The following is a 61,202-nucleotide window of genomic DNA, read 5'->3' as shown; positions in this document are numbered from 1 at the left end:
TCAGTGATGAGGAGCGGGGTGTAAAGGCGAGATATTGCCTGCTTGGAACCGTGCCACAGGGAAAGCAGGAAAAGGAAAAGTGTAATGGCTGAAAGTGGTGGGAAGAGGGAATGAGGTGAAACAGGACAGGTAGGAAATATCCTGGCTTGTTGCTTTGCCACACCATGTTGCATGGGACAAAGCGGGCGGGAACAAATAGAGCTTCTGACTGAACAGGATCCCATCAAAGACTTCCAAGCAGTTCAGGTGTGGCTGACTATTTACTAATGTTCTCCACAGCCTGGTGCCTGGAGGAGAGCCAGCTGGCTCAGCATCAATCAAGATAGGCCAAAGAAATGATTTCTGGGAGGCAACCAAGAGACAGGCGGTAGGCTGTTTCACTACTATTGCAAAGCTTCATGCCTTCTAAATATGACTTCCTTGAAGGGGACACCATAGGTTGTGCCCTTCTGAACAGACGACCTTAGTGGGGTAAGATTGTGGCTGCCACCTCAGAAGCCATTGTGTCAGCTGTCTTTGGGAGTGCCTGTGAATTCTCCAGACAGTTTCTTGCACTTCAACAAGCTCATTCATCTTAGGTTAAAAAAACAGAAGTAGGAAGTACTTTTAATAAACAGACATGTTCATGTCTATTATGGGGGGCTTAAACTAGGAGATACTCTCCCATGCATGTTACAACTTCCACTGTTGTACAATTCCAAAACAATGGAGGTTTTGGTCCTGAAGATCAGGCTACTTTATACTTCCTAGCACCAACTCTGACATTCAGATGTTGAGAAAGGTGGGAAAGCAATTAACAAATGTAATCAGCTCTTAGTTATCAGCACAGGGGATTACTCAAGATGTGAGATCATCCACTTCATGGCTATTTCTGAAGCAGCTTGATTCTAGCAGTATAGCCACATTCGCCCAATTCCTGTATCTCTACACTTCACTCTATGAGCCAGGGGTTCTGGCTGTAATCAAGAATATTTGCCCAAATTCAGCTCTGGCCCCATCAGATCTGGTGATAGCAGCCCCAGGGTTGGGAGAGGATGAGGAAGAACAGCGTCTCTGCACTATACATTGGGAAGGCTGATTATCTTGGGTATAAGGCAATTTAAATGCATATAAAGTTTGGATGCTGTTCCTGAGCCTGTGTTAATCATGCAAGCTGGGAAGTGCTGTGTAAGGCACAAGCAAGCGGTGAGTCTCTGCGGCATTGACTCTCTGTTCTTCAGCCTGTGTGCACCATGGTCCCAGACGTGTCCGTATTGCCTAGGCAAAATATCCCATTACTCAGTGAAACCTAGCTCTCCGCTGCTGTGGTTAATGGAGAGCTGAGGAAGGTGTGCATTTTTACCAGAATTCGCTGCACTTCCATGAAGACTAGACAGTTTTCTGAAGTACATGTTACAACGCAAACAGAAATAATAGGCTGATGTAGAAATGATGAAGCGGAGACAGTCATACTGTACATGCAGGTGTGGGTACTGCATCCCCAAGGACACTTTCAAAGTCAGTACGTGGCTAGGAAATGCTACTATTAACACTGCCCCTGCAGACTTAATTGGATTCTTTGTATAGATGCATTATAGCACTACTTTTAATTACAGGATCACATTCTACTTTTGGCACAGAGTCCATTTCAAGCTCCTGACACAGAGAGTCAGAACAACTTTTGACTTTAATCTCTCTAGCACAGCTACTGGTTCATTGTCTGTAATTGCTATTTTTGGAAAAGGGACAAAACCAAATACTCTCACATATTTTGAATGAGATTTGCATATCTGCTTGTTTTCTCGCAACCCCTTTCAAGGGCATATTGGCCCAAGGCATTGAAATCTAATTTACAAATCCATACTGCAGTCCTTCACCAACTGCGCCTGATACCTCGGCTCCCAGCACAGCTGTGAAGCTGCTACTGAAAGCACACATCAGTTAGCAGGGGCCAGTGCTGAGAGAAGCACTGAACACTGTACTTTTCTGTAGCAGTTGAGTGCTGTGGTCCTTACCCACCACATAATTCAGAAAAAATCAGCATGGGATTCCCATTCCCCATGAAGACAGATGTGATGGCCCCATGCCTGGGGAGAGAGCGACATCTGAAGCCGTACTGCTTCACGCCAGTACTGACAGAGTGGCGTGGGAGAAAGACAAATGTGACATGAGAGTGAGGACCTTCATGTGCAGGTTGCTTGTCATTTTATAACTTTGCTTTTGGTATTTTTCTTCATTCTCAGCTTAATAACACATAATGGATTAACAGCCATTCTGCACTGGAACATTGCTTTTGGTTTTTTATACTTTCTCCTTTCAGATAAGGATGCCAATGTTATTTACAGAAGTTATGGAACTACTTTCTGCAGATCATATTTGCCTTTATTTGCCCTTAATAGTTGGTGTTAAAAAATCATTTTGACTTTCTTGCTTTCTTTTTTTTTTTTTCTTCTTTTCGTAGGTTTCCAAATGGCTGATCCTTTCCTATATGATACTGGAAAAAGATCGCAATATGGGTGCCTTGGACATGAAGTACAAATTGAGCACATCAAGGCATATGTTTGTAGACCATCTTTTTTCACAGACAAAGCTGTGATTGTGATTCACGATATATTTGGATGGCTGTTCCCAGATATCAGATACATAGTCGATTTGATTGCCAGTCATGGATACATGTAAGCAACTGTCTTTCCTATCTTCCTCTTAAATGCACCAACAGGTGACCAGGCCCAAAGCTAAGCATGGCATATGACGTTTCCCATACACATAAGGCAACCATACCATTTCAGTCTGAGCAAATAAAAACGCAAAGGCCACCATGAGGCCACCAAATGTTCCCATGAGGCCACCAAAGCTACTAAAATTGACCCATCAGAAATGGCTACCTGAGCACAAAGCCACAAGGAGAGTCACGAAGTGCCAGTGTTTGTGCTTATATGGCAGTGTGGGTGATTAAAAGATAAATATTGGTATCTATCTTTAAGTTGTATAAGCTTTTCACAACCAAAGCTTTTGAACAGTTGCTTTAGCTTTTACTAGCAAAGAGATATACATGTGTTTATAAAGAATCAGGAGGGTTGCTTAATCCCTAAGGAAATAATGAGAGTTTATTTGTGTTCGGGGTATTGTCTTTTTTGCATAGAAAGACATATACTTGTAGCTCTGCCGATTGCCAAAACAGGTTGATGATTCAGATAGTAACCATGTAGATGTGTACCCTGGAGTAGAAAAGACATTAGGAGACATTTAGACATTCACAGATTCTCCCCGCCTGGACATGAAAGTTGACTTGATTCCATGTCTCACACAGAACCATCTGCCCAGACTTCTTCAAGGGGACAGAGCCCTGGAAGACTACTGATCACTGGGCTGACTTTGCTGACTGGATGAAAGATCATGATCCTATGAAAGTAGACAAGTAAGATGCATATTTGTACATCCAGCAAATGAGGGGAATTTGTATGAAATGTTAAAAGTGGCACCTCACAGCAGGGCAAGCTGGCTGCACACACACAATTGCTTATTCTGGGCAGTTCTTCCGTGGTTCTGGGCACTGTACTGGTTGCGATTTGGAAAGGATCATCTGCTCCATCCATCACTCCGCTTATTGTCCCCATCTTCTTTTCCTGGGCCCTCTTCTAACTACATCATACTGGCTACACAGGCTCATAGCCAGTGTTTCACAGGCTATGAAATACACAGCACTGTCACCCACAAGTGCTGATTCTGCCTCCAGTTCCTCAAGATAAGGAGGAAAACTCTTCCGCAAGTGCTTATGTTATCTGCCAGTTGTCACTTGCCCATCTTGCTTTCCACCTTGTAGACAGTGATGGGTGCAGATGATATTCTCCTGAGCAGCACTAGATCAAAATTTACAAGACTGCCCAAAACCTAAGGTACATCTGATCAAGTATACTGTTTTTCTCAATGTGAAAAAGAGGGCCCACCCTCTGTAGAGCCTAGCAGTTCCTGTAACAAGGCTTCCCTGAATTACGGGAGGCATTACTGTTTCTTCATCTGTCAGCACAGCCTAAAACTGCAGAAGATGATAGTGAGGCAGTGACACCCTATTACTCAGCTATCGTTTTGCAAGCCACAAGTATTCTTCTGTCCCTTTCAAAAGAACCCAGCGGTCACAGCCTAACTTCAACATCTCTCAGCAAAGCTTTTGACCATATAGTTGCAGAAGCTGTGACCGAATTTTTTGAAAGACAAATGACTAACACCTATAAAAAACCCTACTCCAAAGAGTGAGCAGATATGTGGGCACTGTCTTAAACAATTAAGACCTCAAGGACATGCCTATGCTGTCTTTTGAGGGTTCACTTGTAGCTGCCCTCACGGTTAGATCCATTGCTCTTTCAGAGCACAAAGAATGCGACACACTCAGGACTTAGTACCCTTCCAAACAAATCAAATCTGAGCGAGCTCATCCATTCACAGCTACACATGCTACAGGCCTAGGACACAATCTCCTGATTGTGTCACTCTCATACTGCTTTTTTATCAGCCTAACCAAACCTGCGATGATCATACTAATGTGCATAATATTTGAAAATATAGTTATGAGTATATGCAGTCTGCATTCAAAATTCATTTTAAACTCTGTAGATAATAAAAAAAAAAGATAAAACTATTGAGACCTAGGAAGTTAGCAATTAAAAAAAAATTACCTACTCTGGCCTACATTAAAAACAATTTGCATATTTTTTGCATTATACCTCATGCAATGCCTGCTTTTTTAAACATTATAGTTACTGACAGTTTAATTTTGAGTAATTGCTACTTTAGTATAGTATTATTGCAGCTGGGCTTGGTAGGATATTTTAATATTAACTCATGCAACAGGAATGACATACTCCAGATAAATCTTTATCTATATAGGTGGACTCTGTAGAGATAGCACAGTGAAGCTTATCTATTCCTGCACTCCATAATGCAAGATGTTGTTCTACTTGCAGATATGTCTTGTCTTTAGTTGTCCTGTCCTAGACAAAGTGATTCAATTAAAAATTTGCTTCTTTTGAAAACAAAGGAGCAGGTCACAATTCACGTAAGTATTTAAGTACCTACACCTGTACTTCCCTAACTTAGGACCAGAGATGTTAACTCCTGTTTAAGAATAGAAGCCACTGCTCTGGGCTGAAATGTGTTTTTTAAGTATTCTGTTTTAAATGATTGGGGGTGCAGATGCAGAAAAATTCATGTATGTCTTTTAATTTACTTCTTAAATTGTCAAGTATTTATTCTGCAATAGATTCCTTAGTTTACTTTTGTTTATATGTCTTAGGGAAGCTGATGTTGTCTTGAAGTATCTAAAGGAACAATGCGATGCAAAGAAGATTGGTATCGTTGGGTTTTCCTGGGGTGGAATGGCAGTACATCACTTGATGCTGAAAAATCCTCAATTAACCGCTGGGGTGTCCCTCTATGGTAGCGTAGAACACATGAAAACTTGTATGGGCTCACACCACTATGCGTAGTTTGTAAGTCTAGTTATTGCTTTGTAACAATTTCTGTGAATACTCAACTCAAAGGTGAGTTGGAGATTTTAATTATGATTATTGCAGCAATACGCTATATGGGTATCAAAATTTAAGAATGGTGGATTCCAGAAAAAAATTATCTTTTTTTTGTGCTTGGAGAGTGGGGAAATATATTTTCCAAATGCTTTTCCCTCCATTGGAACAGAAACTGTCTTGATCTAAAAAAAAAATATTTAATAAGTAAACCTAAATAGAAATTTTGTCTCTTAATTTGCCATTTATCTTGCAAGACTGTTAACTTCCCTAACAGCAGACTGTTTCTCAAATACATTATAGGAATAATTAGGGACTCTGAAGAAAGATACAATTTACTAAATCCCACGTTTTTCATTTTTGGTGAGAAAGACCACACTATTTCTTACGATCAGGTAAGTTGCTATACTGGAAATGATTTTTCTTTTCCCATAGTTCTTTTATCCCACACAGAAATCTTAGCTTGTTAGAAAACGTTTTCAGGTACGAGAAATCAGACAGGCTGGATTGTTTTGCTTATATTTTAACTTACCCCCTATCTTGCTTAGGTTATTCAAAGCTTCTTTTCTGAAGTGAGAAATGCAGTAAAGATCAGTCATCAGTCTCTGAGTGGTTGGACAAGCAGAGTGTGAAACTGGGCAGGGAGATCCAACTGGTATGAGCCAAACATGTCAGGAACTTGGATATTACTGCTATGGTTGAGGCAATAGGGAGTTAAACCACTGGATTTGGACTTTGAATGGAAAAAAAATAATTTCAGCCTAGTAACTGAACTTTCTGATGATGTGGACCAATGACTAATTGCTTTTGGTACACGAAGACAAAATGAACTGTGTCAGAAGAGTGGGCGTGAATTTTAAGTAAGACAATGACAACTTTTGAACTCTGTTTTGACTGCTGGCTGCCATCTATGTTCTGACATAACCCCTATTGCAAGCATATCTGAAAGGCTGGATAAATATATGGGTAGGAAACTGGTGCCCTCTTCTGTGCAGAAATTCTTTCTCTTCCGTGACAAGGATAACATACCACCTCTAGCACAGTTTGTTGTGTAGGAGTAGGGTCTAAGTGGGGAACTGGCAGTGTGCTCTGGCAATGCAGAAACCAATCAACATTTACTTCTGTGTTATTCAGCATGTTGATCTGTACCTCAAATATGTGTCTCCTCTGCACAGGAAAACAAATCCTTCACTCACTGTCCCCTTTTTATGGTGAAAGTGTTTTTTTTCCCCAGGGGCATAATTTTCATAAATACATTTTTTCCGTCATACGTTACACATTGAAACCATACCTTTTTCTCCTGAAGCTTTCTCTCTTTCTGTGCAGATTGTGTAAGGAAAATTCCTGCATTTAAAAAATAAAATAACATCCTCAAATACATTTTTTTCTGCACTGAGCAACAAGAGGCTCCATGGAAAAAAATGTGAACATGAAATAAATTACAGTACTGTCTCTAATCTGCATGATGGGTAGAATTAACTTGCAGGGGCAAAATAAGTGATCATTCTCCTTTCTTCTGACTTTTTAATGGAAATGAGCACAAAAATGTGTCTACACATGTATACTGGTACATAATCACGATTAGTAATCTGTGCATACACGTGTGTACTTACCATCAACAGATTGTGCAGGAGCTGTGTCTTTTTGTTATATACAGTAAACTAAAAAAACCCCACAAAACCAAACCCTGTGTTTTCTTAAACTCTCTTACTAAGCCTATCAAAACATTTTGGACTGAGAATCACTGAGGTTTAGGGAATATGTTATCTCAAGATCAGGGCCTAAAATTAGGTTACAAACCATATTAAGTCTCTGAATAGAAATGCACCTGTTCCATTATGGCAATGAGATTACTGAACCATCTCTGCAGTAACTGCTGGGTTCTCAGACTCAGTCATACTTTTAAAAAACATTTCAGTCTTGCATTCCAAAGAGGGGTTTTCTCATCTGTTGAGCAACAGAACCTGCTTCAAGTGTGACAGTTGAGAAAAGATAAAGATGTAGCAATGTGAGAAAGAGCAAGTTTGGCAAACTTAAAAAAAAAAAGCCACGATATAATAGAAAAATGCTTCCTTTTACAGATCACCTTACTGGAGGAGAAGTTGAAACAGTACTGTAAAGTTGCATATAAAATTAAAGTTTATCCTGGACAAGTTCATGGGTTTGCACAGTTGAAGCCAGAAGATATGAAACCTGATGATAAACCTTACATTGAAGAAGCCAGAAAGGATATGATTGATTGGATCAAAATATTTATTTGACAAAAGTGAAAAGTAACACGAGGCTTCAAGATCAGTATTGGATTTAATTAAATTTTAGAGAAGAAAATGATCAAGGGAAAACTATCTGGTTTTAAAAATTGTCACAAATAAAAATGGGACCATTTTAATTTATAGTTCTTAATTATTTTTTTACAAGATTTACACAAGATTGCGAAATCAAAGTTGGACTAAAGGACAATTAGGCATTAAAAGTTGATTGAATTTATCTTGCTTTGTATTTGCCTCATTATTCTGCATTACGACATCAATAGTAATGATATTGTTTATCCATTTGTCTATGGTAGCGAGCATGACTTCATCCTGACTTTACCTGAGTAGTTTCATGATTTATTTTGGTATGATGATTGGTGGTCATAGGTGTTAACATGGAAATACCCTGGTTTTGCATACAGAGGTTTTTTTTAATTAACTACAAAGCATTTTGCCTCAGTCTTCACTGGCAAATGCTTGAGCCACACTGCCCAGGTCGCAGAAGGCAGGGACTGGGAGAATGCAGAACCGCCCACTGTAGGAGAAGATCAGGTTCGAGAATATCTAAGGAACCTGAAGGTGCACAAGTCCATGGGGCCTGATGAGATGCATCCGCAGGTCTTGAGGGAACTGGTGGATGAAGTGGCCAGGACACTTGCCATCATATTTGAGAAGTCCTGGCAGTCTGGCGAAGTTCAGAAACATAACCCCCATTTTTAAGAAGGGAAAAAAGGAAGACCCAGGGAACTACAGGCCGGTCAGTCTCACCTCCGTGCCTGGCAAGATTATGGAGCAGACCCTCCTGGAGACTATGCTCAGGCACATGGAAGATAAGGAGGTGATTGGTGACAGCCAACACGGCTTCACTAAGGGCAAATTGTGCCTGACAAACTTGGTGGCCTTCTATGACGGGGTTACAGCGTCCGTGGATAAGGGAAGGGCAACTGACATCATCTACCTGGACTTGTGCAAGGCATTGGACACTGTCCCGAACAACATCCTTGTGTCTAAATTGGTGAGACATGGATTCGATGGATGGACCACTCGGTGGATAAGGAATTGGCTGGATGGTCGCACTCGAAGAGTTGTGGTCAACGACTGAATGTCCAAATGTAGACCAGTGATGAGTGGCGTTCCTCAGGGGTCGGTACTGGGACCGGCACTGTTCAACATCTTTGTTGGCGACATGGACAGTGGGATCAAGTGCACCCTCAGCAAGTTTGCCGACGACACCAAGCTGTGTGGTGTGGTTGACACGCTGGAGGGAAGGGATGCCATCCAGAGGGACCTTGACAGGCTGGAGAGGTGGGCCCATGTGAACCTCATGAAGGTCACAACAAGGCCAAGTGCAAGGTCCTGCACGTGGGTCAGCGCAATCCCAAGCACAGCTACAGGCTGGGCAAGGATTGGATTGAAAGCAGCCCTGAGGAGAAGGACTTGGGGGTGTTGGTGGATGAGAAGCTCAACATGAGCTGGCAGTGTGCGCTTGCAGCCCAGAAAGCCAACAGTGTCCTGGGCTGCATCAAAAGAGGCGTGACCAGCAGGTCGAGGGAGGTGATTCTGCCCCTCTACTCCGCTCTTGTGAGACCCCACCTGGAGTACTGCGTCCAGCTCTGGGGGCCCCAGTACAGAGAGACATGGAGCTGTTGGAGCGAGTCCAGAGGAGGGCCACGAAGCTGATCAGAGGGCTGGAGCACCTCTCCTATGAGGACAGGCTGAGAGAGTTGGGGTTGTTCAGCCTGGAGAAAAGGCAGCTCCGGGGAGATCTAATTGCGGCCTTCCAGTACCTGAAGGGGCCTACAGGAAAGCTGGAGAGGGACTGTTCATCAGGGAGTGTAGTGACAGGACAAGGGGTAATGGGTTTAAGCTGAAGGAGGGTCGATTTAGATTAGATGTTAGAAAGAAATTCTTTCCTGTGAGAGTGGTGAGGCACTGGAACAGGTTGCCCAGAGAGGTTGTGGAGGCCCCATCCCTGGAAGTTGGATCCCAAGGCCAGGTTGGATGGGGCTTTGGGCAACCTGGTCTAGTGGAGGGTGTCCCTGCCCATGGCAGGGGGGTTGGATCTAAATGATCTTTAAGGTCCCTTCCAACCCAAACCATTCTATGATTCTATGATTCAATATACTGCTGTACTGAGTGGAATTTCACATGCATGAAATGAACATTTGGCTATGTTAAGGAGTTAGGAAGGAATGGTGGTGGTAGGTGGCAACTTCCAGGTATTCCCTTGGCAATGTTGAGAAGGGCACTTCTAGTATTCCTTCATCAATGCCTAGGTAAAACATAACCAGTCCCCCTTAGACAGGGCTGCAAGCCAGGCATGAGCACTGTGGAAGCAGTGGGTTTACTATCCTGGCCCAAATTGTGGTGATCAGGCACAGGGCTGGCAAACAGGTGCCCCCACTCAGTCCTGATTACATTGTTTGCTTTACATTTGATCCCTTGTTCCTCTCTCAAGTTCTTCCCCTTTATCACCTCACAAGTACACAATGTATAAACAACAATAAACATCCCTGTTTACTCTTTTTACTCCTACCCCACTGGCTCCAGTTTTGCTGACCTGCTGACTTTTTATTATTATTTACTTTTTATTTCATTGCCTTGGTAATGACTTGGCAACTTGTGCTTACTCAGAGATCCTGTAAGGGACCCATGTCCCTTTACATTTTCTACAACATCTGTCAGTTTCTCACCCTGTTGCCTTGTTAACGTAGCCATACCTCAAGGCCAGCTATCTGCACAGGTATGACTTTCCCTTTGGTATCAGGAACGTTCAGCAGTTTCACATCACACGTTGCTCTCCTATCAGTGTCACTATGTGGTCACAGTATTGCCGGTGTACCTCAACAGCCTGAGTGTGTTACACCGACAGAGTGCGTTGGACAATATTACTGTGAGAAGTCACGATGTTGGAGGCACTGTACAAACCGTATTCTGCTCAGCAACATTCCCTCCAGCATCGAGATGGAAGAATAAAAGAAAAATATGTGTGTGCACGTGTGTTTTAAAGTACCTCCTTGGATGTGCTTTGCGACTCTAAACCGGGTTTCGGATGGTTCAGGGAGGAGGCCTAGAGAAGCGCTACCAATTCCCCCCACCTCCTCTTTTCACCTGCAGGCCTCGCTTCTCCCGCAAGAGGCCGGGGTCTGGCGGCTCCGCCCGGGGGGGTCTGCCGCGTCCCGGGAGCTTGAGGCCGCCTTTCGCCCAACGAGGGAGAGCCGCCTGCGGCCGGGCACCGGCTGCGGCCGAGAGCCCTCCCCACCCCGGATCCCGGCAGCCGGCGCCGCCCGTTGCGTGCCTGGCGCCGGGCGAACGACAAGCCGCGGTCGCGACTAGTGACGGCTGCGCCCTCAGGCGCGGCATCGCACCGCGGTTCCTGCGGAGGGGCACGACTTGGGCCTCTCTTGTGGAGAAAGACGCTGGAAGGCGGGAGCGGGGCGGCCGAGGCTTGTCGCTGGAGGCTGGGGAGCGAGGCGAGGCAAGGCGAGGCGAGGCGAGGCTGGTGACTCGGGACGGCCGGGTCGGGGGGCTGATGGGACCCCGGGGGGCTGACGGGACCCCGGAGTGCTGCCGCCTTTTCCCACTCGCGGGGGCGGTGGAAGAGGCCCTGTCAGGCGGGCACAGGGGAAGGCGAAGGGGCAGCAGGCGTTCAGGGAAGTGCTGGGCTCTGAGGAGGGGAGGATGTTTCACAATGAAGCTGTGGAGCAACCTGCCCAGAGAAGTGGTGGAATCTACTTCTTCGGAGGGTTTCAAAACCGCTCGGTGAAGCCTGCAGCGGTGCAGTCAGGCTTAGAAGCTGTCCTGACCCACAGCAGGTGGTTGGATGAGGTGGCTTGTAGAGGCACTTTCAACCTCAAACCTGCTCTGACCCCCAAAATCCCTGTGGCAGCCTGGTGCTTTCTGCATGATAACCCAAATCTGTGTTAGCTCACGTCCCTGAATGGCCATACCAGGTCCCTAGCTCTGTGTTGTGTAGCCAAATGTCCAGGTTCTGATCCTGCAGCATTCCCACCACTCTTGCCTTCATGACCTCAGAAAAATCTTCCAAATATTATGGGTTTGTGAAGGCAGTGCCATATATAACGTCATTTTTGTAGGAGACAAGGGATGAGCATGATGAAGCTTTTGCTAATTATGAAAATACAAATTTGAGGGAGCAGGGAAAACAGCGTCTGCTATAGCTTGTCCTGAACTAAAAAATGTCAGTTGCATTATTGCTGTTAAAAACCTGCTTGAAGCGGGCTAGAAACACAGATTGCACGTGCAGCAGCTATCTCCTGTTTGTTTTCCCAAATAATACACAGCTTCTTAAAAATAAGCATTCAGTGGGGAGCCTCCTTAGATGAAGCTAATGAGCCGGGTCTTGTAGCTGTGGGATAGCATGGATGGGACACAGCTGCAGGTTGTGTAAACAGCTTTTATGGAAGAGGTGTGAAAGCCTGCCTGTATTCTTCTCCAAATGCACTGAGCCTGGGTCATCAGGGCTGGCATGGCATGTCTCCAGCCATACTGGGGATCCAGGCTCTCCTGCTGTTCACAGCACATGGCCACAGGTGCCATGGCTTCTGGGACCCATGATATATTGTTCCCAGGCTTGGTTAGCTGATCTTGGTGGCGGTGGATGCCCTCACCTCACCCTGGTTCATTCCCCTCTACCCTTATCCCCCCTCCTCAGTGTGCAGGTGAGGAGTTTTCAGGCAGCATGTAAACTTTCCTCCAGGTCTTTAAAAGACATATTGAAGCAGGATTCCTCACACCCATGGAAAGGGATGGATTGTTTGTCTCAGGAGAAAGAAAGGAGGTGTTTTCTGCGCATAACCCCTGGCTGCTCAGCCCAGACATAACTCTAGGCAAGATCTGATGCTGTTTGCTATCATAGCTAGCTTTTCAGTACTGCCTTAGAAGCAGTGTGTTTAACAGCTTCACAGCCATACTCGCTCCAGGAAATGTCCACGAGGTGGGGCCCCTCTCCTTGATTGTCACGAAGAAGACTTTTAGGGGGTTTGGCCCTAACTACAATAATCAAGACTCTGAATGGTCCCTGTCAAATCCTGCAGTAAAGGTACACCACTATCAGAGGAAACCTGGCTTCTGTTGCGGGCAAAGCTGCTGAATGTTGTCTCTGCGTGCAGCAGGACACTGTAGCCTGCTGGATTATGATAAAATGTGGAATGTCACCTCCTCCTTAGGACTCTAGTTATTCAGAGGGAGCCCTGGTTGTGATACAACATTGTCACACCCTACATTTTCTTTGCACTTCTGAATGTTTATCGGTTTATCTCCTGTACATGGTAAAATAAGATTGCCTTGGGATATCATTTATACTTGATAAGCCAATGAGTTGGAAGAAGCATGATTTGAATTGCACCCTGAGGGTATTCTGGTTATGCTTGCTCATCACGAGTAAGATCTTTTTTTCTCATATAAATGAATATAAATGGAGGTATACTGAGCCACTTAAGGGAATTTTAACCATGACAAATGGTATTAAGTCCAAAATGCTGAGTTAATCTCCTTGTAATTCTCTGTTACTTAAACTTGGTTGGTCAAATAGTGCAAAATCACATTAAAATGACTCAGCAAACTAAAACTCAATTGAGAGGGGACGTACCTTAAGCAATCCAAATATCTGTCACTCAAGAAGTAGCATTCAAAGAACAGCAACTAGTAAATCTGAACTTCTGCCATCCAAGCATCGCTGGCGCTCATTTAAAGGTAGGAGAAGCCTCTGCTATAGTATGGACTATTGTGGAGACCGTTTTTCCCAGTTTTGTGTCTGGCACTCCTATCACTTGAGGATCAGAGCTCGCTGGATGAGAAGACAGGGAGTTGCCACCTTGATGACATGCCATAGAGGAAGCAGGAAAAAGGCCGATGAGGTGTTTCTGAGCAATGGGAAGAATAAACAGAGGGATGAAGGAGAAGGCACAGACGTGTTTCAAACTAGAGCAGTTTTGAATCTTGTTACGTATTTCTGTGTTGATGCTGTATCCCCAGGCTCACCACTGTGGGAGGGAGAACAGCACAGATGCTGTTGTGCTATGGCTGCAATATTAGAAGTTCACAGATAGGACTCTCTGCCTAAACTAGGTCTTACCAAAATTGTTTTACTGTTTGGTTTTATTTTATAGAGGGGGCTTATGTGATAGCCTAAATCTCGCAACTGGGAAGGGTAAATCAAGGCAATGGAAATACCAGATCTGGGCTGTAAATATGTCATGTGTGGGCATGATAAAATGTGACAAAGTGTCTAAAACTGTGAGACTGTAAAGTATAAAACTGTGAGACTGTAAAGTATAGTGAGTAATTTTTTGGGAAAAAAAAAAAGGCAAGGCATGAAGGCATGCAGCATTTTAAAGTCATGATAAAATTCACACTTCATAAAGCTTTGAAAGAAAAGTCAAAAGAGATGACAGTGCAGCTGATTTCCTAGGCGGAGATCAAACGTGAATAGTTGATATGTTAAAAGTCTTCATCTGTCTGAGCTGTGACAAGTTTGAACTGTATTTCATTTGAAGTTTCACAGCTGTACCAGATAAATTCTAGGGGGTGTGAGGAGAAACAAGCTTTTTCCTCATGATCTGCTCAACTTCTCTATTAATCCCTTCTGTGAACTATTCTTAACATACTCTTGAAAATCCATGTCAGTCTAATTAGTACTTTTTACCAAGCATTCACTTTGTTCAAAGGAAGGTTATGCTGTGAATTTTGGCACGTTTGTAGGGGTAGTCTCAGCAGTACAAGATGATTTACCCCTTTCTGTGAATAATTTGTAAACATTCTACAAGTTGTTATATTTTTTAAAAAATAATGCAGCATGTTGTTGTTTATTAAAACTTGGCAATACTGTTATTTTTGTTTAAACACAGCTTGTGTTTTAACATGTATTTTTAAACAGATTTATTTTCAAAGAAGTTTTAAATATAAATAATTTTTCGTTACCTTACTGCTCAGATGAACTGCTCATGAAGGAAAACAGTCAGCAAGCATGATGGTAGGAGAGTTGTCCTAAGTCTGGTCAGTTATACAGAGTGCGTTTGAAGTCTCAGGCCTTTGCTTTGCCCGAGATTTGGAAAAGGTACTTCTGCCTCAGTGTCATGCTGGCAAAGCTGCAGTCAGTCTAACTGGCAGGTTAAACTCCAGCTGTATCTTTTGAAGATTATATGGTGACTGATTTCAGAAGGTCGGGAGACAAACTTTGTTCAAAAAGCACTGTTGAGAGACGTCCTTAAAGGGGGCCAGTTCTTGGTGCTGGGAACCTCTCCATGTATCACCCCAAAGCACGTTGTCCTGTGAAAGAGCATAACTGGTGTAAAGAGGCAGGATTTGGAGTAATTTGTTTTGTTGTTCACTGTATTTTCTTGTTTTGCTTTTAATACCATTTACCAAGTGGCACACATTTGTAGCAGAGAAATTGTAGGGGGAAGGGAGTACTGGAAGTGTATTAAAGATCTGTTTGAATTAGAACATCTAGAAGGGGATAAGTGGTTAAGATATACTCCTAACAAAAAGTAGTTAAGCACTGAGGAGTGCATTTGATTTTTATTGCCAGCATGCTGCATTTCACTTTAGCAAGGGGACCAGCCAGATGAAGGAATATCATTCCACTGCATACGTTTACATGGGAAGAGAAACTAGCTCTTGTTCATAAGCAAACAATGCAATTTTGATCAGTTAAGAGTGATGGCAGAGTTAGATTAAACAGCTTCTCAAACTGGGGTAGGAAAAACGCTCTGTGTGTGACCACCTACTGTTTGGTGGAGGGGGGAAGAGTAGGGGGCACCAAAAGTTAGTTGGGTTTAAAAATGTGCTGCAGTGGCCTATCTCCAGTTCAAAGGAACAGGAAATTGAGCTTGAGGCCTCCTTCTGAGAAGACCTCTTAGGTCATAAACTCTTTGGAAACCTCTCTTCACTTGAGGAGTAATGAAGTAGCTTCTAGTTTGTCCTTTGAAATGTATATCTCTAGAGAAGGTACGTATCTGTGATGTATGAGGATATGTTATATACACAACACTGATGTATGTCTATTTCTCTAACTGTTCTCAGTTCAGATTACATAGTGTGTAACTCTCAGAGAAAACCCTCTGCTGATTTACCTTGTCTGAGTTGATTTATTAGAACTTTGAGAGATGCTAGTTAGTGATAGGTTCCCTGGGAAAGGGCTGTAGGCAGCAGGGGATACAAGGGGGACAGCAAAGCACATGTAAGCAGCAACAGCAGCAGCCTTGGACCCTCCATAGAGGAGAAGAAAGGGGACATACACAATGAAAACTTGAAGGGAAAAAATAGTCAGAAGAGCAGCATGTTAACAGCGGGGTCTCACAGGAGTGATGGCAAGGGATTACCAGGTGCCAGCCTGTGAGGAGGAACTGTAAGACTACATGAGAGGAATGGTTATGTCATGTGGTTATGAAGTGCAGCATGTGGGGACATCACATGGAAATGTAGTTATCACATGCTGGATTGCTCCAGGCACAAAGCTGGGAATGGTGGGCTGACATAAGCCCTTCTTCTGGCCTTACCACACTCCTGGGTTATGCTGACTGACCTGGAATTCATGAATATGTAGGGCAACCAGAGGGGGCTGGTGTCAAGAGCCTGTTTACAGTAAACACCTGGAGCTTTTACTTCTAACCTTGCAGTATCAAGTGGGTATTACTAGGTGTCTGGAGGGGACTGCAGGGACTGCGTGAAGATTATGACCCATAATTGCAGTTGTTACTGCAAATAAATTATATTACTCTCTGTCTTCTTTTGCTTTCCTGCAGATTTCGAGATGGCTAATGAATCGAGGCCCTGCCCGTGTGGTATTGGAGACAGGTTTGACTATGAGGGTTGTGGGCAGGAAGTACAAGTTGAGCACATCGAGGCGTATGTTTGCAAACCACCTGCAAGCACTGACAAAGCTGTGATTGTGATTCATGATATATTTGGATGGCAACTCCCAAACACCAGATACATGGCTGATATGCTAACAACTAATGGATACATGTAAGAAATCTTTTCTTCTCCAAGAAATCCCACTCTTTATGATTTCTAGCCTTACGTTAGAACTGTTATTCCCACACATGAGACGAAACTATTACCAGGGCAATTTAGTGATATATTTGCATAATACAAAGACACAAAGGAACATTGCTGTGAACTGCTGCAGAGTACAGCATGCTTCTGCTGTTTATAGAAGAAATGACTGCACACATAGAACATGTAGAATATTGAAAACAAGGATGCAGTAAAAGTGATTCTGATGCATTTCCCAGCAATATGAAATGGCTTTAAAAATAGTGTATTCTGAAACAGAAGTGTGTATTTTGTTTTTAGAAGTCTTTTTAAAATAAGGTCATGCAAGCTAAATTATATGATGAGATTTAAAAAAATTGTCATCAGCAGAAATATGAATAAATGTCATATATTTTGAATATGATATTGAATATCTCATATGCACAAATGGGGTATGAAATACAATCCCTTTCCCCCGTGCAAATTTTTCATGCTCATTTTTGGTGCTCTACAGGAGTTAAATCCCAAAATGCAGCAACATCTTGGGATAACTGGATATACTGCAAGGTATTCCATTTACAGTATACATTACAAACATTCGTATAAGGTTGGGACTGGCCTGCAGTTCCAAAAAGCAAACCTCCACCCAGTTCTGTAGTGGTCTAGTTTTGAGAGATGATGCCTTTCAGCCTGTGGAGCATGAGGGAAGTCAGATGTCAGCAGACAGCTGCCACATGGCTGAGATCTGTCTGCGGAGCTGAAAGCAGCTCTACGTCTCTGTGACATAAAGATATTACCTTTGTCAGGATTAGGGTTTTCTGACATACTAGAACAATGATTTGGTCTATAGTCTGCTCCTTGCTGCTGTCTTTCCTGAGGACTTGACATCCCCTATTCTGCTCCATTATTGGAAGTATGTTTGTCTTGTGACAAAATGCAATCATTCTCAATGTGAGACTGGACGTACACCTTTCATGCTGTGCAGCATACTGGCGAATCGCTAGTATGACAGTGTGCTTCCTTATTACAGTAAGAGTCCACTCAGTCAAAAGTACCCACTGTCTGATGAATTGGTATTTCTCCACACTGCCTTCCTGTAATTTTCCCCTGTCATTCATGACTTGTCATACGTTTTGTAACACCTTCTTTCTCTGCACCTGTACTGCTAATATCACAGTGGTCAAGGGAAGAAGGCTGGGGTTTCCATTGTTCTAGGCAGGAGGAGAGCTGAGAGTTTTCATGCAGCAGTGTCTGAATGAAGAGAGGCCATGTGTGTTTTCCCTGATTGCTTCAAGATGCTGCTGAACTGGTGCACCAATGTTTATTGAGACGAAAATAGCTCTAGTGCAGTATGGGATGCGGAGTTATGAGAGACCACATTAAGACTGATGGCTTATGGTATCTTATCAGGCTAATTTGAGTGGGGAAGAACCTGTTCTTCTGCATGGCCTTCAAAGCAATACATAGCCTTTCTGACAGGTACTTATCCAAAGGCTGTGCAATTTTGCCCATACCGTTCCAAACACAAGTAAGCTGTAGATGTCACTGTTTTTTCATAGAAATGATCAAACACAGTAAAAAAAAAAAAAAAATGCTTGCAACATACTTTGGTCTGCTTTAGGCCAAACTGATCCAGTCATTTCACCATGATCATTGAGATACATACTGTGTGTCTGAGGAGGAAGAGAGCCAAAGGCATTTAATAAATGAAAGATGATAGCAGATTCCCAGGGATCCCATTGCTGCACTGGGCTTGGGAGAACACAGAGCAGCTTCTGGGAGTGACCTAGTGATGATAGCTTCTGGAATCCTTGCTTGTTTCCTTCTGCATGAGGAGACTCTATTATCTGCTGGTGATTGTACCATCACAACTCAGCTGCTGGTCATGCAACACATTTTGGCTGAGGTCATCCTGAGCCGGTGTTTGGGCACCCCTGTGATGCAGGAACTCTTTAGTACTGAGTGCACTCTTACTGTACTTCCCTTTTTCCAGTCACCAAATGAAGTCTGTGGTAAAACACTCCTCCCTTTCTTCCCACACAATTTCCCTTCACTTGTTCTTTGCTGACCTCAGTCCATCAGGTGTTTGGGTTTTTTTTTTCCTCACTCATAAGTGAGCCTTGTGATGTGCTGTGTAGTAAATAACTGTTTTATGTAATTGTCTTTGTTTAAATGTAGCCCATTAACGATGGATTTATGTTAAATGGTATTATGTTGTATGCAAACTCTAAAATATTTGTGATCAGGACCGAGTTTGATCATCTTTTACAAGATAATCTATTGTTTCACTGTATATGGTTTCAAATTAGATACTCAAAATAGGTAAAATACTAGGGATAAAAATATTTATATTTTCTAGATTTGTATCACAAATTGTATTGTGTGGTTTAGTCATTGAAAAAAGCCTATATAGGTACCTATAAATGTTTTCTAAAGCTCATAGGTGTTTCTGTAGAATAGTTAACAATGGTATTTAAAAACATTACTTTCTCAGGAAAAAGAAATCAAAACAAAATTATGCCTGAATAGAAACTTTACATGCTATGAAGGGCCAAAAAACCTCAGTGTTTGATTAATTCATTCAATTTTGATTTCACACGCATGTGTGTCTGTGTCTGTGTGTGCAGAGCCATCTGCCCAGACTTTTTTGCAGGGAGAGAAGCTTGGAAGCCTTCTGATGACTGGTCCAAGTTTGATGATTGGCTGAAAAATCGAGATGCCAGGAAAATAAACAAGTAAGACGTCGGGAAGCTGGATATCACGTTGTGTGCTGCTGTCAGATATTGCTTTTTTTTTTCTTTTTATTTTTTTTTTCTTTGAGATTGGATGCAGCTAATCTACTAGTGAAGGTAGCCTTTTTTTAATGACTCCTTAGAAGCAGACAGAATCAGTGACCTTTTATTTTGCCTTGAACAGACTTCAAGGACAACACTCTCAGTAGTCGCCCCAGGTAGCTGATGGCTGGATCATCTGTTATCAGGGGGCAGTGAGGGCCAGCGGCTCCCTAGGAGACAGGGTGCTCAGAGCCAAAGAGGAGTATCGGCTGGCAGTGCCAGGGCCCCATCCCACAGTACTCTAGAAAGATGGGCCGGGCAGGCGCTAGGATGGCAGTCAGAGTCAACTGAGGCAGGTCTGAGGTCAAGCTGCTATCTGGGAGCCTCTCCCCGTGGTCACTAGAAGGGATGCAGCCCTCAGCTGCACTGTCTCTAGATTGACCCTGAGTCCTGGCAGCAAACCCCTGGGGGAGGGAAGATTGGATGTGTTCAGGGGTCTGAACACAGATTTGGTGTGCAGCCTCGCCTTTTCACTATAAAGAATTTTTAAGACCAAGTTTGCTGTGATTTGAACTCATGGTGTGTTGGCCACCTTTAAAAAAAAATGCTAACTATGGACAACATGAGGCAAGAGTCCTCTGCTAGCACCTTAGTTATATTGCACAGCTACATGGCAGTGAGAGAACAGAGCTGTTTGCTGCTACAACCTTAAAGTCAGGCTCTTGGCTTAGCAAAGGCCAAGGGAAAGGTACAAGCTTGTACTTACATGCTGACTATACGCTCTTGTAGTTAGTGGGATCAAGGACATCTTCATTAGCTCCTAAAGATGTTACCCAGGCACCATTGCTGAAGAAACTCTGTTGGTTCCAGTTCTGTCCAGGTGTTGGTGTAACTGCATCCCTTTTTCTGTGTTGGCATTTTCTTGATTGCTCAGATTTCCTGGATGCACATCAGCTCAATTACATTAGAATGTCCTTAACTCATAATTTCCTTCTAGTAATGGGGTCTGTAATACCTATTTTAGATTTCTCTTGCAGATTTTGAAACAGACTTTACTGATGTCTTCCTGAACTGCAGCAGTGTTTGCAGCACCTCTTGTTTTGTTGTTTCCTGAGAGAATCTAACAGGCAGATTTAGGGCTTCTTCCTCTGCTCAAAGGCAGACTGTGTGGTCCAAATTAGCATGTCTCCTCACAGCAGAAACACACCACCATTGGACAGAAACAGGACTGATTTCTTCAGCATGCTGATAACACCTTGGGATTCTTTTGTTAGTGCATGTGTCCTAGGCAGAGTGATAGAAAACTATGAGTAGAAGGGACACTGGCAGATAGTTAACCAAATTTGACTCAAAACCAAACAAGATGAAATAATTGAAGGAGGGAGGAAGAATGACAGCTGGAACAGCTAAAATAATAGGCAAGGTCCAACTATTGCTCTTCACTGAAAGAGTTTTGCTACTGTTTGTAGACCAGGTATGTTCTTGGGCTGTTGAACTCAGGCTGCTACAGGATGCCAAGGTCCTTTGCCAAGCTAAAGTGTTTTCTTCTCTGTAACTTGGACTAGAATCTTCTGGTGTCTAAATCCTGGCGTAGGGGTAGTGCCCTGCAGCCATTTGGCTGCTCATATGGTAAGTGACCCTCACGTCCTCAGTGAAGAAGTGCACGTAGGGACCATTGAGAAACAGAAGGTAGTGCTTCACACATGAAGGAGTCCTTGAGGAACACAGCTCAGGCGGTGGTGATCTGTGGCTTGTCATGGCTTCCAGTTAGCTTTGTATTTAAACTGTTGGTTAATTTTAACTTGCTAGTAAGTAAAGTCTCCTGTTGTTTCAGTCCTGCCCAAGATATCATGTCTTCCCCTCCTGTGTGCAACGCTGCCTGAGCATTTATCAGCAAAGACCTGTCACTAGCAGAGGTGCTCTGCTGCCTTAATAACACAGAAGGAAGCTGTTGGCAAGACAGTACTGAGAAGGGGTCAGACTAATTAGAGACCAAACTAATTAACTTCCTGGGATAGCAACTATCTTTCTTGGACTGTTGGGAGTAGCTACATTCAAAGTTGCTGGTCTTAGGTATTTGGTGAGAAGGTTATGGAAGACATAACTGAATCATTTCCAGAGAGCTCCTGTCTCAGAAGGGTCAGTTGTCGTGGAAACTTTTAGTTTGGAATCTGTCCAATCTCTGCTGCAATGGGAAGGGTTGGTCTCTGACTGGCATTTCTTATGCGCGATTCACATGTTTCAAGTGTCAGCTCCAGTGAAGAAATAATTTTTTGGCACTTAATTTGCTTCTCTGTGTGTGTGTGTGTGTGTGTTGGCAGATAATGTGGTATTTGCGAGGGTGATGTATTGCCGGTGTATATAGCTTGCGTGCCCCAGGGCAAGGAACTGGGGCTGAAAATATAGTCTTGAGGTGGTATAAAAGACTTAACTGCTACCTCTCTCCCATCAATACTTTCTCTTTACTGTCTCTGCATGGTGACACCTGCTTCAGGGGTAAATGGCTATTTTCAGAATACAGCGTCTGGGCAAGGTGTATTTCAAGCTACATTGTAAATGCTGAAACTGTGTTTGTTACATTGACTTTCCCACAGCAAATATCACAGTTATTGTCAGCATTTTGACTGTCTAATGAATAGTATTCTCTAGAGAGGTTTGTATTCCTTTTTCTATCTATGTTTACAAAGCAAAAATTCATCCAGCTTCTCAGAGAATTTTAAGCTTTTTTAACTCTTAGGTAGGTGTTTAATCAATCATCTACTTTCCATCCCTTTAGGTTTCCTTTGATGTATGTTATTTATGTTCCATTTTTGTTTAATTCCATTCAGTTATTTTTTTCCTCTTTCTGATGATTACAGATTAGCAACCCCTAATATTTGTCTAAAATAATGATTTATTTAAAGTGTATGAAAGAAAATATAGTGGCAGCATGATATGGGGACGCTTATATGCATCTCTATATTGTCTTTTTATATTTTCAGATACTGGTTTTACTATGGGTGCTTAATTTGCATTTTCTTATATGTTCCAGAGAAGCTGATGCTGTCCTGAAATATCTAAAGGAACAGTGTGGTGCAAAGAAATTAGGGGTCATTGGTTTTTGTTGGGGTGGTATTGCTGTACGTCACCTGATGATGACATACCCGGAATTAAAGGCTGGTGTATCTCTCTATGGTAGGTAAATACAAGGATGTAATACAAGCAGGTACACATGCATATGTATGTTGTCTAGCTTAAATACTCGATCTAGCATTATTTCTTCAAATCAGGCTGTCAGCTGATGAAGAGAAATATTTTCAGCAGAGTAGGAAGGATATTATGCAAAGAAGATGGTGGTGGGGATATTTTTTCCTAGTTTCAGAATGGGTCATAGCAGCTATGTCTTTATTTCAGGTCTGGACACATACGTATTGTCCTTCGGTCATCTTCCCAATTTAGCTCCCTTTTCCTGTTGACTACTGCTCTGCATGCTGCGGAGCTAGAACTTCACACGGGAGCAGAGTGTGTTATTTTTGCTGTAGCTACTCTGTAAAGTTAGGTTGTGGTTATTTTAACACCAGCTTTCCTTTTATGCTCTGCTCAGGAAGCTGGGATAGCTAAACTGATTTTGCTAATGTTCTCAGAACGTAAATTTTGGGCTGCTTATTAAAGCATTGACTTTCCTAGTCAGTTCAAAAGAACTCAAGCTTGTATGCACGGAAGGCATCTTTCAAGTCCGATTAATTCAGATACTCAGTCTGTATCTTAAGAAACTGGCTTAAAAAGAGTTTTAATCTAGGAAGGTATTCTTCTAGGAGCCATGGTTACAGTAGCTTGAAAGTAAAGCTAGTATGTATGGCTGCATATTACATGAGACACGAAAACTTTTCACTGCAGACGCAGAGTGCTGTATTTGAGTCTGGATTTCACCTTAAAAGTCAATTGAAGAGTATTTTTGTTTCTTTAATGTTTTCTAGGACTAATCAAGGATTCTGATGATATATCCAGTCTCCTGAACCCTACATTTTTCATTTTTGCTGAAAAAGATGACTTCATTCCCCTTCATCAGGTATGCTAATAAACTCCGTCTTCCTTAATTTCTGCATGTTTAAATTTCCATCCTGAACTGGGAGTCAAAACTCAGCCTCATAATAGTGCTTGAAGGTCAAAAAATAAGCAGGAAGATGGAGATAGACATTGGGCTAATGTAACCTAGGCAAAGAATGAAAACTTGATTTTTTATTTTTTTTTTCTTAAGTCTCTTTCTTTTGTAAAAGTATGGCCAGTAACCCAGGTAGCAAAGTTTTATCAAAATCCCAATGCTGTTTTGGGGTACTCTACTCAGGGAGCTATCCTTCGCTGTATGACACTGTTTTCTATTGGTCCTAGGAACCCATAAACCATGTTGGATACGCCTAATTGCATCCATAGGTGTCCATTAGAAGCTTTTTGTTCAGTTGTAGTGTATTTAGCATTGTCATATATTTCACATATAGGAAATACTTTTGTTATATCTGTATCTTTGCAGATTGTTGGACCTGCCTTTATATTCTAACAAATTTTCTACACCCTTACTGCAAAGGTGTTTTTTCTTTATGTAATTTTACTTTTTGTTTTGCCCATATGGAGCTTGGTTATTAGTGTCTAGCCTGAATGATAAATTAGGGAGTTGAATTATGAATAAGATGAGGAGTGGCAGCATGGAATATGGCTATATTAATAAAGCTACTACTGTGCTCTATATTACAGGTCACACTGCTGGAGCAGAAGCTAAAGAAAAATTGTAAAGTTGATTATGAAGTTAAAATTTATCCTGGACAAACCCATGGGTTTGTGCATCGCAGAAGAGAAGATATCAATCCTCAGGATAAGCCTTATATTGAGGAAGGAAGAAAGGATATGATCAACTGGTTGAATAAATACATTTGATAGAAGAGCAAGCAACTTAATTTGTAATGCAGTTATGTAGTATACTGTGGAGATTTTCAATAACACATTTTAGAAAATTAGGGGAAGAGTTTGTTGAAATAGAAATTAAAGAAGTAAGCAAACAGAATGTTTTATATATTTTTGTCAGTAGATTCTAATTGATACTTTCATATTATGTTCTTTTGAAGAAATCTCAGAGGTCACCTAGCAGTATCATGTTTTAATATGCTGTGAAATATTCTCCAGTTCCTTGAGATTTATCTTAATGCTTGAAATAAGTTGGACTAATGGTAAATTAATCTGTTTGTGTATTATGGCCACCGTTCATCTAAGTTCCACATAAATCACAAGTCCAAAATTTAGGGCCACACATACATTGTTTGGTGAAGCTCATTTTGAGAGACTAGGCTTTTTTGACTTGTACCCTGGTGGCAGATGTGGATTTAACAGATGATGTAAATGAGCATATCTTGTTTCAAAACTTGTGGCTAAGGTTATTCAGATGGGGTGCTACTTAGATTACCTTTGGTTCTGTGGAACTCTGTAGCTGATTTCCTGGTCAGTTTAGGAATTCAGAAGTACAATGCAATCTGCAGACAGGGCATTTTAATGTGTGGCTTACAAACTGTGGTTGCTGCTTAAAGAAGAAATGTTACATGTTTTTGCATAATGTATTGTGTTACATCATTTTTCCGTCAGTGATACAACAAAAATCTCTGTGTTGTATCAGCTCAAGATTGCATCTAGCTCAGCACCCATGGCTGTGTAGGGAATTTCCCCGCTCACTCCGCATCCTGGCAGCCGTTCAGGGGAGTACTGAGCTGGATGTTGCCACCGGAGCAGTGTGTGGAATGGCCGCTGATGGACGTGGCCTCGGTGAATTTGCCGGTCCCTTCTTGAACCTGCTTGTAATGCTGGCCTCTAGTGCATCTTGTGACAGTGACTTCCACAGCTTCATTGTGCCTCATGGGGAGAAAGGCTTGTGTTCATTAGTTTGAAACCAGCTGCCTAGTGTCTTCACTGGGTGCTGGTACTTCTAAAGTTATAAGAAAAAAAAAAAAAAGAAAAGAATGTGTGACCCTTTTCACTTTCTCAGTGCTACTGATAAAGACTGTTAGGTGAGTTAGTGGGAAGAAAATGTGATTTAGGAAAGCCTTAATTTTACTAATGACAATCTCTCAAACTAATACACTATCACATTGTGGTGTGTCATTTAAAAATAGTCAACAGTATGTATTAACCATCTGTCTCTCAACGGGATTTTAATTTCTTTTGCTTTTTCCCATCCATGTTTTCTTCCTTTGCATGCTGCTAACAGCTCTCCATCTTTCCCATGGGGAGGTCTTCAGAGAATTCTGGCCTGTGACTGCCAATGAAGTGTTGCTTTTCGTATGATACCATCTATATGTAATGTATTAATCCAGCTGTTACCTGGATGATACAGCTCTCATAACACGTTTTTCCAGAACGTGGTAGAGGTCTGGAAGTTTATTGTACCTTAATTACCCCAGTGTAAAACCTGGATAGCTCCACGTTAGTGGAGTTCCATTAGCGTGAGAGGCTTAGCTCATGTGCAAGAGGACAATCAGGTCATGTATTTAGAGAACAGCAGTCAGTCATAAGTACCGCAACAGCATGTGTGCTGTAACACTAACACCGTGACTAAGCAAAAAGAAAAGAACAAACTGGGATGCAGCATTTGTTTGAAGTGAAGGGGTAGCTACGAGTTACTACAAGTACAGCCAAATCTTTGTGATGAAACTGTAAGTCACTGAGTAAGAGCTGGAAATGCGAGATCCAAGAGAGAGGTATGTGTTTACAAAGTGCAACCAGCTGCATGTACAGAGATAATGAATGTATTGAATTAAATTCTGACTTCTAAGTAAAAAACCTGCATGTGTTGCCTAGCAAGGAACACACAAACAGCAGGAAATCAAATTAAAAGCCATTCAATTTCTAAAGTTTAATGTTAATATTAAGGTGCAGGGGAATGGTCTTACATATTAAGAAGAATTACCAGAGCCACATTACTGTGACTATGGGAGTGAAAATGTGGTTAAGCAACTCCAGTGGAGAGAAGGTTCTGCAAGCATTGCTGTCATTTCTCTTTTCTAGGAATGATTTAAACTGCCAATTTTTCTTACATTTATTTTACTGCTGTTCTTGGAAGTTGCTATGGAGTATCTAAGCTCCCTGTGTATTATAATTTGTTGTTTGTAGTATACAAGTGGGAAAAGCCAAAAAAACAAACCAAGAGGGTTGGGTTTTAAACCTTGTGACTTCACTCTGGAATTCTTTGGTACACTTTTTTCATTCATTTGACTTTATTTTAGGAATTGTAAATAAATAGCATTGACAAAGTTATTTAGAATATGGAAAAACAGGTTATATATGAGGACTAAATTGTAAGGCTGGTCACTTTCCCAAGACAAAAATGTGGTAAACTAACGTGCATTTAGTACTACTTTTTAGATGTGTCTCTGAGGAAAGAGTGAAATTTGGATTGCTAATATCCTTAGATAAAGCTCTTTAAAGAATAATCCTAATAATCCAATAAAAAGAAAATCAGGAGAATGGGAGGGATACAAGGATCAGGCAGTCACTTTAATTCAAAAGGAAAAAAAAATGTATAAAATGTCCTGTGATAATGTATCGGCATTTTAAATACTTATTATAATGATATGTACAGCAATCTACAAAACTGTTACCTTTTTACATGTTATTTATTTTCACTCTGAAAGAGAAAATATTTTTCCTATACTATATAAGCGTTGTCTTTTATAAAACTTTGAAACGATGTCTCCACTACCTCACCCTGCTGATGACTTTAGATATGTCTTTTACCAATGGATGAGTAGTCTAAGGAAATAGTAATAATGCCAATGTAATGTTTAAAAGTGATACTACCCCAACCTTTAAAAACAAAGGAACACCCTTTTAAAAAAAAAAAAAAGTTTTGTCTAAATGAATTGCTCAGCTAAGTCAACAAAGACCTCTAACGCTTACTGGCATTTTGTGTAAGAAGGAAGATTGGGTACTCAGCTGTAGCAGTGCTCCTCACAGTAGTGCACCCTGCCTACACCAGCACTAAAATTAACGGCTTTAAAAAGAGTGAACTTTGTGACTCTGCGATACACAAAGATAAAGGCAGTGACTTACGTAACTCTTATTTGAAGAAACCTGATCCTTGCACTCACCCCTTTCATGTTCTGAGCAGCACTTTCTTTTGGGATCACATTCGGTGGTAACCATCCATCCGGGCTGAGCTCTTGCGACTTGCCTCTGCTGTCTGGCACCTGTGCTACAGGTATGCGTGGGTGTGGTTTGGTTTTTTAAAACTTTTACGGCTTTTTCTCCTGAGAAATGTAAAACAAGTCTGACTTAGCATGTTTGGGGGACTTTGATTTTGTCTATGTGCTTTTTTAAAGAGCGCATGCTCATTTATATGCTATCAGGGGGCTACTTTCTTCCCTAATTGTTTGAGATGATGGTTCGGAAACCTTTTAGTTTCCCTCCTGAGGTGAGGAAGACCTTTCAGGAGGAGGACTCAGGAGAGTCTGTTGAAAGAGTCGCACAGCAATATCTTTATGTTTTTCTGATTGTATGTTCAAGTTTCTGAAAACTAAAGTTATTGTTTGGTCTTCAGATAAACACTCAAGTGCTTGCAGGTGGAGATGGTGGAACACCAAGGCTGTGGGTTTACAGATCCTCCTAAAAGAATAGCTTTGATAGCTGTAAGAGAGGAGGATTAATTTTCAAGGGATGTTTCAGTAGCATCTCAGAAATTGAAAAAGAGACTATTTGGATGTAATGCGTACTATGGCAAACGTAGAAACACCAAAACGTTTTGATTACACTATAAAGCTTGCAAGTCTATATGGCTTATAAACCATACAAGCCACCACTACCCTTCGCAGGCTTGTGCCTGGAGCTCTTTGCCTCAGCTGCTGTATCTGCATCTCTAAGTATTTCATGTTTTATCTTTTGCTTTATGTTTTATCAGATAATGTAAAATATTTGCAGTTAAAGCCTTTAAGGATATACTGACTGGTACAGGCATTGTGTTTGTGTTTCTGGAGTTCTGAAATACATGTTTCTTTAACATTCAGTTGCTGGTTTTGTTGTATTTTAGTCTAATCAAAAGGAAATAGTTTGTGGATGGAAAACTAGTTACCAACTCTTTCCTATTACATATTTAAACTGTATTTTGTCTTATATGCTCATCTATTACTTTTTTCCCTAGTATACTTATTTTAAATTAGAAGTCCTATATGTGAGACTACATGTAGGAAAAATCCACCTATGGGTGGGAATGGCTTGTTTAAAAAAATAGTAGAGGATTAGTATAAATGTGTGCCCAGAGTTAATACAGCTTTCAAATAAGATAAAGCTTGTCGTAAATTGATCTGTGAAAATGAAATCTCCCAAGATCTGCAACCCTACCCCTGCTAATACTGCTTGGGATATACTCAATTTTAAAGTCTGCAAATCCAGAACATCTTGGTCCCTGGAAATCTGTGTAAATCTCCTGGCTGTAGGGTTGTTTGCTTGTTTGTTTTCCTAAAGGTGTCCCTTTAGTGCCACAGCTATGTAAGTCATGCTAGTTCAGGGACTGTTCAGTAACCTGCTTTTTCCTGTTTCTCTCTGTGAGTACATTTGGCATAATCAAGTTCGAACATCCTTGTTTCTGTACTAGCAAAATTTTCTCAGTGTACACAATTTATCTGTAGAGGATTTAAGTAAAGCTTTATCCAAATTCTCGCCACGTTCCTTAATAATTTGGAGATACTCTGCGTATTCAAATATGTTATTCGAGTCATTTTGCAGCAATATGAAGTCAGTTCACCCAGCTGGTTAACCAAAGGTCAGTGGCATAAAATCATTAACTTGAGACCAAGGAGCTATATAAATCTGTATTAGATTTGGCTGGCATTTTTTTACTTTTGTGAATTGTTTATTTTCGTTTAAGCAATAGTTTGTAAAGAATTAACCATGCCCTATTGTTACCTTGTTCATAAAACATTTGGCTCAACTTAAGGACTTTGTCCTTATGTTCACTTTTCTTCTTGGCTATCTTGGAGTTTGAATGCATTCCTTATTTAATATTAGATAAATATGATTTTATACTCTGGCTTTCATTAGTATATTTTTATTGGCACCTTCTTTAAGTATCTTCCTTCAAAAGTCTGCAATATCTGATGCTAAATCTAGTTTAGAAAAAGAACTTCTTGACACTGAAAAGGTCAGCTATGGAAAATTTTAAGTCTCTGGAGGAAAATATCACATTTAATCTAAATGTAATTGTATCTTTCTACACAGTAGCCGTGTTTTCTTTTTTTTTTTTTTGTTCAAAATGCTAAATCCTGTGTTAAGCCTTTACGGTCTGTTCTAAGGAAAGTTATGCATTCCTGACAAGGACATACACATGGTGAAGAGTGAAAGAACTGGCTTCATCACTATTTAAATAATTAGTGATGGTTGCCTGGCTGGTTGGTCTTTATTTTTACCATATTACTGTAGGGCACAGAAACTCCTAACTATGTACCACATCCCTGCTGAAGAGTTCGTAACATAAGTAACTCTAACAAGAGTATTATTTATAAAAAGCAATGCAATGGACTTATTGACTAATGCTGCATTTCAGATCTAACAGTAATCAGTATGTTGACAGTACTACTGTAAAGATTCAAAAATTCAACAATCTATGATACTGCTGTATTTTGATCTTTTTCGGTATGGTATGCTGGGACATTCACAACTGAATATTTTTTGTTCCCTAGTATCAGCCATGGCTAACGAATCGAGGCCCTGCCCGTGTGGTATTGGAGACAGGTTTGACTATGAGGGTTGTGGGCAGGAAGTACAAGTTGAGCACATCGAGGCGTATGTTTGCAAACCACCTGCAAGCACTGACAAAGCTGTGATTGTGATTCATGATATATTTGGATGGCAACTCCCAAACACCAGATACATGGCTGATATGCTGGCGGCTAATGGATACATGTAAGCAATACTACTGTTTTGAAAGTGTCTTTTTAACAAGAAAGTTTGTTGAACCAACTATTTCCTTTTTTTATATAAACCATACAAACACAAATAATTTCATAGGCTTCACTTAAATATTTCTCTAAAGAGTTTCCTGTTTGTTAAATCATCATAAGTCTAACATAGTAGTCCTACCAAAACGACATAGCAGGCAAGCACAGAAGAAGAGAGGAAACAGAAAAGTCTTATTCTGCATCTTTCGTCCTCCATGAGCCCAAAGCAGCCTGCTTCCTCCGTCCCCACGCAGCATCTGTGCAACGTTGCTGTCACCATAAAAATGCCAGAGAAGCTGAAAGTCATTCCCTGAAGGTAAAGTGTACCCGCTTGTGCCAAAGAAGGAAACAAGTACTCAAATATGTGAAAAGCATATTGCGTGTCCTCTTTCCTGTGTTATTGGGTTAGCATTCCTTCTAGCCCAAATGTATGTACCATGTAAATTGTTGTTTGGTTGTTTTGTTGTTGTTTTGGTTTGGTTTGTTTTTTTTAAATTCATTAGGAAACCGCTAAGGATTTTCAGTTGCAGTTAACAATTTGTCAAATTAATTAATGAATTTTAATGGGCCAAAAATGTATCTGAAAGTTATGCTAAGTCTCCTTATTAGACATAGAAAAAGAATTAAGGTTGCCTATATAGTGCTTTGATGTAGATTAAATTCTACATGTCTTCAGCAAAATGGATTTGTTGTGTGGTACACATGGACTTCCTTTGAATCCTTTCTCAGTATTATTTCATGGGCAAAAATGTTTTCATTTTTCTTGCAGAGCCATCTGCCCAGATTTTTTTGTGGGGCAAGAAGCTTGGAAACCTTCTAATGACTGGGCGTCTTTCGATGACTGGCTGAAAACCCGAAATGCTGGCAAAATAGACAAGTACAACCATTGTTCCTTGTCCAGCAAGTGGACATCCTTCTTTTGTAGGAATTTTTGCCTCAGTAAATATGCAGGATTAGATCCCAAATTATTAATGGGTCAAATACAGCTGGGTGTCCTCAAACAGAAATGTCATACAGTTCATGGGTCAAGCTCATGGTTACGTGAGGGGTGCTTTTTGTAGAAAAGTAGAACTTTGAACAAGAATAGAAGTGCCCAGTGTTTACCTGTGCAGAGAGTAGAAGTGAGATGAATGAATCCAAAGAGAAGAACCAGCAAAGGCTAGAAACTGCAGCTCACTCCTTCCACTTCAGTTTGATTCAGTTCCTGGAGGCAGGCACAACTTCCATGGATTTCAGATAGGGTGCAAATGTAGTCACCAAACACTATTTAGCTAGGGAACATTGGTCCTGCTCCCTGTCAGGTCCCAGCTAGTTCAAAACATGCTACTTTCCCATTCTTCTATTTTCCCCCATTTTTATCTGACACATAACTTGATTGCATAATGTTACTGCTGACTTTTGAAGCAACAATTTCAAATTTACTTCCACAATTTCATAAAATATGTCTCCCCAATGAGAGAGAGTTTATCTGTAGCCACATTTGTGATAACGGGATGCTCTTGATTGGCTGTGTGTCTCTTAAACTTTTATTTGTGTTAGCCAATAAGACAACTATCGCCATTTGTGAAATTAAATGGACCGCTGTTTATAAAATCACTTTATGTTCCAATAACAGTCATCTGGGAAGACTGGTTTTCTCCTTTGTCTTCTCCCCTGGAGTTTCTCTTGTATTTTAGAAATGAATACTAGTAAACTAGTGTTGTGGGTTGACCCCAGCCAGCAGCCAAGCACCGATATCGCTGCTCACTCACTCCTCCCAGGAGGGACAGGAAAGAGAATCATAGAATCGTAGAATGGTTTGGGTTGGAAGGGACCTTAAAGCCCATCTAGTTCCAACCCCCCTGCCATGGGCAGGGACACCCTCCACTAGACCACGTTGCCCAAAGCCCCATCCAACCTGGCCTTGAACACTTCCAGGGATGGGGCAGCCACAGCCTCTCTGGGCAACCTGTTCCAGTGCCTCACCACTCTCACGTTAAAGAATTTCTTTCTAACATCTAATCTAAATCCACCCTCCTTCAGCTTAAAGGAATAGCTTAAAGAATAGAAGGAACAAAAGCAAGAAAACTCATGGGTTGAGATAAAGCCAGTTTGATAGGTGAAGGAAAGAGAAAAAACTGGAGTGATGGAAAGACAGCCACTCACCACCTCCCACAAGCAGACCGATGCCCAGCCAGTCTCTGAGCAGCAGCCACCTTGGAGGCCAGGGGAATAGAGCTAGAGCCTTAATCTACTTTCATTTACATGTCTCAGAGAAGTTGATGTCGTCCTGAAGTATCTAAGTGAACATTGTGGTGCAAAGAAGATTGGTGTCATTGGGTTTTGCTGGGGTGGAGCAGCAGTACAACATCTGATGCTGAAAAATCCTCATTTAAAGACGGGGGTGTCCCTCTATGGTAAGTCTCAAATACCTATTACATTCTGAGCGGACATGACCAGTGCAGGAACATTTTCTGTAGGAGTATTACTGTAACAAAATGTGGTGTGACATCTTGTAGAAGAAGGTGATTTTGTTGTACAAAATCGTTAAGCAATTTGATTTTGCACACTCATGTATTTGCACTTAACCATAGCCAGCAAGATCAATGTATTCAAGCGGCGTGGCCAGGATTGCTCCTGTGCAACATAGCGTACAAGGGACACCAAATGCCAAGGCCTCACTATGGTTCAGGTTCCTCTTGGCTAGCAATGACAAAATGGTTTCTGGGCTCATCTTTTATATCTTTTAGGAGCTAGCAGTTACTGTGAGGTGAATCTTCACCACAGTATCTTGCTTACCTCCATCTGCTTAAGTCTCAGGACAGGTTGCTGCCCAGTGTCTGTTTTTTATTGTTTGGAAAACCTGTTTGGCACACATGTCTGTACTCTGGTCCCCTTTTGGGCTAACAGGGAAAGACGTGGCAGCAGTGGTATGCTGCAACCTTTTTGCTGTCCTTCTGTTAGAGTGCAGGGTCTTTCGCCAAAGAGTCATCTGGGCTGGGGGCTGCGCAGGCCGCGGACCTTCAGGTCAGGACATGAACGCCTTATTGCTCAACGTTACTCCTGGCAGTCGCCCCTTGTTACTAATATGAACCATTTTTTGACTCTCTGTTTTAACCCTTGCACTCTCACGCTCCCATTCTTAATGCATTTATGCTACCTTTAATATTTTTGTTATAAATCTCTGTACTTCTGTGTAACCCAGAACAATTTATATTCATTTGAGGTGAAAGGAAGTTGAAAGTATTCTTTCAGAAAGTTTATGGGGACTATTTTGCTGCACTGATTTGCTCATCAGCTGAGTCAATTCAACAATGCTACTCACTAATTTTTTACTTTTCTATTGTAATAATTTCAATAATGAAAAGAGTGGCAGGGTTGGTAGGTAGCTAGTTTTACTATTACTTAAATTCAAATATAGTTGAATAGTCAAAATTACAATATTGATTTGTTATGAATTTATATCAGTATATGTACACTGAAATCCTAACCATGTATCTGGAATGATGAATATTTACATTTATGTTAAAAATGGCCATGCCAGACTAGAGGTGAGCAGCTCTGAAGTGTCCATCTTTCACAGGTCCCTGCCTCTGACAGTGGTCAGAAGCAGATGCCCAAAGAAAACCACATGAATGGGCAAATGTAACAATTCTTCCCTGACTTTTTCAGACACAGATGGTCTTTCTATCTTTAATGACATCCCAAATCACAGGAAGGTCTCACAACAAAAGGAACTTTTAAGCAAAGCGTGTTTAATTGCATTACGAGCTGATCAGTTCTAACCGATCAGAATGTCTTTTATTTTGACTGTATAGCTTTGGTAGTGATTTAACCACATTAAGTAGCATGACTCATTGTATATGCCTCTCCTTCTTCCCTAGGAGTGATTAAGTTCTTTGATGACAGATCCAGTTTGCTTCATCCCACCTTCTTCATTTTTGCTGAAATGGATGAACACATCCCATTGGAGCAGGTTAGTTTCTCATCTGAGATATTTGTCTTTTTAATGCTTTTCATGCTTGTTTTGTGATTTGGTATTTAATTAAGAGAAAGTAGAAAACTAATTAGCACTTTTCTTCCTCTTTCACTAACTCTTACAGTAGTTCTACACAAATTTATGTTGTTTATCCCCCAATTAAAAAGTTTTACAGTGACACTAAAAAATGTTTTCTGTTTCTGTTGCAAAATACAAATTATTTATACATGAGAGTTCCTAGGAGGAAAAGGGCAAGAATCCAAAGGAAGACTTCTGTCAAGTTTAAGATAGGAGACCCTCTTTAATCATAGTGATGGTACATAAAATCTGCAGAAAGTCCCCACCTGTACCGGTGAAATCACTTGTTGCAGGAGAATTAAAAAATCCTGTGACCATCCTTTTCCTTCTCCCACTGTCCTGCAGAGCTTCTCCTTTCTGGTACTCTGTTAACAGCCTCCCTGGGGAGCACGGGTGCAGAATGACCAGAGAAAGATGATTATCTACAGGGGATCAAAGAGGAAGACACGCTTTCATTGAGCTTTAATTTCCCTGCCAAAAAGTGTCAGTAGATTTGAACTACCAATTTTGTACCTGTGCCTCTCCTCCCTCAATTTCAAATTAATTCAAAATCTTGCCTCATTTTTTGTTTTTTGTGAAGGCTATCAGCAATAACTTGTACAGTGCTCACTACATCCTAACCTTCTCATGACACTGAGAAATAGGTGTTTTTACATTTACAGGTATTATTACAGTATCCCATATACTTTTTTTTTTCTTTTCAGTTTTATGCAGTCACATGCTGTTATTTTACTGGAGAAAAAAGCCTAGTTAAATAAAGTGTAGTACCAGAAATGCATGGCAAGGACACACTGTGTCCATCTCCCAGAAAAGTAAAAAAAAAAACAGGACAATTTGAGAACTGTAAATACATAACATGTTAACTCTGTACTCAGCCAACTCGGAACATTCTGTGTTACAGGTCACCCTGCTGGAGCAGAAGCTGAAACAAAACTGTAAAGTTGATTATGAAGTTAAAATTTACCCTGGACAGACGCATGGGTTTGTACATCGCAAAAGAGAAGATATCAATCCTCAAGATAAACCTTATATTGAGGAAGGAAGAAAGGATATGATCAACTGGTTGAATAAATATCTTTAGCATAAATAAATGCCCATAAAATAAATCAATGGTTGTAGGAAATCAGAAAATAATACAGACTATATTGATTAAAATGTTCTTAAAAGCATCAAAATATTTTATAAAACTCTTTTCTAATAACACTGATCATTTGCACTTATTTTCTAAGTAGATGCTTAGAAATGGCTTTTCAAATGCTGAAAGATATAAATGTAAAAAAGATTTTTAAATTTGATCTTGTGTATCTTAAAATTATTAGAATCTCATGTGGCATATTTTCTAAAATATGAAAATTTCACTTTTTTATATTAATCTCAATATAATAAAAAATCATTGAAACTCTGCTCATGCTTGAGAAATGCTCTCCTAAAAGCCGTGTTTAGAGTTGTTGAGCTGCGAGATTTTCAGCTGCAAGATTTTTCAGCTTTGAGGTAGATATGGTTCTGGTTTGGAAGGCTGGGACATTTTCTTGAAAACACAATATCCTATTCAGTATTCAGAAAAACAGAGCTAGAAAGAGGGAAGGGGGAGGGCAATGGGAAGAAATGCATGCAGACTGAAAGGGGGCTCCAAAAAATTGGGAACCATGGCTGAGGAAGTGAGGAGACTAGAGGAAGGTGCAGGACCAGAGAAGAAGGACCTGCACAAGTGGGAAGAGGGTAGTACACAAAAAGACTGACGTGCAGGAAAACTCAGAAGAGAAAGAAGAACAAAGTAGGAATAGGAGAGTACTGTCAGACATACACAGAACATAGGAAGAAAGTACGAGTGACGACTTCCAATCCCTCTTCTCCTTCCATTTCCAGACTGGTCTAGAAGGGGATTGCTCAGGAGGGCAGGAGTTTCTTGTTGGCTGCCACCTTGTTATTTGCTTTAGCATCTTATTATCTACTCCATGTCTATCAACTGACTTCTGGATAATCTGTTTTCATATTTTTCAGACATTACCAGTAGCCTAAAAGTGCTACCAGTGCCTTCCTTTCTTACATGGAAAGGCTGGCTTCTGTGTTTGTCCTCCTCCATTCCCCGGGGATGTCTCACCTCTGGCCCTGCAGTTAGAGATATCATGGCTCACAGAGGTGATTAAACTCCCTGAGGTGAATTTCAAACCTGTCCACATTTACTTATTCTGTTTTATTTTTTCTTCCCCCTCTGTACACCTATACTCCTGCTTCTGCTATAATATTAATTTCATTCAGAATATGTTTAAAATTAACCTTTGTGAAGATGGAACCAAATGGCTCTGGACACTTCAGTCTTTACTAGACTTCCTGGTATTAGTCCTCCTTCCTGCTAATAACCGGCACTTTCCTCTTGCCCTTCTCTCATTTTGGATGAATTTACAAATACTTTTATTACTAGTTCTGTGTTGTTTAATAGCGGTAAGCTACGCTGCTGCCGTAGTCTGTCTGTGGGGTGTGTTGTTCCTTTACTCTTGTCCTCAGATCCATGCCTGTGCTTCCCCCGTTTTGTAAGCCTCCTTTTTCATCCTGAAATACTTGCAGGCATCTGGATGCAGCTGCAATGGCCTCTTGCTACACTGCCTGCCCCTCCTCCACATCAGGATCGTCTGATGTTTAATAATGTCTCTTTCACAAAGCACTGGTGTCCTCCACTCCTTTCTCCCTCACATTATCTTCATCAGAAGCCCCAGCACCAGCTGAGTTTCTGATGCTGCTCCTTCCTTTTTTTTTTTTTTTTTTTTTCAGGAAAGTGCATCACATTATTTCACAATCAGCAAATGCAAATCCTCTGTCATCTCTCGTGGTCTCAGGCAGTTGCCCCACCCCCTGCTCCTCATTCAGAGTTGAATCTAAACTTCATCCTGGATGACAACGTTACCTCCTCACCTCCACAAATCCTTCCAGTAACATCAGGTTTCTCTTTACTATGATTTAATCAGGTGTTGGTGAGGCACACCCATCCCTAGTGACTAGGGGAACATCACTGTATTTCTGCTCCTTTGATGCCTCTCGGTGTAATTCACAGCAATCACGTGGTGAGGTCTCGCCTGAATCTGTGATGCTGAGGGAATAGATGCAGCTAAAATATCGTCCTGAACACAGCCCAATTGCCCCTCAGTGAAATACTTGTGAGCCCAGGGAGCCCCTTCAGCTTCAACAGAGTCTTATCCTTCCAGGTGCGGCCCCTCAGTTGTTTTCATTGCCCCACAATATTTTTCTTTTCGCAGTCACCTCTGGCAGCTCCCTCACGCAGCCACCTTGCCTCTGGCTCCTCCCCAGCTGGAGGCACATGCCAGGCCAGCACTAAGTAGTCTGTGATGGAGCTGCAGCCACCACGTGTGTCTTCGAACCCCATAGTGTCTCTGCTTCAAAGTCTCCCACCAGGTGGGTCCCACCTCAGGTGCCACATCCTCAGCTGTCCCTCCATCTCAAACCCCTTTTTTATGTCACTCCTTCCCCTTCCTCCTGCAAGGTACTGTGTATCTCCCATGAGAAAATAGTTCGCCCTGCACCACACTGAGTTGATATTAAAGAAACTCTCCCGTCTTTCAAAAAGATTTCATGCCAACCTCTGAGGTAAAAGTGCAAAAGCTCCCCTTGCTCCTTGGCTTATGCCCTTGGTCAGCAATTAGTGCGGTTCTCTGGTTTGGGCACTGCACATCGTGTTCCCACCTCCTTGCTGATTGATTTCAGGAGAGACAAACCTGTTAGTGGGTCTAGCCAGCGCAGGGAAAGCCTCTTCAGCTCTGCAGGGCATTGTTGCCATGAGTCACGCTGGTAAAAATGGCCCCTCCACATGGGAGGTGAGAAGTTCCATGATGCCCTCTTGTGATCCTGCCCTTGGGCTGGATCTGTGCAGCTTCCCGGTGACCTACAGTCGGAGGGAAGGGCCAGACAGTGACTTCTGCGCTTCCTGCCAATCCTGCCACGGTTCTGGACTCAGCAGACAGAGGAGAAACAGTTTCACGTGGGAGAATTGCAGACACCTCAACTCGCCGGTGCAGGCACGTCTGACGCGCGTGCCTGTGCGGCCCTTGGGTAACGGGAGGATAACAACGCACAAACCTTCCTGGAGGAAAGCAACGTGGGTACGTGCTTCAGATGGATAGTCTGTAAAGCGTGAATTCAATTCCCAGTTATGGATTCTTGCCCAATTTATCAGGGTTGCTATGAGAACAGAGAGAGATGATGAAATTGAACTCCCTACAACTATTGTCTCACATGGATTTTAAATAAAAGAGCCTTAGTTTCTTGGAAGGTAATATCTTGGCTGGCAAACCATTCCAGCTTGGTTTTTTATGTGAATGAACAGATGTCTCGGGGAATTGGGCTAAGCTTTGCCAAATTTCTCCTGAGACGGGGGAAGACTGTGAAACTGAGGAGTATTTTGTCAAAATTCATTGTCCTCAGAGAATTCAGAGTGTCTTGCTGTAGAACAGGTACTGCATTTCATTATGTATTTGTTTTTGTAGCAGTATGGCACTAAGATGGAAAACTCAGAATTTTGCCAGTGTTAACACTGACTTTACTAAAACCCACATACACACATTCTCAAAACTCGCATTTGAGAATACCCATTGTGTCTAGAGAGCACTGACGTATAGGTGTATAGGTTAGATATTACAAACTCAGATTTGTAATGTTTGGTTCTGCTGAACTTAGCAGCCTTGATATAACGTAAATTAGCTGCAGAAAAAACCACCAGCGTAGACATAGTAGACGTGTAAGAACTGTTCAGGGGATGCTTTTGTTCCCCTAGTTGTTGTGCTGTCTTCTCAGTTCCTTCCTCGTAACTTTAGAGCCCTTTGATCAATTCCAAACAAATTTGACAAAGCAATGAAGTCCTCGGTGCTATTTAGTTCTGCATTTTTAGAAAATACGGATGGCACAGAGGAGACAGACTCACTGCACTGAGAAAAATAGTGTGGTGTGGATTCCTTGGTTCTTTGCATTATTTAGGCTGCTGGCTGGCCGGCCAGCACGCAGAAAGCCTGAAACGTTTGCGTAGGGCTTGTCAGAGGATACAGGAGGGAGGTGGACTAAGGAAATGTCGGGGGCAACCGAGATGGAGGGGAGCAGGAGGGCAGAGGGAATGGGCTGAGGGCAGCCCTGGGGATACGGGAACTGAGACCCCGTTGGGGCCATCACACGGTACGGGAGGGAGAACCTGGAAGGTCCCTGATCTCACCTTCTGTTGACTGAGTGGGGTGTTGGTCACTGAGAAAGTGTTACACTGAGGAAGGCTCATGGCCTACATGCAAGGAACCCTTGATGCCTGAGTGAGAAAAGTTGTATGGACTGAAGTGCAAGAGGTCTCCCGGAGGAAAACCTCAGGGACTGGAGATAGATAGGACAACAGAACACGGTGGAGATCAGAGTCCTGAAGAAGAGCATGTATCCTGTCCTCCGCTAATAACCTCCTCTTCACAAGAAGATCAAGGCCCTTTATATCAAAGAAAATACTAAACCCCAGCTTTAATATGAACCACTGGATCCTTTGCTTTCTTGGAAGTTGAATTCCAGGTCCTGATTTCTGCTCTCTGGCACAAGTATTTTGGAAGCATCTGATGTCTTTGACTGGTTTACCATTACACAGACTTAACTTTTAGTTCTTCTTTGTTTGCTTACTTTTTTTTACATATTGAGTGGGAGCTCTTTTATGGGTCTTCAGTTTAATCTTAATCGCAAAAAGTTTTAATCAACTTGATGCCTCTTTAACTCTGCTCCATTTTCTGCATTCCTCTCTGTCAAGTTAGCTTTGAGGTTTTTTTTTAAATGTGGTGACTAAAATGGAGAGTCAATATTGCATCTTAATAATTTTTCTCAGCTTTTTTTGACTCCTAAACTCCAAACAGGAGTGAGCGTTCAGTGTGCAGGCCGTAGTCAGCAAGGACAAAGAAAAGCAGTGCCCCCCCCCCGCCCCCGCCATGTACATAACAGTGCCACTATTCCTATAAAATAATCTGCCCTCAGAATAAAAAATGCTTAATATCTTCTGGCCTGCAGGCAGGATGGCATCTATGCTTTATGATAGGTTATAAAAGACTGTGCACTTGCTTTACAAGTATGTCCCTCTGCAGAGTGCCAGCTGTACTTGTGTGAGGAGCGGTTCTTCCTCAGCTGCACTGACGTTGGTCAGATGCAACCTCTGTCTCCAAGGAACTCTGCTGGTGGGTCTTGGAGGGGTTTTTTGACTTTGCTTTCTTTGGAGGAGGCCCTAGGGAGGGAGCTGAATGATTGCTGTGCTGGATTAGTGAGGCTTCAGGGCTAGAGAACCGACCAGAATCTGAAGTTGATGGAAATTGGGGAATTGATGGAAAACGTGGTAGAGGTGACTACACCCATAGATTCAGCTCCAGCCCATCTGAGGGCCTTGTTGTAACTCATTTTGGCCACATCCGCAGGCATACTAAGCTTGTTATTTAGGACTATAGTTGCCCACCAAGCATAGGTTTTAATCATAGCGGACTTCGTTCCTTTAGCTAATGACATTTCAATGCCTTCACCGCAGACAGTGAGCGGTAGCTTAGTCTCTAGAAATGTGTAGCAAGTGGACCATTTTTCAGGGAAGCAGGTTTGTCACAGGGACACAAAACAATCTAGCTTCCTTTCATTTAAGATAAGAAAAAATAAAAGACCCACAAAGAGCACTTTGTTGCAGAGCTCCTATGGGAAGAGTGACAGGAGTTTGGTGCCTGCCTCCTCTTCACGCCTTCAGAAACTTTCCTCAGCACATTTTACTTATTTGTCTGTTTCTCATCTTTGGCACTGAAGTATATCAAAGTCCAGCAAATAACAGAATGCTTAATTTCAGAAAGTGAGGAGTGGAATGGGCTAATAAAGCTCCAAAACAAAGTTCGCCTTTCAGACCGTGGAGCAGATGGTGGCACCTGTGGCAATACATTTCCCTCTCTTCCCGCCACTGCTATATTAAGAGCTGGTGAGGAAATTTTGCATCTGGGCTGGTAGTTTGCCATGAACTTCAGCAAAGCTATGATAATGTTATTTGTTAAGGGGATTGGAAATAATTCCAGTCGCACTATTAAACTGTTCTTTAGTTTTTCTTCCAGGTGCTGAGCTTACAGATTGTTGAAAATTTCTCTAAGGTTCTTCTTTTTTCCCCAGAATCCTTAGAAAATTAAGAAAGTTTCCAAGATACCTAAGATGGATGGCTAACCACAAGTAAAAAACCCATGTCCTTCAGTAAAACAAGGTGAGACAAAACATTACTTCCTCTGACTTCTTTGAGCAAAAAGCTGAAGGTAATTTTTAGGCACTAGTGTTTGCAACCGGGAAAGAGATGCAGGGGAAAAGGGTAGTTTGCCTGTTGTTGTATATATTTGCAAACACTGTACTTTGTAGTGCTCTGTGACGTTGCTGTAGAGAGCAGTGAGGCGCCGTAACGCTCCCTGTCAGCGGGACCGTCCCTGTGAGTAGCTGCGTGCAGCAGCTGGCAGCTCAGGGGAGGTTAGGAGTGCGAGGCAAGGTGATCCAGCCAGGTGGTTTGAATAGAATGAGTGCTTGCCATTGTCCCAGGTTTTCCCTGTTTTGTTCACCTAGCTGGTTTAACTGCAACTTCCCTTGTTTTTTTTTTTTTTTTTCCTTCTGAGAGACGCAGATAACCTGGGTCAAAATTAAAGGGGCAGACTCACTTGTGTCTGGTTTCCGCTACAGGGGAAATCAACTTCTGGCTCCACACGGCAAGGTAAAGTAGAGCTCAGGTGTATTCCTGATGTATTCCTGACGTATATCACAGCTGTATTTTCAGATGTGACAACCAGAGAAATGTTCTCTCTTTATAGTGGAATATAATAAATAGTGGAAGAAAAATTAAATAAATAAAATTATGGAACCCTCTTTGCTAATGCAACTATAAAATCACGTCATTAAAAGCACTCAAAGCCAGAAAAACTAAAGTAAGAATGTCCTGCGGCAATGTTATTTCTTGCTGCTCATTTACAACCCACGCTTCGCTGATGTTGCTTTGCTGTGTACACCAAGGCAGAGAGTAACGCTGTTTTCTTTGGCTTTGTCAAGGCTATTGCAAGCAGCCATGAACTTGTGCCACTCGCAGCCCGAGCCAGGCTAAAGCTGCACAGCCTTGTCAGCAGGGCACTTTGCTTAAACAATCTTAGCAGGTTATGTCAGACCAAAATCATTATTCACAGTCAAAGGGCTTCCAAGTGGGACTGGGCTCGTGCTACAGCGGCTGGCAACAAGGCTAGAGTGCACATAATCCTGTCTTTCTTTTTTACCTCTGTAAAATACTGCTGAGGCCCAGCCCTAATCATCTGTCTGTATAACCCCCCACTCTTGCACTTTTCCCTCTTTCTGCAGACTAAATATCTGCAAGCAGCTACCTATGGCAGCTGACTAGAGACCACAGAATAGGAAGAGATGTCACGGCTTTAGGGTCTTTCCAGTAGGGCAGGGAAGAAGAAGACAGAAGGAGTCTTTGGGGAAACTGGAACAGGCAAAGAGTGAAGAGTTACCGGGTGGGATGAAGAGGAGCACACGGCAGGCTGTGAAAGGGAAAGGTGTGGGAGATGGGCACGGAAGACAGCAAAGATTGGTGCTGGTTGCTGAAAAACAGAAAGTTGTGGGAAAAGTAGAGGGTCCAAGGACCTCAGAGACAAGGAGAAGAGACACTGAACAAGAGGAAAAGAGGCTGACCCTTGAAGACTACCTTCACTAGTCCACATACATCTTACCTGTGCAGATTGTTTTTGCTTGCCAAGGATCTGTTGAATAACTCTTGTGTGTCCATGGGGACAGAGGAGTGAAAAAACAAACAGGCAAGTGAAAGGCGTAGGAGGCAGGTGGTAAGGCAGGACTGGCAGAAGTGGAGTGGAAAAGGCAGGGTGGGAAAAGACACTGGCAGTGATGGTGCTTCCTGAAAGCCATGGGTACCCCATGCCTCTCCTCCATCTCCCTGACTTAATGGGCCAAGAATCAGCTCTGTCTGAACACTAGATAACGTTGGCAGAGGTACCTCAGTTGGAGAGGAGCAAAACGCCAGCAGCACTAAGTGGAGGTAGAGCCCCTCTGTGGAGAAAGCTAAAGGGAGATTTGCTTCAAAGGAGAGGCAGTGGGTCAGCACTGGAGAGACAAGGCTGGGGACATTTCTATTTCCAGGTGCCCTAGAGACTTGAGGAGATAAACACTCCTCGCTGTCACTAAGCCTTTCTCCATCACACTGCGAGCAATGACACTGTGAGAGACAGGTGGCCTCATGTTGCTTCATGGCTGTCGCTGGGTGATTTGTACATCTTATGCCAAAGTGCAAAGTTAAATTCCCAGGAACTGCTGAACCCGGGATAGTGACGGGAAGTAGACAGCAAAGTTGGAAGTTAATCCTCAGTAAGACAAAAGAAACTCGGGGGGAAATGGGCATCCGGGATTTTTCTGGGATCTTCCCCACCCACTCCCCTTCCTGAGCTCTAATTTCACTGCCTCCCAAATGTACTTATTCTGCTGGGCTGATGCCAAGTGGTACATGCAAAGGGGGTTGAAGAGGAACATGTCAGGATGTTTCAGCAGAAAGGCAAGGAGCTGGAAAGGAATTCAAAGGAGAAGGAAATAAACCAGGAATGAATAAAGTGGAACAAGTTCTAAATATTAATTCCTTCTTCCACCCAGGCAAATTGGAGAATGGTGGGTCTGAAGGAAGGAAAAGAGCTGGAAGAGAAAGGAAAAGAAAGATGTCCACAGTGTACCACGCTACACCAGCAGGAGGGAGGCGGGGAGGGCACACCAAAAACCCCTGCAGGCTGATGGGGTGGAGAGGGGACCATCCCAAGTTTTGCTGTTTTCCAGATGGCTCGAATTGCTGGTGTTTGCTATTCCCATGATATCTTTGATAGCATCTGTCTGATGTACTAATGACGAGATGCTCCATTCACCATTCAAGAGAGGGATTAGGACTCAAATTGCCATTCCAGCTTGTCACTCACCAAGGAATTAAAATCTTCTTTGAATGTGGAATTTACTGACCCCATGGGAGAGCCTAAGACTAAGGAAATGATGCTTTAAACATGAGATCACTGAAAGAAAATAATGGATTAGCTGGAGAGCTTTCAGCTTTCCAAGCTGTGGCTGAAAGCCACTGGGCAACATTACACAGAGGCACCTAACTCATGCTCCAGCCAGATCATCACAAATACCCCAGCCATTTCCTCCTCTGAAGGAACAGCAGAATATAGTGCAGGGACCCCAAGAGGTGGATAGTTTTTAAAGAGTTTATACGGCCAATATGGAAGAGGCTTTGATCTGTGTCTTTCCTAATGGAGGAAAATGCCTACCTAATGTCCTGGTTTTATCACCGACAGCTGGCCATGTTCACCAGTCTGGGTCAGTGACTGTGGAGAAAAGCACTTTGAATTTCATCTGAGGAAAAGACTGATGCTGAGAGCAACAACTTAAGTGAACTTACATAGATGTGCCCACATGGGAAGACCAGCTTCCTGTAGTGCAAGCCCATGATCTCTGCTAGCTCAGCTGCGCTGCCAGGTTTTTCAGCAGAAGTGAGCTGGTACTGAACTAAACGTGCACAACGGTAAAAAGCAGCAATGATGTCATTTATCTCAGGAAACTAGATGGTTGGGCAATGATACACAGTCACTTTGGGTATTCTAGGTTCCTCCAGAAATTGCAGGCATTTGTGTTTTTACATTTGTGGACACCCCCCCCACACACATTTTTTTTCTTTTTTAAAAAGTCTTTAGAAGTGTCCAGAAAATAAATTCCTTTAAAAAATGAACTGTGGATTCAAGTTTATTTTGTGTTGGTTGTGGGGTTTTTTGTTTGGTTGTTTGTTGGGGTTTTTTAATTATTATTATTCTAGGTCTAGTTTTTGTTCATACTACACATAATTTTGTTGGAGTAATTCTGAACTTATATCTCCTTTGGAATATAAGTGCAATTTGAGCCAAACTGTGCTGCAAATTGAAGCAATTATGTTGTAGTTGATGGAGTTACTATGGATTGATGGAAGTACAAAAGTACAAGATGTGACTCGAGGCCAAAAACTCTTTTTGTGTTCCCTGTTTTTCATGGGTTGCATAATACATTTTGCTTTAGCATCTTGGGATGTCCACTCCAACTGGCCAAGCCTACGCAGGAGTTTTCCAAACCTGTTCAGTACATCCTTTCACAGCTTCCTATTTGCACTGCCATATGTCAGAAATAATATGTTACTGCTTCACATGACATCTCTGGTGTTTAGACTTCTAACTATGAGCACGGTTTTGGGGTCCGGCTAGGAACAATGAGAACATGCATTTGAGAAGTGCTGAGCACTGTTTGCTGTCTTCACCTCTAGCGTGCACTGTGACTTGCTGGCAGCTCTGATGCTTAGACTAGGGCTGTCCAACTCAAGGTGCCAATACCACATGCTTCTTTGAAAAGATAATATCTGAGCTCTCTGGTAAGGAAAAAACACTGCAGAAGAACATTCCATTGCACAGTAACACGAACAAGATGACAACCTGAACTTTGCAGGATACAATAGGATGGACATGTTTATCTTTTCTGCCTGGTTCTGTGACTAGAAACTGAGGATTATAAGAGAAAAGCCTCTCCACAAAGTGTGGTACTGTTTTAACATGCATGTGAGGTTGCTGAGAACTGGTGGAGCCACCAGTTATGACAGGACACAAAGGGGAGGTAGATCAGGGCTTTTCTGGAGGGTCAGATCCTTTCATCTCTGGAACAATCCCTGCTAACATCTCAGCACCAGCAGCTCGCTCTGACTCTGTGATAGGGGAGGACTCTCAACCTCCCACGAGTGAAGCCTCAGTTTTCACAGAGGCTGATAAATCTCCTCTCTGGAAGACTTAAACTACATCTGAGCTCCTCTAGGGATGAAGCACAGCTGGGCATCCTATAGCTTGTGTCATGCCTGCCGATCATCCCTCAGAGGGCAGTTCCCTGGATGGGCTATGCAAACTGAAAAATCTCCAGGGATCACAGCAGTAGACAGGTCCTACAGCTCCTACAGGGCAGGATAACATGAAGGTAAAGCCAGGCTAGCAGGGATCAGGGGCTGCTTGAAGACAACCAAAGACTGTCCTGCCTCCTTTTTTCTGCAGAGACAGACGAATTGTGGTAGCAGGGTTGTTGATGTTGAAATCCATAGCCCCCACCCCACATGTCCGTCCAATAATGTCTCACCAGGGTAATAAGGTTTTTCTGCCTGTTTTGATGCTGTCTGCATATTTGCATGTCTTTTCCCTATTCACTTTTGACCCAGGTCCTCAACCATCCGCATATCTAGGTATTCACTTAGCGTCATCTCATACCAGAGATGGATCGTTGGTTCACAATGACAAGGAAAGCTGAAGCTCAGACCCTGGGAGGTCCGCAGTTGAGAAGGGCTTAGATTTAACAGACCATTTCTGTGGAACTGAATTTCAAAGCAGCTAAATTAATCTATACAATTAATGCATTTTTCCTTAGTTTAATATCACCCCCTAGCATCACTTGGGTCCAGTTTCCACATAATATATTTTTCCAGACGAGTCTCGATTTCTTGCCTCTGCCCCTCAGTAGTATCACCTTGCAGATGCCGCAACAGCCACACCGGCAGCCATGCTTCTGGGAAAGAGGTAAGAGAATTCAGCTCGAGAGGTGGATTTGCCAAGACATCAGACTTCAGATGTTTCTCCCAGGGAGTTTTGGAAGCTTTAAAGCTCTCATGTCTGTCTGGGAGAGAAGCCTTGGGATACAGTTGCTTCTTCCACCTTCCAGCAGAGAAGTGCCTTGTTTGGTGGGGAGATTTCCACTCCTGATACCATATTTGCAGTAGATTGGTCAGAAGACACAGCTTAGTTTGAAATAAGACCGGGCAGATACTTCAAATGGGAATAAGTCACTAGGACTGCATGACATTTACCTGAAAGTCCTGAAGGAATTCAAATGTGGAACTGCGAACTTCTGGCCAGGCTGTATAAACTGTCATTAATGTCTCTGTGCCAGAGCACTGGTGGATGGCTGGCGTAACCCTCTCACTATAAAAAATGGCTGGTGAGTCTGACTTCCATCCATGGTAAGAGAGTGGTGTCTACAATAAGAGTAAGACTGATGTGTATGTGAATAACAGTCTGTTGAGAAAGAGTCAGTGTGGCTTCTGTAAAGTGAAATCCTGTGTCATTGCTGGGTTCTGTGAGGAAGTCTGTCTCAGTAAGCACATGGATAGAGGGGATACATTTGGAATTCCAAAAGGCCATTGACAGGTTCTTCACCAGAAGTTACTAAAGGAACTAAGTTGCTACAGGACTGGAGGAATGGTTCTTTTATGGAATGAAAGCTGAGTAAAGGACAAGACGCGAGGGGTAGGGTGCACGGGACGCTTCTCAGAGTGGAGAAGAATAAACAGTGAGGATAGCCCAGGGATTGCTCCTGGGACTAGTTTTATTCAGCTTCTTCATGGATGACCTGGAGAAGTGACTGAATTGTGAAATCTCCAAGTTTGAGGATGATACTGACTTTCCTTGGGTGGTCAAATACTGTTCTGATGGCAAGGAACTTCAGAAGGATCCCACAAAACTAAGTAGTCAGGCAGAAACGTGTCTGATGAGCTTCAATGTAGATACATGTAAGGTGATACATTTTGGGAAAATCTAGCACATTCCTACCTGATGCTGAACTCAGAGCTCAGATCTGCAGTAGCAGATCAGGAAGGAGATCCTGGAGTTGTCATTTACATACAACGGGCTTATGCAGCAGCAGCCAAAATAAATGTTGGGCATCATTGGCAAGAGTATTTAGAGTTAGACAGAGGGTGCCATTTTAGCACTATATAAAACCTCCATGCATCCTGATCTGGAGCAGTGGGGGCTATTCTGGTCTCAAGAAAGACATGGTGGAGTTCAGGAAGGCACAGGGAAGGGCAACTGCAGCAATCAAAGGTTTGGAATAGTCGCTTCATGAGGAACTAGGGAAAAGGCTGCAGCTCTTCAGTTTAGAGACAGGAAGGCTGAGAGAAGTTATGAGTGAAGTTCATAAAATCTTGAAGGTGGTGGATAAGGTGAATGCAGATCTGTCTTTCACCAAATTCTGAAACATGAAGCTGAGGGCTTCCCTCAGTCACCAAAGAATTGTTTGCTAAAAGGCTGGCTTGCTGCCCACTCCTCTGATGCCATCCCATGGACAATGCACTCGCAGGTGGCCCTAGAAGAGAAAGGACAAATAATCCAGCATGCTACTGCTTAGGGCTGGCATCCACTCCATCTCTGGAAACCCTCTGTCCTGTGAGGTCTCTGTTCCACCCACAAGGCAAATTCCCTCTCATCTTACCTCCTCGACCCATCTGAAAGCTGTCACCTTAGCAGGGAGAAACTGCAAAGGTGACAAGCTAGCCCAGGACAGACAATGACTCTCCACCTATTTAAATAGCAGCTATGGGGCTGTTTTGGGAGAAGTGGTTGCAGAGCGGGGCCATGGAGCTTATTGCCTTGCTAGCTTTGCCCAAGGGGTGCTGCAGCATACTCATGCCACCACAGCATTTCGTTATTGGAATGAGTGAGAACAGCTGAACCAGATCAGAATAAAACACCATTTAATGCTAAATCCTGGCTGTGAGACCGTCCAGTGGCAAATTCCTTGTGGAAGATATGAGAGCAAGGAAGTATTTAGTAAATCCCCCAAATATTCTCCTAGCCTCCAGCAGTCTGAGACAGATGTTGAATCTTTGTATTTAATTATGGATTTCCTCTGCACCGTCTCCATCCAGTTATTTTATGAAACCACATAAATGTTTATTACCCATGCTCTCCTGAGGCAAGGTGTCCATGGCTGAAGGTGTGCTGCATGAGGAAGCCTTGTGTTTGTTTTGGACCTGCCTCTAGTTCCTGTGTCTTGTCTTTTGAAGAGACAGTGAGCAGTAATTTATTTTCTTCTTATTTATTCCCCTCAAGGTTTTATTATACCTATTTATTATAGCTATTACAGCTTCTCTCCTCTGTCATGTTTTCTTTAGAGAAGAAGGCAGTGTTGCAGGCAGCCGGGAGCCCATATCACTGGACATCTTCCAGAGAAAATTGGACAAAACTTTTTTCCAGGAATAACCCTGGCTGAAGCAGCCCCGAGGTAGGCGCCGGGAAGCACGAACTGGCCTCAAGAGGGGCCTCCTGGCACCGTGATGCTGCAATGGCCCCAGCCAGCGCCACAGCCCAGCTGACTTGTGTGCCCAAAATGTGCACCAACAAGCACAAAATGTGCTCTCAGCCCCCCGACCACCCAGACCTGTCAGAAAGCAGACCTTTGCTGCTCACATCCCATGGGGGGCATCTCCCTCCCAATTTTGTGGATATCCCCAGGAGAAGCCCATATGCAGTGAGACACTGACACTAGGGACAACGTCCCAGCAGCAGTGGTCCCTGGTGGGTGGTTGTGGAAGATGCTTTCCATGGTGCTGGCCTGCTACCCTGTGCAGATGAAGATGTAGAAATGAGGTGAGGTAGTACAGGAGGGATCAGCCTCCCTTGGGGAGCAGGAGCATCCTTTGTCTTCCAGCCCATTCCAGGAGGCAGACGTGAAGCTGCTGAAAAATTGAGAGGTAGGCAGGAGCCATCATTTTGCCTTGCCCCAAGGACACTTGATGGCCCTGACCAGCCTCACCTCAGCCTCCATCTGCAACCTTTGCCCATGGGACCAGGAACCCCATTTCAACTCAGTCCTGGGCTTGTATTCCCTGCCTGAGCTGGATCGTGGTCCGTCTCCACCTTTTCATGGCTGTTTCTGTCCGTGGATGCTGTTTGTCTGGACCTTGACACATGTACTGACTTCCTGGCTTGACCTCAGACCTGCCTGGCAATCACCGGACTGTGTCTGGCACTGGCTACCACCACTGGCTACCACCACTGGGACTGACCTTGACCTGAAGATCAACTTGTCAGCTAGACCTGGGACCTGCTTTGTCACCACAAACTCACCTGATGATCTGGACTCTCAGCTGAACCCGACTCCCATCCCTGGGCCTACCCTGCTCCTGCATTGTGCTCCCACATTGTGGGACACCATGGGACAAGCCCTGACTGGCAAGCCTCTGCCTCCTTATTATCTCCCTTGTCTCCTGGCTCCCTGTCACTTAGGAGCAGCTGGCACCTCTCTCTGCTATGGCAGAAAGGGGCTTTCCCAGCAAAACATGTCCTTGCCCCACCACCCAAGTCCCACTCTTCCTCCACGAGTCCAGCCTTTTCTCCTGCAAAGCCCTACTGCAACCCTTCCCAGGATCTGTCTCCAAGCCATCCAGAGCCCCAGCCAACTCAGTCTGCTGTGGTGGCACCATCTCACCAGGCTAGGGTGGGTGCTGCAAGATGAGCTGCCACCCGGACAGTCCCTAGCTGTACCTGTGGTGACAAATAAGTCATTGAGCTTCAGAGAGAAGGCTGATGTGCATCTTGGATATGGGATATTGTATATTGTTTAAAGCCCTGGAGGACAGGCTGGGAGAGATCACAACAGAAAAGGTGAGCTATTGTGAGTCCCTCTTCCTGTACTGGGGTGGAAGGACACTGTCCCAGCATTGCCGCAAGACATTGGGATCAATGCTTTTGGGTACCAAAGTATTAGCACTGCCTCTTGCAACCATTCTGCATCTCATGCACCCAACAGCAACGTGAAGGGAGGTGGCTGAAATGGGACTGGGCAGGGTGTTTTGAAGCAGATATGGTGGTCAGCGGGTGACCAGAGGTCTCAGGTGGGAGGGCCCCTGCCGAAGCTGGGGAGCATGGTTGAGAAGGACCTCTGGGGAGCAGGGCCTGGGCTCAGCATGAGTGTGTTGTGTTAGCTGGCAGGCGAGGTGGGACAATGTACGGCGCTGTCAGGAAGGCGGCCAGCAGATTCCTCAGTGATGGGGTAGCGCTGAATGACCTCAGAGCACAAATGGTCTGTGCAGCTGGTGGACTCCTCTGAGCACCCTGTCTGTGCCGAGGAGAGCTCAGGGCCACAGCTCTCCATCCAGGAGGCAGACCTCACCCTGTAGCACCCTGCAGATGGGCTTGCTTGCCTGCCTGCTGAGGCTGGAGGGGAGGAGTGTTGGCAGCTCACAGAATTATTAACAGAAGAAGTAAAAAGCAATGGCGAAAGTCAAAGAGCTATTCCCACTCCAGCATCAGGGACAAAGCTGGTTCTGACAAGGGCTGAACCAAACTAAGTGCTGGGAATGAAGGGATTATGACTACTCTGAAAAGCTTCTTATGGTCAGTTCAAATATATATAGACAACCTGGCTATAGCCATAGACTATAACATTAAAAGAGCGGTGTCATTCCAGGTCCTGGTAAAGGAGCTTGATGTTCCTATTTCGGCAGCTTTCTCTCACATATGTCCCTGCTGATAAGCCTCCATACCAGTGTGGTGTCAAAGAGTGCTCTCTTGGGTCCAAATGGGCATCAAATCTTTCATCACCCTAGATGCTGTTGGCATCTTTGATAGTGCAGAATGGAAACTAAGGAGCCACGTGGGGTTGGGTAACTCTGAAACAGGAGTACAGACTTGTCCACTGAACTCACCTCTGGAAATCACCAGTGTCATTAGCCAGGGATATTGCAGAGAAAGGGTTCACACTAAGGCCAACACTTGAGAAACTGAGTGTCCTGCTAGTGGTATATTGGAGCAGCCTGTCCCCTCAGTGGCTCCTCAGGTACTTGTTGGAGTCTAGTGGATTTCTCTTTGAAGGGACAGTGTTCCAGTTGCAACCATACGTCTGGCATTGTCTACTTTTGAGCACTAGAATTCAACCCTGATCCTTTAGAGCTGCGTGCAGTATGTACTTGAAGAACTGCTCCTATTCTGATGGGAGTGAAACAGGCTGTTGTGTATATGGCAAGGAAGAGAAGGAAGGACTAAGGAGGTGTGGGAGAGTCCTTCTTGACTAGGTCCCTTCACTGCAACTGCTTCAGTCGAGCTGTTCCTCATGCAGTTGTCACTACTATGACTTTGTGATACTGGCTGCCATGTCTGGCTCTTGGGCATGTTCACGCTCCATTATTTTTCTGTGTGCTGCCCATTCTGAGCCAGGCATGCAAGGGGCAGGATATTTATCATGCTAAACCCAACAATAATTCAGAGGAGAAGAAGGATGCATTTTCATAAAGTATTAGTTGTTAGATATCATAGGCCATCCCCAATGCTTCTGTGTGTCACAAAGTGTAAATATGCATCTGAAAGGAGTCTTTGCAGTGGACAATATTAGGCTTTCTGAACAGAAGTGCCATTAATACCCACTTGAAATTCTTCCTCTCTTCCACTTTTCCTCTTCCATTCACCTCCAATGGTTGCCTGCAGTTTGCCTGAAGGACGTGTGGAGATCCACAGCTGACCTTGACACTGTTTTTTGCAAGATTCTTTGTGAAGAAGGTTCAGTCCTGTGCTGGAGACACAGACTACTTATGGTTATGGGGGCTTCTCTGCTCTCCTCTGTTAGAGCGTCTTTCACCTCTGTCCTCTCTCAGTCTGGAGGGAGCACAGAGGCTCATCAGGTGCCTTGTGGGTCCCCTGCATGGCTCCAGCTCCAGAGAACAGGGAGGCCAGTGACACAGGAGTGTCACAGCTGCATGCATCACTGCTTCCAATAATCAAATTGATCCATCTCCTTGTGAGCAAACCCCTGTGCTTCAGAGCCAAGGTCTAGGACCTGCATGCTCCCCAGGGGTTGCTTTTCTCTCCACACTCAAGTGGAAGAAAGAGGACTCTGGTGCAGTAATATAGTCTGGGTGGAGATACTGAGGTTAAGTGAAACGTCTGCAAGTCATTGTAGTTAGCAGTAATAATTTCACCTTCTCCCTAATGCTCTGTAGTACCGGCATGTGTGAGGAGCCTGACCCACCAGGCCCCATGAAGGGACCTTGAACCAGCTATGGTTTGTGCTGGTCTCCGATGCTCACTGACACAGTCAGTTGTGACTGACATGTCTTTGGCCCTTTGGTGGCCAAGAGCAAGCGCTGGCAGCCCACGGTTGTTCTGAGCCCTGCCATCACAGCCGTACTCTCGCTTGGCACAGGCCCAGCTCAAGGACCATGCAAGGACACGCTGCTTTGCTCCCTCAGCCGTGATGAAAGCCCAAGCTGGAGTGAATGGCTGAAAAGGGTGGGTCTGCCAAAGGGTCCCCGGGGCTTATGATGGTATGGCTAGAGCAGAAACAACAACCCCACCCCGATCCCTGCAACACCTCCCCCTCTACAAACAGGGCAGATGGATAGCGCCCTTCCTCCCTGCGTTCCCCCTCTTTTCTTCCCTCCCAGAGGTCACCTTCAGCAGGGAGGGAGCGTATCCCCAGGACCAGAGACATGGGGAAGGGGCGGAGCGTCACGCTTAGCCCGGTAATGCCTGGCAGCCCCCTCCGGCTGCTCGGCGCAGGCTGAACCCAGCCCAGAGGCTGCAGCGGGGGAAGCGAGGCAGTCCACGGCCGGCCGGCAGCGCTGCGCTGCTGGAGAAGGTGAGAAGCTTGGTACGGACGGGGAGGGAGCGTGGGAAGAGAAGTTACAGCCGTGGCAGGATGAAGGAGACTGGACAGGCACGTAAAAGGGCACCCACCCCTCACAAACTCTTTTTGGAGACTCCAGCGTAGCGTACCGGAACAATGTGGAGCGTACCCATTTCCCACATCTAGTTGATGGTGAGCTCGTGGTGGCTCTGCCCCGAAAGGTTGCTTTGCATCTGGTTGTGTCCAGTGGGATGGTGCCACGGTACCGGCTGGTTGGTTGGGAGGAGGGTGTGATGTGGCTTGGTCCCTGCGAGATTGCTGCCGATGCCTGTCCGAGGAGGCTGCTGTGCGGAGATTGTGGATACTGCTTGCTGGGGAGAGGCTCACGGGCTCTCTCCGGGGAGGCTGCTGGGTGTTTCTGCCCAAGAACAGCAATAGGCAGTTCTGCTAAGGGGACAGTCATGCGGTTATCCGCAGTGAGATTAAGCACTAGGCTGCTGACCAGTTTTAGAAAGAAGCTCATAAATCTATCAGCAATAAGGCCAGAAACAACCACTATGATAATCTGTTCTGATCCCTTGCCTGTATTAAACGTGGTTTGCACTAGAGTGGACCTTTTAGGGGAAAAAAACCCCCCACCGTTCTTGAGTTAAGAGTTCCAGAGATGGAAGGATATTCTTCCATACTGTTTCAAGAGACTTTTAGGGGCAAATATCCTTCTTCCAAAATCTGCACTGCAATTGAGGTCTGAAATGGCCTCATTTCAGCTTCAGCTATTGGTTTTACTATAATGCTTTCAATTGTTTGGGAGAGCCCTCTTTAGTGAAATTCTAGTACCCACAAACGCACGTACAGATGATAGAGTTACTTCTTTGCTATCTGTTTGATAGGCTAAGACCGCTCCCTTGGAAGTTTCCCCTGTAATTGTCAGCCCTGTTGTCCTTCCCATGGTTCTTCTCTGGTCCTTCTTCTGTCCAGCTGTGGACATCAGCGTTAGCTTGCTGAACTGTGGCCTCACCGATGCCGTTAAAAAGATAGAAAACATCCAATAGCTAATTCTGTTGACCCGTCAACTGGCCTCCAAAAGAGTTCAGGAAATTTACGCTAAGGAAACCAGGCTTTCACATTAGTATATTTTTAACATTCAAAAAATGTAAAAAAAGTAGATAAAGAAGAATGCAAAGCAAATGGAAGGAATGCATTTCTAATAAAAATAGAAAATCCACTGGTGCACGATATTCTCAATTCTAGTGCAGAAATCATTAGCAGGTGGCCAGCTCTTCAGAAATACAGCTTTCCTAACTCAGCTGATTTTCAGAGATTAAATTTCAGACTGTCTCAGGACATCTGTGTGTAGGAACCTCTGCAGAAACTAGAGTTCACTGTAAGAGGCACATCGTCTCAGAACAGATCTGTTCTTTTGTTATAATTTGTCTTAGTCTATGTAAAGCTGAATGGCTATATCTATTTTTTTGTTTACAGTGAAGCTTATTTGCTTAATTTACCATCTGGAAAATGCTACTTTGCCTCTCACTGCTGATATTTCCTGCATCTGATTCTTTTTGGGCATTCTCTTCAGCACAGTGAATGCAAAAGTGGAATCTGCAACCCTTGTACCATTATTATCTTAGACTTGTATCTGTATCATTAAGATGCGTATCTATACCACTGTAGATTATTTCTAGTGCAATTCTGTATCATCCTACATATTAAGGACTGCAAAGGAAGTGAGGCTATACCAGATCTACATTTCTGGGTTTACACAGTGCCCATTTTAACTAAAAAGCAGCATGAAGAATTTAGATTTGTCTGATTAATATGACATGTCCTGTTCCACCCCCCACCCCCCACACCCCCCCCGTCACTCAATGCCAGACTAAACTCCTGACTTCTTTTGTGGTTTCAAACACTTTTTTGTGTGTGTACGTGCATGGACTAGTTTGATCAAGCAATGCGTTATTTACCCAAACCCATTTTGTGTCATTTGCAAACATTTTCTGGATGATTTCAGTGCTTGCTTCTAGATCATTGACAAAGGTAAAAGTATTATAACAGAGTTAAGATTTAACAAAATTAATTGTGTAGGGTGAGGATACCAATAAAATGCAATAATTTCCACTATACTGGGCTTATTTTTAAAATGTGAATTAAAAATATGTGGCTTATTGATTTTGACCAATGCCAGGATGAATTTGTACAGATAGCTTTCAGAGAACGATCAGTGAATGGGACATTTCTGGCAGGTGCTGTACGAACCAGTACCGGGCTGAGAACTGCTCCAAACTCCCGCCAACAATTTAGAGGTTGATGGGAAACCCCCCACAGATAGAGTCCTTACACAGCCCCTAGACAGAAATGAACGCGGTGGTTTGGTCACAACAGAGAAACAAAATGATCTGAATTACTTGACACGCTAAGTCCCTTTGAGCAAAATGTGCTTTATTAAAGGTGGTGCAAAAGTATTCAGATAGAAACAAGGCAGGCAACACTCAGAAAGTGGAGTTTTTCCCCCCCAAAAACCCAGTAATTTGGAATAACTCTGGAGTCATAATGGATTTATAAGGTAGTGCAGCTTTTCAGTGTGGTATTCCTGGAAGAAGAGATCTTGGGGCCACAGCATGAGGCAGAGGGTAATTCCAGCTGAAGGCATCACAGGAGGCATTCCCCGAGGAGCAGTCGGTGTTTTAACATGGATGGGCAGAAAAAATGGTGAGGCTTCAGAAAAGAGTCATAAAACAGATCTGAGAGCTGGAGAAAAGGCCTTGGTTTGAGAATTGGGCAGGAGGTTGTTTGAAGGCATTTAACTAATAAGAAGTCTGAGAGGTGTCTTGATCAGAGAGCTTGGAGATGTTTATTCAAAATTCAAAATGTGACTACAATTTCTGGAAGCATCCTATCTGTTTTTAAACTAACTGACGTGGGCACTACAGAAGCACAGTGTGCCAGATGGTTTGCAAAGCCTAAGTGTTGGTTAAATACATAGCCTGAGTTTCAGGCTGTACCCTGCTAGTTTTACTCAATCTAAGTAGTTTAAAATATGTTCTCATAGGCTATGGTAGTACCTCTGACCACAGTGCACATAAACCCTACAAGAGTCAGGAGAAATATAACAGCCACTGAAAAACTCTTTTCTCTAGCTGAGAAACTTCAGTAGCAGGTTAGGTAAATTCAGATTAGGATATCATATAAATACATAACAGCAAGAATGTTAACACTGGCTTTTATAGTTGACCAAAGTTTGTCTTTGGATCAAACCTGCATGACTTTTTGTAAGAGATGCCCCAAATTTTGTTGGTTATTATTTGGTTTGAGTTAAAGCTCTGTAGAAGGTCAGACAAGAAAATGGACCCTACATGCCACATGCTCAAGGCCATTTTTAATGGGACATCTTTGATACGAGGAGAAGCTGAGACAGCTGAAAGTCTTCGGCTTGGAAAAGAGAAGGCTCAGAAGGGATGTTATTGGTGTATATAAATACCTGATGAGAGTGAATGAAGAGAAGGGAGCCAGACTCTTCTCAGTAGTGCTCATTGACAGGACAAGAGGCAATGTGCACAAATTTAAACACAAGGAATTCCAGCTAAACACAAGAAAATACTTTTTTTTTTTTTTTTCTGTGAGGGTAGTCAAACAGTGTGGTAGGTTGCCCAGGGAGGTTGTGGAGTCTCCATCTGTGGAGATGTTAAAAACCTGACTGGACACCTTCCTAGATAATCTGCTTCAACAGCTGCTGCTTGAGCAGGGGAATTGGGATCTCAAGAGGTCCCTTCCAGCCTAAATACCTCTGTGATTCTGTCATCATAGCACTGTCTCTGTTATACAGACATTACACTCTCTTTGGCTCTTGACATGTATGAAGTACTTTTCTGGACCAAATATATAAACCATTTTGGTAAAAGAACCAGAAGGACATTACCTAGACCAAGACACTGTATCTCCATAGGCTAGCTCTTCCTCAGCTCCTCAAGAAGTTGGGAAGCATCTCCCGATGGTGGAAAGGATGTGAATTTCTTGCTGCTGTAATTAGAGACTTTTTTGGGGAATTAGGGTTTCTTACACGTTGACAGTCTGGAAACAGGACCTCTAGCAGGGGTGAAGCACAGCAAGTATAGTGGAGGAAAGAACAATTTTTGTGAAGGACCCTGCCTGCTGCCTTCCATATAGCACAGCCAAATGGTGAGTGCATCCTGGCCAGGGTCTTGGTGGCCTTCTCCCCAGTGCTTGTCACTCTGCGAAGGGCAAATGGCACTCTAGAAGGTAACAGAGGTAGGTGCAGAGCACCCAGGTACACTCTACTCAGTGGTGACCCAAATTTGGCCCTTACTTAGCTTCCTCGCTAGTGGCAGTGGTACCTCAGAGAAAGTATGGACTGTGTCCCTCAATTTCCTCAAGGGCAGCAAGGGCCAAAGCCTGCAGACTGCCCTGAAGTGACTGCAGCTGCAGCTTCCTTCACACGGAGCCGTGATCGGACCCACAGGATTGTCACTGTCCCTCAAGACACTCTATCCGTATCCTCTGGCTGATCTGTTTTACCAAGCTGGCTATTTCACATAGATGCTCCACTCTGTACCCAGACAATCTGTCCTCCCATGCCAGTGGGGCCATGCGCAGAAGTAAGGATCCTTGCCATCTATATTGCAGTTCACTTGAAATGGGGAGTGGAAGGACACAAGAGTTTTTTGGATTATTTTATTGCAAAAGCTCATGGACTGAAATGTTTTGACTCCCAACCTGGAGTGAGAACCAAGAATATACAGAGAAGCATGTCCTCCCATTCACAAAAGCAAGTTTTCAGACAGTAAATAGGAGAAAAGCAATGAATCATATAAAAATAGAATAGATGAATCGTACAATAAATAATTCAATACAAATAAAAACAGATTAAAGAATAGATATTTGAAAATTATATCATTATTGAATAATACATTAAGTGGATACAGCAAGAAGATTCTAACCTCTGGGTTAGATAGCACTGACAGGTGGCCAGCTTACAAGAGAAGAAATTTTATCTAACTCAGTGTTTGAGAAATTAAGTTATCTGGAAAGATCGTGAATTGTATATGATCATGAATTTGATATAGGAGAAACACTGTCTTACAGAAGAGATCCTCTGGTATTTTTTTCACAAATATAAATCCAATGTGTTCTGCACAAGACCAGCAGACATCTATCCTGTTGTTCCACTCCCTATTTAGTGTGGCTTTAGCTTATCTAATATCAAAGCGAGGTCCATGTCTTTCAAAGGTTTATTACATTTTAAGTTTTTTCTCTATATTACTAGCTAGGACTCTTTAAAAGGTTTTTTTTTTCAGCTATTCATTTTAACACCGAAATGTGGCAACACCAGTTTGGAAATGTCAGTGGCAGAGCGGGTCTGTTTGTGGGTTCTGTGATGCCCTTGCTGTGTGGAATTTCACAGGCTGTGCTGGCTGGGCAGCAAACAGGAGGACATCAAAGCAAAATCTCTAAAATACTTTCCAGACCAGCTTTCTTCCCAGCCTTGCATTCATCCCCTCCCATGCACGCATTTGTTCATTGTTGAACTCCCTACTAGTCTGTACTAACTTTGACTGCTGTTGGCTCTCACACCAAGCCAAAGCCTTTGCAGAAAAGTATGGACAATTACTTGGTACTTCTGAATTGGATAAGGTCTAGCAATGCAGTCTAGGAGAGAAGGGAAAAGGAAGGGGAACTCTCCCACAAGTAGTCCCAGTCTCCTGTACAAATCCAGCCTTTTTATAGTTTTCCTATGTTTAAATAATTCTGTTGCTAAAGTACTGGATTCTTAAGAATGACCAGATTTAGCAGCAGTGGGGGCTGGAAGTTGAAGGAACTGTAATAAGCTCTGGTCACAGAGAAAGCAATGTAAAAACTAACTCATTCTTCTGCTCCCACTCATATTCCCAGGATGCCATCTTCCTTTTTTAGCAACATGAGGTCTTATTCCTCCCCCCAAAAGGCATCATGTGAGTCAGAATGTTTCATGGGAAGAAATCCTGAGTTTGTAGGTGCAGAGGTGAGCCATTGGTTTTACACCAGAGCTCTGTCTCATTGCATACTGTTTAAGACATATCCAAGAATGGTGCAACCCTCAGGCTCTTGGGTGGCATCCTGGGCTGCATTAGGCAAAGTGTTACCAGCAGGTAGAGGGAGGTGATTCTTCCTCTCTACTCAGCACCAGCGAGGCCACATCTGAAGTAGTGGGTCCAGTTCTGGGGTCCTCAGCAGATGAGAGATGTGGACATACTGGAATGAATCCAGTCCATGAAGATGATTAAGATACTGGAGCAGCTCTCATAGAAGGAGAGGCTAAGAGAACTGGGACTTGTTTAGCCTCAAGAGGAGAAGGCTCGAGGGGATCACCTTATTAATGTGTATAAATACCTGTAAAAAATACAGAGACAGAGTCTTCTTAGTGATGTTGAATGATAGGACAAGAGGCAGTGGGCCTGAAATACAGGATTTCTATTTAAGCATAGGAAAAAAAACTTTTTTACCATAAGGTGATTGAACACTGGAACAAGCTGTTCAGAGCAGTTGTGGAGTCTCCATCCTTGGAGATATTCAGAACTGGACTGGATACAGTCCTGAGCAACTTGCTCTAGTTAACCTTCCTCTGTGCGGGAGGTTGCACTAGGTGATCTCCAGAGGTACCTTCTGACCTCAACCATACTGTGACTCCGGTTCTGCGACCTTGCTCCAAAGCCACGAGCGGCTCCCAGGCCCGGGGCACTTGTGTTCAGAGCACAGGCAGGTAGTTAGGGGGACAGTGCTGCCACAGGTGCATTAAAATGCTGCCTTGTAGCTGGCTGGGGGAACTGAAGAAGCATTCTCCTGAAATGGGTCTGAAGCAGCTGGCTGTAGCTCAAAATGTCATTGATGTCCGAGCTTCCTTCCTGCCTAAATTTCTTGGCTGCACAGGTGAGTGACTTTGGGTCAGAAATGTCAGCAAGCTTGTCAGATATTGAGTTCCCTTTGACTTGCTTGGAGTACACTGCCTCTCACTAGTAATCCCTTTTTTGTCATGGGCTAGCTGTGCCTCTGCCTAAGGGGCCGATCTGTCTCTGCTGCTACCTCAAGGACTTTCTTCAGTAAGCAGTAGAGGTGGGTTTCTGATTAGAAAGACATGGTCTTGCTGCAGTAGACTAAGGAGAGCAAGAGGACTGGGTCATGCTTGATAATCTGGGACTCTTAATGTTTTCCTTGTTGCCTAACACCTTGGAGACTAGAATAAGAGGAGGTGAAAC

General features: G+C 43.2%; 4 protein-coding genes across 4 annotated transcripts in view; all 4 read left to right on the top strand.

Moving 5' to 3' along the window:
- The first annotated feature begins 1,941 nt into the window (after window positions 1-1,941).
- On the top strand, window positions 1,942-7,857 carry LOC129202271 (carboxymethylenebutenolidase homolog). Its single transcript, XM_054814732.1, has 6 exons — window positions 1,942-2,172; window positions 2,441-2,654; window positions 3,290-3,397; window positions 5,270-5,412; window positions 5,802-5,893; window positions 7,580-7,857. Exons 2-6 carry the CDS (start codon window positions 2,449-2,451, stop codon window positions 7,757-7,759), a joined length of 729 nt encoding a protein of 242 aa, XP_054670707.1. The 5' UTR covers window positions 1,942-2,172; window positions 2,441-2,448; the 3' UTR covers window positions 7,760-7,857.
- A 4,859-nt stretch (window positions 7,858-12,716) lies between these two features.
- Window positions 12,717-24,559, top strand: LOC129202267 (carboxymethylenebutenolidase homolog). Its single transcript, XM_054814724.1, has 6 exons — window positions 12,717-12,812; window positions 16,519-16,741; window positions 19,378-19,485; window positions 22,556-22,698; window positions 23,481-23,572; window positions 24,253-24,559. The coding sequence occupies exons 1-6, from the start codon at window positions 12,785-12,787 to the stop codon at window positions 24,430-24,432; spliced, it is 774 nt and encodes a 257-aa protein (XP_054670699.1). The 5' UTR covers window positions 12,717-12,784; the 3' UTR covers window positions 24,433-24,559.
- A 1,558-nt stretch (window positions 24,560-26,117) lies between these two features.
- LOC129202268 (carboxymethylenebutenolidase homolog) lies at window positions 26,118-35,858 on the top strand. The gene is made up of 7 exons (XM_054814725.1): window positions 26,118-26,240; window positions 27,650-27,739; window positions 30,213-30,435; window positions 31,240-31,347; window positions 32,724-32,866; window positions 34,334-34,425; window positions 35,408-35,858. The coding sequence occupies exons 3-7, from the start codon at window positions 30,221-30,223 to the stop codon at window positions 35,585-35,587; spliced, it is 738 nt and encodes a 245-aa protein (XP_054670700.1). The 5' UTR covers window positions 26,118-26,240; window positions 27,650-27,739; window positions 30,213-30,220; the 3' UTR covers window positions 35,588-35,858.
- Window positions 35,859-53,830: 17,972 nt separating this feature from the next.
- LOC129202264 (serine/threonine-protein kinase SBK2-like) overlaps window positions 53,831-61,202 on the top strand; it is a 9,678-nt gene continuing 2,306 nt past the window's right edge. The window contains exon 1 of the mRNA XM_054814722.1: window positions 53,831-53,967. The gene's annotated coding sequence lies outside the window, so the exon portion shown is untranslated. The remainder of the gene's footprint in view (window positions 53,968-61,202) is intronic.

This window comes from Grus americana, chromosome 2 (genome assembly GCF_028858705.1).
Source record: "Grus americana isolate bGruAme1 chromosome 2, bGruAme1.mat, whole genome shotgun sequence".
Taxonomy (NCBI): domain Eukaryota; kingdom Metazoa; phylum Chordata; class Aves; order Gruiformes; family Gruidae; genus Grus; species Grus americana.
This window is presented reverse-complemented; position numbering and strand designations above follow the sequence as displayed.

Bases quoted from the DNA above. Each gene is read 5' to 3' on its own strand.
- LOC129202271 (XM_054814732.1), top strand. From the start codon at position 2,449: ATGGCTGATCCTTTCCTATATGATACTGGAAAAAGATCGCAATATGGG. The intron at 3,398-5,269 runs GTAAGATGCATA...TATATGTCTTAG, and splicing joins GATCCTATGAAAGTAGACAA to GGAAGCTGATGTTGTCTTGA. The intron at 5,413-5,801 runs GTAGCGTAGAAC...AATACATTATAG, and splicing joins CGCTGGGGTGTCCCTCTATG to GAATAATTAGGGACTCTGAA.
- LOC129202267 (XM_054814724.1), top strand. From the start codon at position 12,785: ATGGTCCCTGTCAAATCCTGCAGTAAAG. The intron at 12,813-16,518 runs GTACACCACTAT...GCTTTCCTGCAG, and splicing joins TGTCAAATCCTGCAGTAAAG to ATTTCGAGATGGCTAATGAA. The intron at 19,486-22,555 runs GTAAGACGTCGG...TATATGTTCCAG, and splicing joins GATGCCAGGAAAATAAACAA to AGAAGCTGATGCTGTCCTGA.
- LOC129202268 (XM_054814725.1), top strand. From the start codon at position 30,221: ATGGCTAACGAATCGAGGCCCTGCCCGTGTGGTATTGGAGACAGGTTT. The intron at 32,867-34,333 runs GTAAGTCTCAAA...CTTCTTCCCTAG, and splicing joins GACGGGGGTGTCCCTCTATG to GAGTGATTAAGTTCTTTGAT. The intron at 34,426-35,407 runs GTTAGTTTCTCA...TCTGTGTTACAG, and splicing joins AACACATCCCATTGGAGCAG to GTCACCCTGCTGGAGCAGAA.